A 72,089-nucleotide genomic window follows, 5' to 3' on the forward strand; every position below is an offset into this window, starting at 1 on the left:
TTTGAACCCAGAAATCGTCCAGAAGGCTTCCATTTCAGTTAAAAAATCTAGCACCTCTCGTGCAGGGTTATCCACTGCCGCCAGTATGTCATCGGAGTAGAGGCTGATGGTATGTGGTTCACCTCCAAAAGTGATGCCAGTGATATCCGGATTGTCCCGCATTTTTTGCGCAGACGGTTCTAAGTAAAGTGCAAACAATAGGGTGAAAGCGGGCACCCTAGCCTAAGGCCCCGCCGGATATCAAAAGGGTGGGAGCCAATGCCATTAACCCAAAGTGTCGCCTGGGGTGCGTCGTAGCAGCTGACGACCCAAGCGTGGAAATGCTCCCCAATGCCAAAGCGCGCCAGAGTTTTGTCCAGGTAGCCCCAGTCCACCCTGTGGAACGCCTTCTCGGCGTCAACAGAGAGGAGAGCCGTGTCCGAATCGTTAAAGTGGGCTTTATCAATAACGTGTAGGAGACGCTTGGTGTTATCACTGCAGTGCCTATTAGGAATGAAGCCTGATTGGTCGGGCTCTATGATGCCCGGCAAGCATGGTCCGAGCCTCGCCGCCAGAATCCCCGTAAAGATTTTAAGATCCAAGTTGAGCAAGGAGATGGGCCTGTATGCGGCACAATATGAGGTGTCTTTGCCGGGCTTGGGCAGTACAATGATATCTGCAGCGAGCATGTCAGGAGGGATTGAGCCCGGTCCTCGGAAGGAGTTAAACAGCTTGGTGAGAAGAGGCGCCAGCAGCGGGCAGTAGGCCTTATAAAAGCCGGCAGAGAAGCCGCCAGGCCCTGGTCCTTTCAGAGGCTTGAGGCGCGCCATCGCGGATACCACTTCCTCCATCCGTATTGGCGCATCCAGGGAAAGCGCACTAGCCCTATTTAGTGCTGTGACCGCAGCCTCGTTAAGGTAGGTGTCCCCTACTTCTGAATCTAAAGATGGGTCCGCGGCATAAAGCGAGGCGTAAAATGCCCGGAACTCTTCCTCTATCTGCTCATCCTCGTGAAACGTTTGCCCCCCCTGACCCTGAATAGCGGAAATGTTTGATCTTTGGACCCGGGCCCTTAGTTTGCTCGCTAACAGGCGCCCCATTTTATCACCTCCCACATAATATGTGTGCCGTAAGCGCAAGGCTGCATATTCTGCACAATCGAGATCTAAGCCCGCCAGCTGTGCCCTGGCTGCTTTAGCTGTCGACAAAGCCTAGGGGCCCCGGTGCGGCTGTGTACCCGTTCCAATTCTGGTAGCGCCTGTCTCCTATCTTTGCGTTCTTGGGCTTCAGCTGTTGCTATTGCTATGAGGTCTCCAAGCACCAGGGTCTTAAGTGCCCCCCATACCGCTGCCACTGGAACATCTGCGCTGTCATTAAGGCTAAGGTACTCCGTAATACTTTTGTGTAATTGCTGCGTGACCCCTTTGCGGTGTAACAAGGCCTCCCGCAAACTCCATCTACCTCTTTGTGTTTTCGTGCGAGGGACCTTCAGTGTAAGTGTGACCGCAACATGGTCGGAAAGTGCAGCCAGGACTATATCTGTGTCTATCACTGAGGCAGCCAGGTCAGGGGACAACAGAAAATGATCCAACCTAACATAGGTATGGTGCACTTGAGAGTAGAATGTGTACCCAGTGGAGTTGGGATGCGCCTCTCGCCAAAGGTCTAAAAAGCCTCTGCTGGCCAACCACTGCTTACCCTCCATCGAGAATGCCCCCGTTGCGCCAAAGCAGCGGCCAGACCTATCCCTGTCAGAGTCCATAACCAAATTAATATTTCCGCCCACCAGTGTGTATCGTTATTGATAGGCAATGACATCAGACAGGGCCCCTGTAAGGAAGGCCTCTTGCCTAGTGTTGGGAGCATATATCGACCTAATAACCAATGACCTGCCTCCCACCTGAACATTGTACGCTAGGACCCTGCCCTTAATTTCAGCAATCTTGTCGTCTACATGGCCTGTAAAGTGTCTAGCAAATAGAATAGCTACCGCCTTCTTTTCCACAGTGGAGGAGTAATATTGCTGAGGGAAAGCCCTGGAGCGCATTCGATCCCAGTCCCTGGAGAGCAGGTGCGTTTCCTGTAGCAGGCAAATCGAAGCACCCGAAATCTCCAGGAAGGATATGATGGCCCTCCGCTTTACAGGTTTATTAAGTCCTTTCACGTTTAGGTGAGAACTTTCAAGACATCGTCAGTCATGTTTGGATCCGCCCTGGACTACGCAGATGTTCAGAGAAGCTGACCGTCCCCCGCTGCCCTGCCCGAACCCTCTGTATTGCGACACACCGGAACCCTCCCTCCCTGCCCAACCCTCCCCTCCCCACCCCGTCCTCCCCCAGCAAAGCTGGCTGTCGACCCCCTGATCCTTGCCACCCACTCCCCCCCACCCTGGCCTGAACTTCCAACCCCCTGTCTCCCCCCACCTCCCTAACCCCAACACCAAAACCCCAACAGGGGAACATTGTCCCAGGCCTGGTAGTCCCTATCGTAGGTCTGCGGTAAAGTTACCTGTTGGAACGAACAGTTGTGGCAACCTCTATGGCCCCCCCGCCCGCCACCCCCCCGGGCTCTGCAATGCTGAAGTGAAAATAAGTTCCCCTGTTGCAGATATCTCAGCCCGTCGGTGAGGTATCCTTGGAAACTTCCTGGATGGCTCGAGCCATCTCATGTGATATAATGTGCAGGTCCTGCTTCAGATCCGAGGTCGGGGAACGCCTGCGCCTGACCTTTTGCTAACCACCCGTGGTATGTTGCTGGGATGGCTCCGATGATGAGGGCTCCTCCGTCTGCTCAATCCCAACAGGGCACAAGTGTCCCGGAGAAACCGCAATTGCTGCAAGGAGCCATTCCATTTAAATATTAGACGAAATAGATGACCCCAGGAGTATGGAATCCCTTTGTCACGTGGGAAGTCCGTGGCTACTTTGAATGCTTTCCTCTTTTGGAGCGTAATGGCGGATAAATCTTGGTATAAGGCCACTGGCTGTCCTTGGTATTGAATGGGCTGTTTCCACCGTGCTTCTCTAAAGATCCGTTCTTTTAGTGGAAAATCCGGGAGAAAGGCTAGAATATCGGGTGGGGGTGCCGGCGCTCGCAGCTGAAACCCCACTCTGTGTGCTCTGTCAATTCGAATGTCAAAGTCCACCGATTCCTACATAATGTCTCGAAACAAGCCCTGCAAATATCCAGCGACATTTGTACCTTCCTCCTTGAGATGTACGCCCGGACCCATATGTTATTTCTTCGAGATCTATTTTCTAAATCTTCCGTGTGGCCCTGCAAATCGACTTGCTGATCCTTCAGTCTGATGAGTTCCTGTTGGAGCTGTTCCAATCCCTCGCTCCTTGTTTGGTCCTCTTCTTCAACGGCCACTACTCTTTCTCCTAGGCTGTCGATGTCTCGTCGCAGCTCCCGGACCTCCCCAGCTATATCCTGTTTGAGCGTTTGGAAGTCTTCGCATAGGGAGTTGAACAAAGTCTCTAGAAAAGCTTTTGTAATCAGCACCTCACCATCACCCGGGTCTGTGTGTTGCCTTGCTACCGTCGGGGAGGAAGGCCCCTTATCCCCTGTGTGTTGGCCTTTACCAAGCATCTCAGTGAGCGTGCGCCCCCCTTCTTTCTCAAGACGGCCCTGCTTCGTTGACCTTCACTGCTCCTACTACTCCTGTGATGTCTCCCACCTCGGTGCTGCCACTGGGTCACCTTGGCCAGTTCTCCTTACAACAACGCCCCGCTCACGCTTGCTCGCCATTCTCCACTACGCTACGGGCTGGGGCATGTATGTCTTCACAGATGATTGTAATTCACGCGCAGGGCCTTCCCGCACCACCGCCCCCGGTTCTCCCTTCTTCTGCTCTGGCAGGTCACTCCACCATGCCTCCGTCCGCTGGGGCTCCCCGGAATGTGAATATTCGGCTCACCTCAGTGTGACCGCTAGACCCCTGATGGGATCGAGGAGGCCCCAGCTCACCGGACGCCTGCACTCCCTGTCGCTCTGGCCTAAGGCCACAGCAAGCCGCTCCTCCCTCCTAGTACACGCTCTCAGCCGCCAGTTCCCTCGCAGTGGCGGTCCTCCGGTTGGCCGCAGAACGGGCAGGCCGCACGCCCAGGTCACCGCGTCAGGGGCCCGCGTGGCGACCCAGAGTTCGCTTCCCTCTCTTGTATGAGGCCGGGGCCTACAAGGTGTGCGCTCCGCCGTCCAATGCATCAGATGGAGGGCCTCTAGCTAGTGACAGTGCTCCACCTCCTGATATGCCCTGTGGGAGGGGTCACTGTGCCTGCTGTCCGGCCCGCTATGGGCTTGCCTTGCAGCGCTTTTATAAGGTCCAGACACCTGGCTGCCCCCAGGCGTCTACGCAGTGCCCCCCAGCCCTTAGCATTGTAGACTCACTCTCTGTTCCTAATGTGACTGCAGGAGGCCCACCAAAAATCCCCCTTATCAAGTTCACCGGTGCAGGGGCACACTCCAGCGATGCGGGACTGGCAGGCCTCTTTCTTCCCCACCAGTCCCTGCTCCTCACAAAATGGCGCCAATGGTAGACTAGGGGCCCGGCCTCCACGCTCCGGTCGCCTAACCTTAGCTGTCAGCTGGCCCGTGGGTTTTCTGACTTGTCCTGCAGAGTCCTCTGGTCGGGGGCGCCGGGTATTTCCGCTTAGTTTCGAGAGCTGCCGGGCCCGTCCGCCCCATGCAAGGCCCGGAGCCCTGGGCTCGATTTTTGCACCGCCGGTGCTCTCACCACACAGGAGGCTCCAGATTGCCTCCCACACTTTGCCGCGGCCTCTGGACTGCCGCCTGTCGCACGCCTTACCGCGCAGGCTCCGTTCCTACACTGACACGGGCACAGGGGTAATCGGCGAGCCAGCTTGCAGGTCCTCCGGAGAACTGGGTCGCGACCGCAGACCCGCGGCCCCCTCCAAGGAGCGTTCTCACCAGGACGCCATTTCACCACCACCGGTGGCGGGTGACAAGACTCATACAGTGACCCCCGCTGCCTAGTCTGTACTCCGCGGCAGCTCTTGTGTGTCACCTGCACTCCCCCCACCCATGATGCTCCGCAGAGGGGGGAATTAAGCAATCATTACTCCCCGGGTAGTGTTTAACACGGGGAGCCTGCGGGATCTCCTGCCGTCTAGGTCGCCATCTTGGCCACGCCGCCTCTGTTATTTATTTGACACGTTTTTTCCAGGCTTTTTTCCATTGCAGGGCTCGGAAAATCATAAAAAGTTACTAGACCTGCAGGTGTAGTAACTTTAATAATCTAATCGACCCAACTAATGTACTTGACCTGTGAAAAGCTCTGTAATTGTGTGATCCTAGGCAAATGTTTTGTCTTATACAGCCGCCTTTTTCTCTATTATCACATGAGAGCACCTTCAAATATGCAAGTTCACCATTTCTGCTGTACAAAAAAACTATTTTTATTTACTAGACTTAGGGCCCATTAGGATGTCGGGCGGATCGCCACCACAATACGGGCGGTGGCGATCCGCCCGGCAGCCTTCCCTGCCGACCACCCATTTCCCCTGCCATATTATTATGGCGGGGGACCGTGGCGGACGGAAGGACCGTCTGCCGCTTTCCCGCCTGCGCAGAAAAGGGTTTCATATGGTGGCGGTGTCTGTTAGACACGCCATCCATATTAGGGTGTGTGCGGGGACATGCTTTTCCGTGGCGGCAAAGCCGCCACTGAAAGGCATGTGGGAATGTCTTGTGGGGGCCCGTTGCGGGCCCCAGGGACTCCAGGGGGGTACCTATGATACCCCCCTGCACTTCACTGTGCAACGTGGCAGGCACCACATGGTGCCTGTCACGTTGTGCATTGAAGTGCACAATGTGTATTTTTAGCATTGCGGCAGGCGGTGCTTTCAGAACCGCCCGCCGCAATGTTAAAAATGCAGGATGCAACCGTCAGTGTGGCGGGCGCATCCTAATGGCCCCTACGGGACCGCCACCCTTATGGTGGGCCGTCCCGTTTTACGTCGGGATGGCGAGCGAACAAAGTTCGCCCGCCATCCTAATGGGCCCATAAATGTTTGCTCTATGAAGAATAAGAATCAAAGCCACATATAGGGTACCCGTTGATCCCTGGCTTGCCTTGGTTCACTAATAACATCTATTTTCCAGTTCGAATCACTGACAAGCACAATATCGAAATGCAAAAATGACGGCAAAAAATTATCGATAACGCTATTATCAACTACCAATACTTATTTAACAAATTACACAAATATCAAAACAATATTATCGTAAATGAAAAATATTGTATACATTATCGAAAACACAAAATTCAATAAATAAATTATCAAACTTTCTTTAATAAACATTCAAATGTCCTAAATATCAAAAACTAAGATATAGACAGGAATTTTATCAATTTTATTTAAATATCAACATTTTAAAAATAACTAAAATGAAGATATCTTGACCCCAAAACGTATTTTCACTATATAAACAATAACTACGCACATTATAACTATTATATAACCTTACTAGCAGCCCATCCCGACGTTGTTCGGGTATGAATTGCTGCCGGCCAGAGGTATATTGTTTTGTAGGCCTGTATTGTGAAACGCTCCGATTCACAGTGCATTGCTGATGCACTTAAGAGTGCACGTTTAGTAGTGTGTGAACTCGAGTTTCCCTACTTTATTTTTCCTTGCAATATTATATAGCGCTAACTCAACAACATGGCATGAGCACAATTTGCATTACAGAAGAACATTCATTTGTGGTAGGCACGGGGAGACAAAGCGATTTGCCTGAAATCACAGGATGTTGAGCTGATGCCGAAATTCGAACGTAGCTCCCCAGCTCTAAAGTTCGCAATTCTAGAACTTGTGGCGGGAGGTGTGTCTAAAAGTGTATGTCGGTGCTGGCCATCAATGAGAGAGACCTGTGCATTTTTCAGATCAGTGGTCAAAACATATGAGTATGTTGCTGGAGATGTGGGCCGCCGTGCCACCAATGTACTTACCGTGGGAGGGTAAACACCCATTATTCCTCAACTTTCTTTCCGCATACCATCACTCCGCATACTTTCATTACGAAAGTACCATGACTCCGCAATGCCATTATAACGCATGGCATTACATTTTATATGCTTTTACCATGCATACATTTACAACGAAATTCGTTGTAAATGCATGAGTGGTAAAAGCATGTTTTATTTTTAATGTTTGAATAAGGTAAGTATGAGTATAGGGGTATATGTTTTGGGGTACTGAGGTATATGTTTTGGGGTGTTTGAGTATTTTAAGGGTTCAGATATAGTTTTGGGTTATGGGGTACAGGGCTAGTTTTAGGGTCTAGGGATAGGTATGGGGTTTGGGGTACAGGGGTATTTTTAGGGTTCAGGGCTAGGTTTGGGTTTTGGGGTACAGGGGTATTTTTAGGGTTCAGAGGTAGGTTTGGGTTTTGGGGTACAGGGGTATTTTAAGGGTTCAGGGCTAGGTTTGGGCTTTGGGGTACAGGGGTATTTTAGGGTTCAGGGGTAGGTTTAGGTATTGGGGTACAGGGGTATTTTAGGGTTCAGGGCTAGGTTTGGGTTTTGGGGTACAGGGGCATTTTTAGGGTTCAGGGGTAGGTTTGGGTTCTGAGGTACAGGGGTATTTATAGGGTTAAAGGCTAGGTTTGGGTTTTGGGGTACAGGGATATTTTTAGGGTGTAGGGATAGGGTTGGGTTTTGGGGTACAGGGTATATTTATAGGGTTAAGATGGGTTAGTGTTTAAGGGTGTTGGGGTATTTTAAGGAGTACAGGTGGGTTATGATTATGGGGTGCAGGGGTATTTAAAGGGAGCAGGGTGGACACCGGGAGCTGGAATGTACAGAACCTGGGAAGAAAAAACAATGAAATATTGGGCACAACTCGCTTTTTTTCCCCGTAATTCTGTGCCCCGCACACGCCCACGCCCACAGCACACGATATGAGACATGGCATGAAGGGAGGAACGTACCACACGCCCCCAGCATTTGTCACGGCCCCAGCACACGCCCACAGCACAACGCAGACACGTCCACAAGGGACTACTTTGCTGGCACGGTTCTTTTACCTTTTAAATGTATATGGTGGGCGTCTGCATAGCCTATGTCCTTCTGCTGCAACTGCCCTTTCCCACGCTGTTTTGGGTGTTGTGATTGGTGCTGTGGTTCCTGAAATTACCCGCCTCAAAGATTTGAGCTCTCTCTTTATTATATTAGTACTAGCAGCCCGCTACGGCGTTGCCCGGGGCAGAAGGGGGCTGGGGACAGCATCGCAGCAGGAGAGGCGCAGCAGAGGGGCCGGGAGCAGCAGAGCGTACCTACAGTGTTTCCTTGCTCTCGTTTTGTTGGTCCTGGCCGCTTCTGCCCACGCTCGTGTCCGCTGGTTCTCCGCGCTCGTTTTCTTGGTCCTGGCCGCTTCTGCCGACTCTCCTGTCCTCTCTTACTCTGCGCTCCCCTGGGCATGTCGACGCTCCTCTACTCGCTCCGGACCTTTGAGGGTGTCGCTTCCGCTGTTTCTCCGCGCTCGTTTTCTTGGTCCTGGTCGCTTCTGCCGACTCTCCTGTCTGCTCTTACTCTGCGCTCCCCTGGGCATGTCGACGCTCCTCTACACGCTCCGGACCTTGGAGGGTGTCACTTCCTTTCTCCTGTCCGCTCCTCGCAGGGTGTTGCTTCCGGCTTCCGCACTCCCCCGTGATGTCAACACGCATCTGCCCGCACATCGTTAGCTGGCGCTACTTCTAAGGGACTACTTTCCCTTAAAAATTACGTTTCCCTTCTAACATATATATTTTGTTTTTATATAGCCTATGTCCTTCTGCTTGCCCTGACATTTTCAAAGATGTATTGGGTGTTTGGATTGGTGGTGTACTTTTCGAGTTTACCTGGCTCAAAGGACACACTTCTCTCTTTATAATAGTAGTATAGATTATAACATATAAACACATACAAAAATCAAAACTTTGAAAATCACTCTATTACACTTAACATGAAATATTATTACACATAACCCATACCAAATTAAACATTATAAACTAGATAAAACATACATAAGCAAATAAATATGTTTAAAAAAAAAATTATTAGCACTAACAGCTTCTTAATTAGTGCTTCCCATATATGGATACTAACTGCCAGAAACTTTAAAAAAACTAAACAACTAATGAAAACCTCAAACTAATTAAATATACCAATGAAATAAACCCATCAATTAAACAAACACTATATAAACAACAACATTTTACATATAATATAAACTGTAACTCTACAGAAAAAAGAAGAGAAGACTCTGCCGGATTACTTCCAGAACGCATATTTACATTTCAGAAAGAAACTTTACAACAGCTCTAAGGAGTAAAACCCCAGTTAGAATAGAACACTACTTATATTATTCACTAAAAATATATCAAAATATAATTTACTAATATATCTCTCAAACTTATAGCTCCTCTACAGATACCTTCTAAAAAGCACCAACAACTACTTCTGCTGCATCAACAAAAAAGTTACTAAATAAGTAAGTATATTTCTCTTTTATATTCAACAATTCCCTAAAATGCCCACCCAAAAACCCGCTTATCACCAATCTCCCCATCACCTATAAGTTAATAGAAAAACATTTTAACATTATGGGGCACATTAGGATAACAGGCGGATCGCCACTGCCCGTATGGCGGTGGCGATCTGTCCGCCAAAAACCTCCACCCGCCACATTACCATGACGAGGGGGACCCCGCCAGACGGGAATACCGTCCGCCAGTAGGCAATCCGCCCAATTGCCTACCGTGCGGAAAAGCAGTTTATTTGGTGGCGGTATCTGTTAGACACCGCCAGCCATATTACTATGAGGGCGGAAGCATGTCTTTACGTGTGGGAATTGCTCCCGGGGTCCCCTTGCAGGCCCCCAGGGACTCTGGGGGTGGGGGTACACATTGGGTACCTATGGTACCCCCTGCAGTTCCATGCACAACATGGCAGGCACCGCTCGGTGCCTGCCATGTTGTGCATGAATGTGCACGACATGCTTTCCTGGCATTGTGGCGGGCGGTGCTGAATGCAGCACCCGCCATAATGTTAGGAATGCAGGATGCACCCGCCACTGTGGCGGCAGCATCCTATTGGCCCCCTTGGGACCCCGCCCTTATGGCGGGCGGTCCCTCTTTACGACGGCCGCCCGCCATCCTAATGTGCACCTAAATTTCTTCTTACCAACAGAAACATATTCAAGAAAACAAAAACAAAAGTTTGCAAAATAATCAACACCATCTTCACTGACATCAACAGCAACATTGTAAGTATATGCAACAAAATGTATAGGTATTTTCCTAAAAACTGTACTGTATTATTTCAATTAATATTTATAAATCTTTTCCTTAGAACTAAAAAGACCACCATGACTGAAGGAGTCCAATGTATAACGTCACAAAAAGGGATATTTTTTTTTGTGTTATATGGGTTATGTATACACACGAGAAAAACAAAGTGGTTGAAAAGTGTTTTGGAAATGTAGCAAATATCATTCGAATAAATGCTATGGAAGAGCTATTACACAGGAAACCACTGTTACATCTGTTAAAGAACATAACCACCCACTAAATGTAACAGATATTGAAATTAGAGGTGTTCTTGAAACAATAAAAGAAGCTAGCACTAGTTCGGATAGATCTACCACAGAAATACTAACAGTACCCCAACATGCATCTAGTCAATTGCCATCTATTGATTCTTTAAAAAGAACAATAGCTAGACAAAAGAAAGCCACTACAACTAGTACACCTGCCCCTAAAAGCTTTCAAGAGGTAGAGATTCCCCCTGAGCTAAGTTTAACACACAGCAATGAACCATTTATATTATTTGACAATAAATGCAAAGACAAACAAATTATTATGTTTGCTACTGCATCATTTTGCTGAATCAACTCTTTTAATTAAGTGCCTACTGCATTTTTTACTTTTGGCTGCTTTTAAAATCATTTGTGCTTCAAGGGGATTTTGGGGGCTGGCACTTACCGAAGGGAAGCCTGTGCTCGATGTTGTATCCTGCCCGCCCCGGTCCGACTCGGTAACCAGTACCGTTGAGCGGAGGGCGGGACAGGGAGAGCCAGGTACTTCCGCCCACTGGAGAGGTTAGCGCTCTAGCAGTTGGCCAGGAAGGGCTACTTAGGCGGCGAGGAGCTGCGGGCGCGTTGCGGTAGGGAGGACGGTGGCAGAGTCTCCCCGACCGCTTCACGCATAGTGAGTCATTCTAGAGCTCAATCTAATGGTGCTTTCCTGATTTCCTGATTTAAATCATTTTGCTGAATCAACTCTTTTAATTAAGTGCCTACTGCATTTTTTACTTTTGGCTGCTTTTAAAATCATTTGTGCTTCAAGGGGAATTTGGGGGGCCGGCACTTACCGAAGGGAAGCCTGTGCTAAATGTTGTATTCTGCCCGGTCCGACTCGGTAACCAGTACCGTTGAGCGGAGGGCGGGACAGGGAGAGCCAGGTACTTCCGCCCACTGGGGCGGTTAGCGCTCTAGCAGTTGGACAGGAAGGGCTACTTAGGCGGCGAGGAGCTGTGGGTGCGTTGCGGTAGGGAGGACGCTGGCAGAGTCTCCCCGACCCGCTTCACGCATAGTGAGTCATTCTAGAGCTCAATCTAATGGTGCTTTCCTGATATCCTGATTTAAATCATTTTGCTGAATCAACTCTTTTAATTAAGTGCCTACTGCATTTTTTACTTTTGGCTGCTTTTAAAATCATTTGTGCTTCAAGGGGAATTTGGGGGGCCGGCACTTACCGAAGGGAAGCCTGTGCTCGATGTTGTATCCTGCCCGCCTAGGTCCGACTCGGTAACCAGTACCTTTGAGCGGGGGGCGGGACAGGGAGAACCAGGTACTTCCGCCCACTGGAGTGGTTAGCGCTCTAGCAGTTGGACAGGAAGGGCTACTTAAACGGCGAGGAGCTGCGGGCGCGTTGCGGTAGGGAGGACGGTGGCAGAGTCTTCCCGACCCTCTTCACGCACAGTGAGTCATTCTAGAGCTCAATCTAATGGTGCTAGTAAGGTTGGATCGTCCATCCAAGATGGGCAGTGGTATTGCCATAGTTCATAGAGGTGGCATAACCATCTCCATACTGGATCATTGTTGCACCACGGATATGGAATTGATGATCTTTAAAATCAATATCTCAGCTAGGACCAGCTGGAAAGAGGCTCTGGTTTATCGCCCCCCGGGCCCTTATACAAACTTTTCCATCTCTTTAGTGGAGGCACTGGTCCCTTATATAAATCCGGGCAATGATTTTCTTCTCCTAGGGGATTTTAATCTCCATAGTGAATTACAGGATAATGTGGAGGCCCAGTCTCTATTGGTCGATCTTTCTTTATTAGGGCTAACACAGCATAATACCGACCCCACCCATCAGGCAGGACACACACTAAATTTAATCCTCTCCAATTTGCCTAAGATAGTATGCCACCCTCCTAGGCAGGTCCATTGGACAGACCATTCTATTTTAGAATTTGTGATGCCTAATTTGGCCAAACCCCCTAGCCAGCCACTACCTTTACCGCTGTGGCGGAGACAATGGCACAAAATGTTGCAGGAGGTTTTTCAAGAGACATTTGTGGAACCCCGTATTTCACTCACTGAGAATATCGAGACGGCCCTATAATCTTGCCATTGATTTGGCGGTAGAAACCATCGCCCCCTTGAAATTCTGTAAACTACGCTCCGCACAAAGGCAGGAAGTATGGTTTTCTGATCAATTACGGTCTCTCAAAAGGGCTTGTAGGAAGCTTGAAAAGGTCTGGAGATCGTCTCATTTGGAGGCTGACAAAAATCGCTACTATACTGCCCTGACTTCCTATCATAAGGACATCAGAATGGCACGTAAGAACCATATTGCCTCCCAACTCACGGAGGCAGGTAATGCCCCTAAGGTTCTGTACCAGATTCTTCAAACTTTTACTGAGCTATCGTCGCAACAATTATGTGACGACATTTCCCTCTACTTCACTAATAAGATAGACAGGATTTATGATAAGATCACTGACTCTAGTCTATCCATAAGTAGGCCTGTAGCATTGCCTCAAGTAAAGAGGGTAGCAAACTCCACTTTGCTCACCAAGTTTCCTGCTGTCTCTTTGAATCAGGTAGAGGACCTTATGGGTCAAATCAAGAGTGGCTGTCCATCTGATCCCATCCCGGCCAGAATTATGCCAGTGGTTGGCAAGGCGCTCGGTCCTGTGATCCAGTCCCTTGTCAACCTCTCGCTCGCTGAGGGCCGAGTTTCACGGGAGTGGAAAAAGGCACTGGTATATCCCATTCGGAAGAACTCCTCCATTCCTTGGACAGATTTGTCCAACAATAGGCCAATATCTCTGCTTCCATACCTGAGCAAACTAACGGAAAAGCACGTTTATATACATCTCTCGAGCTTTATTGAACAAACAGGAAGTCTGGACTATTCTCAGTCCGGCTTAAGGCCAAATTACAGCACTGAATCTGCTCTTCTTTCAGTAACAGCTGACCTCCGCGTGTACCAGGATAAGGGGCACTCGGTAGTTCTGGTGCTGTTGGATTTATCGGCAGCGTTCAATACTATATCCTATGAAATCTTGCTCAGGCACCTTGCAGAGATTGGGCTTGAGAGTTTGGTACTGGCCTGATTGAGGAGCTTCCTATCTGGCCGCACTCAGTGTTTCAACATGGGCGCTTTCCGATCTGCTGCGGTAGAGATCACAAAGGGTGTACCACAGGGCTCATGTTTGAGCGCTACTCTTTTCAATATTTATGTGGCCCCCCTGGCCAGGATCATGAGAGCTTTTGGCTTTATTCCAGTGTCATATGCTGATGACACTCAGCTCCTTTTCCCATTTAAATCCCTCACTCCTGTGGTATAGAAATCCTTCTCAGATGGTATGAAGGCAGTCTCTCAGTGGATGACCACGAACTTCCTACAGTGTAATGTGGGAAAGACGAAGGTCATGCTCTTCGGGGAAGCCAAAATGACATGGACCCCTGACTGGTGGCCTTCCGATCTAGGTCCTGTCCCCAGTCCCAAACAGGTGGTGAATAACCTGGGGGTACAATTGGACCAGGATCTATCTTTAAAGGAGCATGTAAATAACGTAGTAGGGTCCTGCTTTCATGTAATCGGACTACTCCGTTAAGTGTTCCCCCTACTCCCAGATACGCCCAGGAAAACTCTGGTGCAGGCCCTGGTGCTTAGTCGCCTGGATTACTGCAACGGGCTGCTGGCATCGGCTACCAACGGAGTACTCAGTAGACTTCAAGTGGTACAGAACACGGCTGCAAGGCTGGTCCTAAATGCTCCTCCCAGATCCTCTTCACAACCCCTCTTAGAAAAATTACACTGGCTCTCAATTCGTCAAAGGGTCAAGTTCAAGACCTGTTGCATGGTCCATAAGGGTTTACATGGCCTGGGTCCTTCGTATTTGGCTGAAAAATTCATTCCCTTCATCCCTGCCCGTACCCTTAGGTCCAGCAACCAGCTTCTTCTCCGAGTGCCTACTGTAAAAAAGGCAAGACAGGGTGGCAAAGCCCTGTCTGTTGTTGGCCCAGCACTATAGAATAAACTTCCCATCTCGCTTAGGCAGTGTATTGACCATCTTACCTTTAGGAAAAGGCTAAAAACATTCCTGTTCCAGCCTCAGCACTCCAATTAGATTGCTACTCTCCTCTTCCACCTGTCACTGGCGTTGGGTGCAGAGATACTCCTTTGGGAGTCGATTCAAGCGCGGTATAAACCCACAAATAAATAAATAAATAAACAATTCACTTAAATTACAACTATGTAACACTTTGATGATGGATGTGACCTTCAAAATGTGTCCCAAACCATTTTATCAGTTATACACGATACATGTTTTTTCCAAAATACTAATATTCCATATATCTATTAAGCATGAGCGAATTTTGCGGATCTCGCGTTCGCGAATTTTGCGGATTTGCGGATTCGCAATCCGCAAAATCCGCGAATTCCCGCGAATTTGCGGATTTTTTTTTTTTGTGTTCGCCCGTGTTTCTGCCAGTTCGCGAGGGTTTTTACAATTTCGCAATTTGCGAACTTACCTGTCGGGTCGCAAGTTTTGCGAACTTGTTGTTTCTACGTGTCCAGCCTGTTTGGGACACTCTTCTTCATCACTGCCACTCTCTGTCACCACTGCCACTCTCTGACTACTCATGCCACCCTCTGGCCCACCCATGCCACCCTCTGTTTCATCACCACACCCTCTGGTTGTCCAGTGTACATTATTTTCGGCAAAGCAAAGCACACCTTCCCTGCCTCAAGTGACCTGAATTAATTTGGGGCTGATTAATGTGTCACAGAATATTTTTTTAGCTGGCACCTGCTTCCTTAGTGCGCCCTGATTAGTGATCTTTTGCACTTGCTAAGTGCTTTCATTGTTGCAAAATTAGTTAAAACACCTGCCCTGCCCCAACTGACAATAATGAATTAGGGGCTGATTAATGGATTTTAACTTCCAGCCTGGCTCCTGCTTGTCTCCCTTAGCTGTAATTCAGGACCTTTGTGGCATATGTGTAACTATTCTGAGGTTCAGAGCAGGGTCACATAATAGTTTCAACTGGCAACTGAACTCTGGAGGGGCCCCTCAGGAAGCACTACAGGAAATGGCTACTAACGATGAGCCTGAACTTTTGAACCTGGTAAGTAGTTACTTTCAGTTTTGCTAAGATCGTATTTCTGCAATTTTGCACTTATTCGCGGGGCGCGAACTCACGCGAACAGTGCGAGCAGTGCGAGCAAAATCCGCTGCTCGCGGATTTGCGGATTTTGCGGGAGATTCGCGAATCTCGCGGATTGCGAATTTCCCGAAAATCCGCAAAATCCGCGAGCGGAACGGATTTTCCGCCCATGCCTAATATCTATACCCTACACCCCAATAAACAACAAGCTACCTACCTTGAACTTTTAAAGCAAATAAAAGATAAAACCATTTTGAGCATACCATGATCAATACTATACTAAAATGCTACCCACATACAGCAATCCAGGGTTGCTATTTCCATTTTAATCAATGTCTATGGAGACACCTACAAAAGTCAACCCGGAGGGGCCGATTCCGATCCCGCCGGTAAAAGTACGAGCTAGGCATGTGTTTTCCGACTGACTCGTACAATTGTACAAGCGTGCAAGTACGATGCGGGAAACGTCAATTCGCCGAACTAGACATTTCTGGGTCCAAATCACTCCATACGTGTCAGCCATAAGCGAACCGTGCGATAGAGGCGATTTCTGACTGAGCCAGTACGATGCACGATTCAGACAGCCGGATCGAGACAGAATTTGTGACTCGTAATAGCCCTGGGAACCATACTGGACCCCCTTCACCCGTAGCCTTACGAGCTGGTCACACCCCAACACGTGCATGTACGGTGCAGGTGGCACAGACACGTACCCACTACAGGGGGTGCCCTTTTGGGCAACGTACCTTTTTCATCAATGGGAGCCTATGTACGCGTCGTATAACAGGCTCCCACTGACTTCAATGAGGCTCCGAGCGACCTGTGTCCGTAAACAGGTCTTCACATCGTACTCGGGCGTTCGGAGTCCCGGAGTGCGAGTTGGTCGGAAAGCACTCTGGATCCGACTCGGATGGAGGGCATTCCCAATGAGATCGGAATCGACTCCTAAGTGTTGAGTATGCAACTGACCGTACTTTTGCATACCAAGTAAAAAAATTAATTGCACTGGCCTATGTTCCAGTAACTGAGGTAGCAGAGCACTATTACCTCCTAATAGAAAGCCCCTACTACAAAAGAAATGAAGGAAAACTAAGCCCACTATTAGATTACTTTGAGGATACCTGGATGGGAAGACTCAACAAATCAGGGCACAGAAGACTACCCAAATTCCACATTCCATGGTGGAATGTGTACTTGAGCACACTAAACAAATAAGCCAAAACCAACAATGCTGTTGAAGAATGGCATAATGCCTTCCAATCAACAACAGGAAGAGGGATACCTAACCTACATAAACTACTCCAAGCCATCCAAAAAGAACAACATTACCAGGAACTTAGAATGGAACAATCTGTGACTCAAATAGGCCCTAAACTCACAAAACAAAACAAAAAAATGTACGGATTGCCACAAAGTCAGGTAACACTATACCCAACTACAAGAGGCCTAGAATACTAATCACTAATAGCAAAATCAATTCTTTAAATAATTTTCCTAAAACAATCTAAAATAACTTTCCTACAAAACACAATTGGTAACTGTACGTATAATTTTTCGTAAGTTTGTACACATAAATATTTTGTCATATATATTTTGATGTAATTATAAAAATATATATTGACAACTTAATTACATTTTACCAAAACATAACACATACATAAAATAATATACCCAACATACCCTCCCACAATTATCCAATTAAATACTTACGGTTTCTGTAGCTGAAGAAAACGTAATTCAAGCATCGTTAATCCATTCAGGTATCTCTCAATTCAAATAAATATCAAAATTAACCCCAAAAAAATGTAACAATACAACTGTTCCAAAATAAAAATCCAGTATCAATAAATCCAACAACTTTAAACCATAAAAAAACCTGAAAATAGTGTTTAAAAAAAGAAACTCTCCAGGAAAAGCAGAAAAATTGAGAAAGTGTTAAATAAATATTAGTATTAAATACTAAAACACACTTCTTAATTAAAAAAACGATATCCTCTCCAAAACGTTATTCCGATAACAAAACCTGCAAAAAATATAAATAAACATACCCACACACACAAACATACACATACCCAATAATAAATAATATGTAAACACACTTAACCATAAACAAACATTTTCAATACATATCCTACCCTCTCTACACTAGGCCGCAAACACAAACTATCGACATCTCGCTAAACCATAACTAACTACCAAAACACACCAAAAACACAATAACCTAACACTACACATACTACCACCTAACAACATGCAAATACAATTACAAATTTAATTTAAATATAGTAAATTAAACTTATCTTCATCGACGCAACGCAGCATCTAACTGCGAGCTTCTCCCCTGTGAAATGACCCAAAACAACTTTAGGAGGTTACAAAAATGGCTGCCGTGAGGCATAGGGTCAAGGCTGATTTGCATATAGCCATTGTCTGACCTAGGGTGGTGTGGAGTGCAAAAAAACGATGGATTTAGGCCCAGATCTTTGTACTGGGGTGAATGTAAGACATTGTTCTGCATTCTGTCCATCAACTGTGTTTTTTGCAATTTTCACCCCGAGTGGGCTGGGTATGCTCAGACGTGAGTCCCAGGCTCTCCACATCACTGGAGTCAAGCTATCCAGGCTGAAGAAGGCTGATAGCCAGAAACCGGTCCTTGGATGCTTGATTCCGGTCTAGGAAAGACATGGCTTGGTAGTTCGGGCTGGACTGTTCCCATGAGGCACAGGGTCAAGGCTGATTTGCATATAGCCATTGTCTGACCTAGGGTGGTGTGGAGTGCAAATAAACGATGGATTTAGGCCCAGATCTTTGTACTGGGGTGAATGTAAGACATTGTTCTGCATTCTGTCCATCAACTGTGTTTTTTGCAATTTTCACCCCGAGTGGGCCGGGTATGCTCAGACGTGAGTCCCAGGCTCTCCACATCACTGGAGTCAAGCTATCCAGGCTGAAGAAGGCTGATAGCCAGAAACAGGTCCTTGGATGCTTGATTCCGGTCTAGGAAAGACATAGCTTGGTAGTTCGGGCTGGACTGTTCCCATGAGGGACAGGGTCAAGGCTGATTTGCATATAGCCATTGTCTGCCCTAGGGTGGCGTGGAGTGCAAAAAACGATGGATTTAGGCCCAGATCTTTGTACTGGGGTGAATGTAAGACATTGTTCTGCATTCTGTCCATCAACTGTGTTTTTTGCAGTTTTCACCCCGAGTGGGCTGGGTATGCTCAGACGTGAGTCCCAGGCTCTCCACATCACTGGAGTAAATCTATCCAGGCTGAAGAAGGCTGAGAGCCAGAAACCGGTCCTTGGATGCTTGATTCTGGTCTAGGAAAGACATGGCTTGGTAGTTCGGGCTGGACTGTTCCCATGAGGCACAGGGTCAAGGCTGATTTGCATATAGCCATTGTCTGAACTAGGGTGGTGTGGAGTGCAAAAAAACAATGGATTTAGGCCCAGATCTTTGTACTGGAGTGAATGTAAGACATTGTTCTGCATTCTGTCCATCAACTGTGTTTTTTGCAATTTTCACCCCGAGTGGGCTGGGTATGCTCAGACGTGAGTCCCAGGCTCTCCACATTACTGGAGTCAAGCTATCCTCGCTGAAGAAGGCTGATAGCCAGAAACCGGTCCTTGGATGCTTGATTCCGGTCTAGGAAAGACATTGCTTGGTAGTTCGGGCTGGACTGTTCCCATGAGGCACAGGGTCAAGGCTGATTTGCATATAGCCATTGTCTGACCTAGGGTGGTGTGGAGTGCAAAAAAACGATGGATTTAGGCCCAGATCTATGTACTGGGGTGAATGTAAGACATTGTTCTGTATTCTGTCCATCAACTGTTTTTTGCAATTTTCACCCCGAGTGGGCTGGGTATGCTCAGACGTGAGTCCAAGGCTCTCCACATTACTGGAGTCAAGCTATCCAGGCTGAAGAAGGCTGATAGCCAGAAACCGGTCCTTGGATGCTTGATTCCGGTCTAGGAAAGACATGGCTTGGTAGTTTGGGCTGGACTGTTCCCATGAGTCACAGGGTCAAGGCTGATTTGCATAAAGTCATTGTCTTATTTAGGATGGTGTGGAGTGCAAAAAAATGATGGATTTAGGCCCAGATCTTTGTACTGGGGTAAATGTAAGACATTGTTCTGCATTCTGTCCATCAACTGTGTTTTTTGCAATTTTCACCCCGAGTGGGCTGGGTATGTTCAGACGTGAGTCCCAGGCTCTCCACATCACTGGAGTCAAGCTATCCAGGCTGAAGAAGGCTGATAGCCAGAAACCGGTCCTTGGATGCTTGATTCCGGTCTAGGAAAGACACGGCTTGGTAGTTCGGGCTGGACTGTTCCCATGAGGCACAGGGTCAAGGCTGATTTGCATATAGCCACTGTCTGACCTAGGGTGGTGTGGAGTGCAAAAAAACGATGGATTTAGGCCCAGATCTTTGTACTGGGGTGAATGTAAGACATTGTTCTGCATTCTGTCCATCAACTGTGTTTTTTGCTTAAATAATAAAACACAAACAAATTAATTCCAAAACATAGGATACAGACACATTTAAACAACTTATATGTTTTCTAAAAATATTAGAATAGTGTACTTATTTTTTAAAAATAATGTGACATTTTTTGTATATTGTAAAATTATAATGATAATTAATTACAAAAATAACAATTATTATAATTACTTATTCATTTGTATAATTTACAATACATATACAAAAATGCCTAATACTGTTTAAAATGTTAAATAAAAACTAACCTTTTGAAAAGCATATTTGTATAAAATGCTAAAATGTACTAATTAATATTATAATTTTGTCATAAATTAATAATGTTAATTAAAAATATATATGACGTTAAAAAATAAAGAACTTGGGCCCCGTTAGGATGGCGGGCGGATCGCCCAAGTCGGGCCGGCGGTAGCCACTGCTGGCCCGGCGGATGCGATCGCCCACTATCCATACCTAAAAGACCTCTGCCATATTAGGATGGATGCAAGACACCGCCCCCATATTAGGATGACGGCGGAGATCGGCCTTTCCATGGCTGCACTGCCGCCATGGAAAGGCATGCGGTCTTAGCTTTTGGGGGCCCATTGTGGGCCCCCAGGGTGTTGGGGGGGTGGCAGGTGCACATGGGGGGTACACAGGTGCCCTCCCCTAAATTGGCATGGACAAGGTGGCAGGCACTGCGCGGTGCCTGTCACCCTGTGCATGCCAATGCACAACATGCATTCCCAGCATTGTGGCGGGCGGTGCTGTGAGCACCGTCCGCCACAATGCTGGTAATAGGGGATGCCACCACCAAAGTGGCATGATAATTACAGGTGTCGGACCGCCGCAGCCCTGGCGGATGGTCCCGCATACCGTTATGTCTGTCTATGTTTTTTTTTGTGTGAAAATATGTATAATATATATTGTATGAATACAAAAATATATATATAAATATTTAGTAAATCTTATAAATGCAAAAACAAACTGTAAAAATATGTTGTAAAAATTATGATTGTTACAAAACTGTTAAAAAAACAAATGTAAAAAAATGTTTCCTGCTACAAAACTCAAAAAACTATGTTATAAAATTTAAAAAAGTAAAAAACATGTATGTTAAAAAAAGTAATGTATGTGAATAAAGATATATATGCAACTTATTTCATTTTCCTTCATGAAAAATATGTATGTTTTTTTCTGTTTCCTCACTTGTAAAATATTGACTTAATAAAATGTATTCTTTCACCCTAAACATGTTATTATTAAATAATAAAAGAATGTTTACAATTAACAAGTGTTTTAATTCAATGTATATATATATGTTTTAAATAATATATATCATATCAACATATATATATATATGTATAATAATGTTACTTAGGATTAATTCTGGAAAAATGCTGGACAGTAAACCTATATAATTAACTATTCCCACTCTAGTTAGTATCAAATCAGAGAAGGTGCTTGACACTAAAGATATATAATTTACTATTCCCACTCTAGTTAGTATTAAGTAAGGGAAGGTGCTGGACACTAAAGATATATAAATTACTATTCTCACTCCAGTTAGTATTAAGTCAGGGAAGGTGCTGGACACTTAAGATATAAAATGTAATATTCATACTCCAGTAAGTATTAATTCAGGGAAGGTGCTGGACACCAAAGATATATCATTTACTATTCCCAATCCAGTAAGTTTCAAGGGACCCATTAGGATGGCGGGCGGATCGCCCCTCCGGGCTGGCGGTAGCCACTGCTGGACCGGTGGGGTTGATCCGCCCGCCATCCATGCCAGATTGACCCCCTGCCATATTAGTACGGCTGGGGTGTCCGCAGTGGACGGAAAGACCGTCCGCCGCTTTACCACCGATCAACTTGTCGACGGGCGGAAAAGGGGCATAATATGGTCTGCAAGACACCGCCATCCTTATTATGATGCAGGCGGAGATCAGCCTTTCCATGGCGGCTTTGCCGCCATGGAATGGCAGCCAGTTCATGCTTTTAGGGGCAGGTTGCGGGCCCCCAGGGGATTGGGGGTGGGGGAGAACATGGGGGTTACCTATGGTACTCCCCTACATTTGCATGCACAAGGTGGCAGGCACCGCCCAGTGCCTGTCACGTTGTGCATGCAAATGCACAACATGCTTTTTTTACATTGCAGCGGGTGCTGCTTACAGCACCGTCTCCGCAATGCAAAAAATGTGGGCTGCGACTGCCAGTGTGACGGGTGCATCCTAATTTAAATGGCTGTTGGTCCCCTGCTCCGATGCGGTGGTGGGCGGACATAGTCCGCCCGCCATCGTAATACACCCCTTAGTCAGCAAAGGTGCTGGACAAAAAAGATATATAATTTTCTATTTCCAGTCCAGTTATTATTAAGTCAGGGAAGGTGCTGGACACTAAAGATAAATAATTTACTATTCTAACTCCAGTAAGTATTAATTCAGGGAAGGTGCTGGACACTAAAGATATATAATTTACTATTCCCACTCCAGTTAGTATTAAGGGCTCGATTAGGATTGCGGTGAATCCGCATCCTCCGGGCCGGCGGAAGCCACTGCCAGCCCGGAGGATGCAGATTCACCGCTGCAGTGAATGAAAAGACCCCCCGCCACATTAGGATGGCTGGGGGGTCATCGGCGGACGGGAAGACCGTCAGCCGCGTTTCCGCCGCAGTCGGCTTCCGACCGTGGCAGAAAAGCTCTAATATGGTGGCAGTGTCTATCAGACACCGCCAGCCATATCAGGATGTGCTCCAGGACATGCCTTTCCGTGGCGGCAATACCGCCACGGAAAGGCATACAGTCTTCTCTTTGGGGGCCCGTTGTCGGCCCCCAGTGTGAAGGGGAGTGGGGGGTGCACATGGGGGGTACCTATGATACCCCCCTGCATTTGCATGCACAATGTGGCAGGCACCGCGCGGTGCCTGCCTCTTTGCACATGGAAGTGCACAGCATGCATATTTAACTTTTGGGCGGGTGCTGCTTAAAGCAGCACCCGCCGCAATGTTAAATATACGGGATGTGACCGCCAGGGTGGCGGTCACATCCTAATTCCACCAGAGGGACCGCCGCTGCCCCTGCGGACGGTCCCTCCACCTCACGGGGTTCGTCCGTCCGCCATCCTAATAGGTGCCTAAGTCAGGGAAGGTGCTGGACACTAAAGATATATAATTTACTATTCCCAGTCCAGTTAGTATTAAATCAGGGAAGGTGCTGGACACTAAAGATATATTAATTACTATTCTCACTCCAGTTAGGATGTAGTCAGGGAAGGTGCTGGACACTTAAGATATAACTTTTACTATTCCCACTCTAGTAAGTATTAATTCATGGAAGGTGCTGGACACTAAATATATATAATTCACTATTCCAACTCCATTTTGTATTAAATCAGGGAAGATGAAGGACACTAAAGATATTTAATTTAATATTCCCACTGCAATTATTAATAATTCAGGAAAGATGTTTGACTTTCAACTTTATATGATATAAACTACTTCAAAAGTAATACTTTAACATAATATTAGCATTAAAAACACAGACTAATAATAATGCATTAATACAGTTTTTAATTTTTTTTAAAAACAGTTATAACATTCTTATAACTTAAATATTTTAGAAAAATCCTAATCAGTTATATAACTTATAAATAAAAAAATTGAAAAATATTTTGATAATTTTTAGCATAAAATAACTTCCATAATACATTTATTAAAATTAAAAATTCCCAATACTAACCCCTAAAAATACAAATTTTCTAACTCTAAATAAAAAATATTTCAACATAATTTAATGTTTTAAATTTCAAAAAATTATTTAACGTTTTTTAAAACACTCCCCATCCATATACCCTAAAAACACTACATCCTACTCCTAAAAAAATTATAATTTAAATTTAAAAATTATAATTAAAACATTTTTTTAAAATATTTTAAAAACACCACCACACCCTTATCCCATAAAAAACACAACATTCCACACCTACATTTTAAATTTATATTTTTAATTTCATTTAATTTTAAAAATACTCCCACTCCTATCCCCTAAAAACCCAACATCCCACTCCTAAAACAACACTTCAAATTTCAATTCTACATTGTAATAAAAAATCAACCCTTTCTTTGCCTTTTCAAAACCGGAGGTACTGGAGATAGCGATGGCAAAAATAGTGGCGTGGAGCTGGACTCTCCTACACCTTGGCATTTGAAGAAGTGGTGGGTAAAATTTGTGCCAAACTTTATGGCAGTTTGTTTACACCCAATGTCACTAAATTCTCCAAACTAACATTGTAAGCCTGTCATCTAAGGAGAGTCTGTGCTTGGCTGAAGCAATTTCGGTAGAAATAAACCTCAAAGCCGGCTCCTTTGAAAGGGGAGGTGGTGTTGGTGGCCAGTTTTCTTTTACCCATATTAGTGACAGAGAAGAATCAAAACAAATGAACTTACAGACACAAAGACTAGGCGTATGATTTTAAGCTAGTGTAGGAGGAAAGGGTTCTGGATTAAAAAGGGTGGGCCCAGGCTAGCCTCCTCCAGGCTTGGACGGAAGTAGACGGGCCTGATCTTAGCCCGGTCTTCACCCAGGAGCAACCTGTGCCACGGGCTACCAAATAGGCTGAAGTAGCTCTACACAGTCCCAAAACAGGCAAGTTCCACCTCCTCTGGGATGAGGCACTGTGGGTGATGTAGTCCACCCCACCACCTCCTGTAACTGTAACCAATCAATAGAAATGAATAGCAATATACGGAGCTCCTGAGGATTCCTGTCTCTGTTCTGCAGGAACACAGATTTAATTTGAACAATTTCAGGCAGGCTCACAGATCACAAGTTCAATAAGTTGCAGGTTCTGTTTTTCACCACAAACATTCATAACTTAGCAGTGAAATGACTAGCAGCGCAAGCCCTATTGGTGATACTGACAATAAAAAGCAGTATCTCTCCCCTGTTATAGTGTCCCAGCATAACATGAGGATGACTGTCTTACTTGTTATTTCTACAACAAATTCAACTTCAAACCACTTAGAGTAATAAGCAAATACTATAACAAATCTCTTATGGGCACCTATGCCATCCATTGGAAACGTAATGTCCATTCCTAACTTAACTCACGGTCTCATTGGAAAATGTACTGGTTGGAATTGTTATTCAGTGTACTTTACCACAGTTGCAGCACAGGGAACATTCCTTTACAATTGTTTTTATATCTCTATTCATACTATCAAAATGAATATCTTATACCACTTTTGGTTTTATGCCCACCTAAATAGCCCTGACGAGCAAATTCCACAACTCTACTTCACAAAAACATGGCGGTATCAATTTTGCACCCATTCTCAACGTCCATCCATCCTCATTTAGGGGCCCGATTAGGATTGCGGTGACTCCGCATCCTCCGGGCCAGCGAAAGCCACCGCCGGCCCAGAGGATGCGGAATCACCGCAGCAGTGCCTCCAAAGACCCCCCGCCAGATTAGGATGCCTGGGGGGATCATCAGCGGATGGGAAAACCGTCCGCCGCTTTTCTGCCACGGTCGCCTTCTGACCGTGGCGGAAAAGCTCTAATATGGTGGCGGTGTCTATCAGACACCGCCAGCCACATTAGGATGGGGCAGGAAACATGCTTTTCCACGCAGCTTTTCCGCCGTGGAAAAGCATGTGGTCTTTTCAGTTTGGGGGCCCGTTGCGGGCCCCCAGGGTGTCAGGGGTGGGGGGTGCACATGGGGAGTACCTATGGTACCCCCCTGCATTTACATGAACAAAGCGGCAGGCACCGTGCGATGCCTGTCGCTTTGTGCATGTAAATGCAATACATGCATTTTTAACCTTGCGGCGGGTGCTGCTTCAAGCAGCACCCGCCGTAAGGTTAAAGATACAGGATGTGACCGCCAGGGTGGCGGTCACATCCTAATTTGCATGGAGGGACCGCCGCTGCCCATGCTGACGGTCCCTCTACCTCGGGGGTGGCAGACGGACGCAGGTCCGTCCGCCATCCTAATGACCCCCTTATTTGGCCCTTAATATTCATGTATTTTTCATAACCATTTGCTTGTAAAGACCATCCTTCTTTGATCCACTTGCTTAACGTCATTATTTCTTCCATATTTGCCAACCATCTAGCAATTCTCGGCAAGATTATACCAGAGTCTTTGGTGGATAATAAGTGGTTCAAATACGTATTGCCCGTTCTTGTTTGGAAAGATATGCCCCAAGCATGTGTTCTGAAGTGTCAAGCAGCCCAGTACACTGCAAATATTTCCCTTTCAATAATAGAGTTACTTTGTACAGTATCTGATAACATACTTGAAGTACAAGCAATGACCGCTTCTTCACCGCCCTGAATTTGAGATAAAACTGCACCTAATTCATAGGCAGTGGAATCGTACATAATCGTTGTTTCAAATGTCAAGTAAAAATCACTTATATGAGGTGCTATTGCAATTTCTTATTTTATGTTTGCTAATTTTTATTGCATACTTCACACATTCAGTTTTCTTGTTTTTTTTAAATAACTGTCATTACTTTACTTTTATCATCAAAGTTTTTGATGAATGTAGAGTAAAAGTCCATGGGGCAAACGTGCATAGGTTAGTATTAGCGATTACCTAATAGCAGGCTTTTGCAATTCCCTATTAGGAAATCGCAAACAGCTATGCACTGCAATGTATTTTACACTATTTGCGATTCCTAGTGGGTTGCAAATGGACCCACCTCATTAATGCTCATGAGGCAGGTCGCAATTTGCAACCCATTGTGAATTGCTAAATTCACAGTGATGATGGCCTGCTGGAGTCAGGTCTACAGGCATATTGTTAGACCTGTCAACCGTAGGGTGGTCTTCCCCAAAACCTTATGCCATCCTTCTGTACTTTATGCTGATCTTGTTTCTGCTGGCCTTAGGACTCTGTGAACTTTACCACTGCTTACCAGTGCTAAAAGGCATGTGCTCACTCCTTAAAACATGGTAACATTGGCTAATTCCCTTTTGGCATATTTAATGTACCTGTAAGTCCCTAGTAAAATGGCATTACATATGCCCAGGGCCTGTAAATTAAATGCTACTAGTGGGCTTGCAGCACTGATTATGCCACCCACTTAAGTAGACCTTCCAACAGTTGAATTTTTGGAATGCAGCGATGGGCAACTGTTTTGCACTCTTATTGGCCCTGATATTGATTCTATATGTAACCGTCTGTTGTACTCCGGGGAGGGCAGTCTTGTGTGCCACCCACTGTGTCCTGTACTTGTCACTCTCACCACTGCAATTTTCTGTTATATAAAACTGAAAAATAAAGGTTTTAAAAAGTAGCCCTTCCAACATGTCTTAGGCCTGCCATTGCAGCCTGCTTGTGCAGTTTTAAACTACCATTTCAACCTGGCAAGGTTATCTTTTTACCAGGCCTAAACCTTCATTGTTAATACATATGTCACCCCTAGGGTAGGCCTTGGACAGTCCAGAGGGCTGGGTGCAGTGTATTTAAAAAGTGGGACATGTACTTTTAAGTTTTACACGTGCTGATAGTGAAAAACTCTTACATTATTTTTCACTACCATGACGCCTACATCTCCCATAGGCTAGTATAACAGTTACCTTATTAGATTCAAGAAGCTGTAATTTCGAATTGGGAACAGCTAAGCCCTTCATGTTTGGAGTCTTTGAAATTGTAATGGGGAATCCTAACTTATGGTGCAGTCAGATTTTTTATTGAAATTTTTGAAAATGACACTTAAATCTAAGTTGGCTTTTTCCTGCCTTAGCCATTTAGTGCCTGTAGCCTGTGTCACATAACTGGGAGTAGCTGACAGTTGAGCTTTATGTATCCCTCCTAGACAGCCACACACAACAGGGAGTTGAGATGTGCCTGGATGGACAATCACTGGTGTGATGGGAGGGAGGAGCTGGGCACAGCTCACACTTGAATAAGCTTTGTCCTGCCTTCACACAAAGGACTGCATACCCCTTTAATTTGTCTGGAGCCAGAGCAGGGAGGGCAGAGTGCATGGGGACTTCAAAGGGAAACCTCTAGACACTTCTCCCTCACTTCAAAGGCTCAACTGGGTATACATATTTGACCTTGTAGACCTGTGGATACTCTGCCAGGAGGAAGGACTTCTGAGCTGCTGAAGGACTGCCACTCTGCCAGACTCCTGCCCTGTTGGACTACAACCTTGCTGTGTTGCTGCCTTGCTGTGCTCACCTGCTGTGCTCACCTGCTGTCCTCTTGCCTGGGTGAGAAGGACTTGACCTTCATCTCTTGAACACCTACCCAGAGTGATTCCAAGGGTTAGTTGGCTGGCCTCTTGATCTGAAACCTCAAGGACATAGCAAGCTTCCACAACCTTGCACCTGGACTCTGCCAGCTATGAATTTACGCTGCAAGGTGGTGCCATCCCAGCACTGGATCCTTGTAAGGCGGCCTAAGGTGCTCTGCCAGCCTCTGTGGATCCAGCTGAACAGATGCATCTCCTCTGCTGTGCAGTGCAACCCCACACAGAACCGACCCATTGCCACTACTGAGTGGATCAGAACCACCGCAAAGACCCACATCACATTGCAGCCCTCTGCTCCATCAGAACCACCACTGCGCTTTGCATCCTTGGTGCAGGCACTGACATCCCTCGTCGCTGGCAGCCTTGACAAAAAAATGTGAATCCGCTTCACAGCTTCACAGCATCACAGCTACTGTAAACCGATGCATCGCCCAACTATTCTGTGCATCATTGATCCAGATTTTGCATCGAAAGCCAAGACAGACGGGATCTCTGACAATGACGCAGTACCTAGATTGGGGCTATGCCGGAGATCCACACCTCCGAGTAGCAGTAATTGACCATGGCCCCCTGTGGTAATGCTGGCGTGTGTTGATGTCCGTGCTCGTGGACATCGCGGCTTGGGGACTCTGAGCGGGAGAAAGTGCTGCAGGGATCTGGGAGAAAGGCACAGGAGAGCTTTTTGGCAGGACTGAATCGCAGAAGCAGAGCGGCTTCTTTACGTCTCTGCTTGATGAGGAGTGAGCCCGGACTTTGCGTGGATGCAGGCTCCGTGTGAGGAGACACAGAACACCTGAGTTTGTGCGGAGTCAGCAGGAGAGAAACATTCGGAAGGGGGAGAGAGGTGAGGAGAGGTACTGAGTGGTGAGGACATTGGCAGGACGGAGCCTAGACGGTGATGGATTAAGGGAGAAGAAATATAACAGACTAAGCAGTAGCAATAATATATTTTTTTTAGTGGCATCCCTGACTAAAAGCAGCTTCACTGCTCTACTTCTTCATTTTATTGTTGGCATCCCTTGGTTGCAGTTACTATGGGGCGACATAATAAGCAAACTCAGCTAACATCCAGAGTTAAAACAGCTACTGGCCTAAAAGCTAAGACACGCTTGGCTCAGGCGCAGATTAAAGTTTCATCTGCGGGGAAGGAAGAGCAAGACTGTTGGGGAATCGCCCTGAACATAATTCCAGCTTTGAGAGTTCGGAGGAAGAACCAGCATCGGAACCAGCGGCAGAGCATCCTGGGATACTACAGGTAGTTAGAACCTTCCCTTCAGTACCGACTAGAGGTCCTGGTGACACTGGTAGCCGATAGTGGATAAGGCAGGAACACCTGAAAGTGGCAAAGAGGAAGAGAAGAGTATGAAGGAGTTTCCTCTCTTTGTGAAAAAATCAGCACAGCCTACCCCTCCTCAGTCTAATCTATCCCAGACTGCTGTCATTGATCTTGCCACCCCCGCCAGCTTCCATTGGACCTAAGTTCATCGTCTTCACCTGGCACGTCATTGGTGTTTCCAGCCCCCCCATCCCCCGCTTGACCAAAACACTCTAGCCTCACTCTCAACCTCAACTCAACTCTCCTGCTGCAAGAATTAAATTCCAACCTGCTGAATTCTGTCCTTTCGCCTTCCGCAGAATCATTACTGCACTCATCTGTTCAGCCTATGCAGCCAATACAGGACCAGATTTTGAGCGGCAGCAACCTGGCACTTTCCCCAGGGCCTCAGGAACAGCAAAAATAGCAAAAAGTTCATACTCAGAAGTCGAAGGTCCTTAAAACACTGCAATTGACTCACAACCAGGATCAGCAAACTTAACTTTATAAATAAATACTGATACTATTCAACTGCCAGCCTCAGATCCTGCTTCAAAATCCCTAGAGACCCTAATAGATGATCCAGCAGCTGTTGCCACTACCAAACAGTTGGATATTAAAACACTGCTTAACCTCATTCTTGAGGAAATTAGAGACATGAAGAGGTCGCAGGAGAATGAAATTGCTTCTCTCCATTCAAGATTAGGCAAAATAGAGGATGCAGTGGCATGTCTTCCGGTTAAAATACAGGAAGCGGAGAATAGAATCTCTCAGTTGGAGGATCAGATGTCCAGACTGCTTATCAAAGTACGCAAAGTAACCAAGGATATAAATTTGTTACAAAATAAACTTGAGGAGTTTAATAAACCACTCACGCCATTTAAATCTGCGCATAGTGGGTGTTCCCGAGAGAGTGGAGGGTGCTCAAGCACCGCAATGGGTGGAGTCCTTTATTAAGGAAAAAGTTCTTCCTGAGTTTAGTGGAGATTTGACAATTACCAGGGCCCATAGAGTTCCTTTCCATCCTCTGCCAAGAACGAGTGGCCCACGCACAATCATAGTTAATTTCTCAGACTATCGGATAAAGGAGAAGATCCTGGCAAAGGCCATACAACAAAGTCAATTCCCAGTGAATGATACTTCTAACTGTAGATTTTTCCCAGATATGTCTGCAGCTGCCCCCGGAGGTGTAAGGAATTTGTCAAGTTTTTTTTTTGTTCAAGGCACAAGGCGCGCAGGCATCAATTGCCCAACAGTCTAAACTACGTGTGCTTGTAAAGGGGAAATTCCACATGTTCGCTAATATAGAGGATGCGCAGGATCTTCTCAAGGAGTTGGTAGAGTGATGTTTGTCTATTCTTGCGATCAACGGTTTGAAAGCTTTTTCCTTTCTGAATTAAGAATTTGGCTGGTGATGAAAATATAAATCAATTATGAATCAATTAATATATTGCTGTTTATCTGTTTTTTTAGACAGATTGTTTACAATATATATACCACGGGAGGAGGGCCAACCTGGGTGCAGCACCATGGCACCCTCTAGAGTAGCTGGGGGGGGTAAGTGGGGGTGTGTGTGGAGTGTATGGAGGTACACCTCTTGTGGGGGCTGGCTCGAGAGGGTAGGGGTAGGGCTAGGGGGAGTTAAAAAGATTAGCAGTAAAAGGAGCAGTAGCAGGGGCATTGGTGCAAAAGCTTTCAGAAAAATGGCTAAGTACGTTTACAGTGGCAGTCTTTTTTCTTTTTTTGATGTTTATATGTTTGAAACCAGGATAAAAAATGATCAATAAGTGTCACACTATATCTATTAATGTTAATGGGATTCTAAATAAATCCAAATATGGAGGGTTAATAAGGTAGCTAGTATCTTGCTCGCCACAGGTATTAATATTTTCAGGAAACCCATTTGAATTTTTTTTTCCCTAAACTATATCTTCCTATGTGTTTCTCTCATGTGTTTTTTGCCTCTGCTGGGCTAGCTAAAAGAGGGGTAGCTATATATTTTTGCCGTAGTCTTCCTTGGGAATTTGGGCAAATCAGGAGAGATCCGCTTGGGCGATGGCTCTGGGTTGAGGCCAAACTGAATGGGATGATCTAAAATTTTATAAACTATTATGGCCCGATAATTGATGATACTACATCCCTACTCAGGATCACCGAGTTACTTAGAGGGTCTCCGGGAAAAATAATTTTGGGTGGGGATTTCAATTTCATTCAAGATTTATAAAAAGACACCTCAAATAAAAATAAAAAAGAGCCGAAATCCCAAACAAAGAAAGTCTTGGAAGCCTAAAGTAGGAACATCTACTGGTAGATCAATGGCATAAATGCAACCTGACCGTTGCAAAATTTACGTGTTATTCTAACCAATTCCACACGGCCTCGCGGATTGATTTTTTTCTTATTTCAAGAGCCCTGAAGGTTTTAGACACCACCATAGGGATCAATCCCTTCTCAGATCATTCTTTGATAACAGTTGAGTTTGAGATCGAAGGGGGAGGAAAGACTTAATCAAGGTGGCAGATGGATCGTCTGCTCCTCCAAGATCTCAATTGGGTAGCTCAAACAAAAGAATGGATATTAGAGTTTTTTAACCTAAATGAAGATACTGCAGAAATCTTCTCAGTGTGGGGAGGGTTTAAAGCAGCCATTAGAGGACAGATGATTGCGCGCGCAGCCACACAGACGAGAGAGAGGCCTGATAAGATCAACCAACTTCAACAGTATGTATCTAATGCTATAAACTTTAGAGATATCACACCTCAGGGGAGGGAAGATGCGGTTTTCCAACTAGAAAGGGGCGAAGGCAGCCTTAAAAGAATTTTTTATAATTGAAATCAACAGCTCAAAAACTTATCAACAAAGAGTATATGAGGAGAGCTAAATAGTGGGAAAAATGCTAGCAGGGCTAACAAAAACTAAACAGGAGAAAGCCTTAATAGCAGAGATTATCGATCCCAAGACGCAAAATATAGTTAGAGATAAAGATGATATAGCTTAAGTATTCATGGATCACTATTCCCAGCTATATTCCTCAAAATATGAGGTAGGGACAGATCTTATCCATAAATATTTTGATGAAGTCAATCTTCCTATCTTACCTGGCCCATTAGCCGATCAACTGAAGAGCGAAATTTTAGCTTTAGAAATTTTAGACACAGTGAAACTAATTGCCGGGGCAAAAGCATGTGGTGCAGGTGGGCTCCCAATTGAATTTTATAAAACTTTTGCTAAAGAATTGACTCCTTTTTTGGTTAAATTATTTAATGCTGTCAGATTGGGAGGATCTGTTCCTTTGAGCTTTAAGGAGTCCATTATTGTTAGTTTCGTTAAAAAGGGGAAAAACAAGAAGGACGTTTATTCGTATAGGCCGATCAACCTTCTTAAGGCTGATTTCAAGATTTTAATGAAAATGTGGGCCCAGCGTTTCTTCCCGATTGCCCAGGCTTTAATTCACTCTGATGAGTCGTGCTTTGTGGCAGGAATGTCTATGTCATCAAAAACCGGGTTTTTAATACAGGCTCTAGATTTTGTGTCTAACAATACAATTCCAACTTTAATTTCAATGGTCGATGCCGAAAAGGCCTTTGACCTGGTAAATTGGGATGCATTATTCATCGGTATGCAAACATTTGTTTTTCCTGCTCAGATAATCAATATGTTGTATAATATTTATCAGGATGCTCAAGCAAGGGTGTTAGTTAATGCCAATTCGATAGGGGCAATTAAAATCAATCGCGGTACCAGGCAAGGTTGCCTGATGTCCCCGATCCTGTTTACATTGAACCGTTAGCGATAAGAATACGTGGAAATCCTGAAATTAAGCCACCTATAGCAGGAATGGCAAAAAATAAATTATTCACCGATGATATTATTTTATATCTATATCCTGATAAATTAAATCTTGATCAAGCCTTACATGAAATTAGTCAATTCGAACTGATTGGTGGATATAAAATTAATCAAAATAAAACTGAGGTACTGCTACTGAATTCGGATTGTAATTTTCTACCTTTAAATTATAGATCACTAGCTTTAAAAAAAGAACCAATCAGATACCTGAGTATTTATGTCTCCAATCAGTTCGAACAATTATTTAGCCTGAATTATTTAACAACACAAAATAAAATTAAAACTTTGCGGGAGAGATGGACTCTGTTACCATTAACTTTGATTGGCCGGGTTGCACTTATTAAAATACTTCCTCTATTGGTTTTTCTTATTATAAATGTACCGTTAAAGATCAATTCCTACTATTTTAGAGAGATTGAGTCCATGATTAGGGATTTTGTCTGGAATAAGAAAGTTTCATGGGTGAAATTGAGTACATTACAGTTGGGAACTATACAAGGGGGCCTAGCGTTACCGAATATACGTACTTATTATATGGCAGCTTTTATGGATCTCACAGCACGTTTATTGGATCCCAATGGACTGCTTGATATGTTTTTTTATGAAAAAATGGTACAAGAGGCAGGTTCGCAAGTTCCGATTTTTTTGAAAACAGCTAACTTACCGAAAAAGACCAGGTATAAGACTATCCGTGAATTTTCATATAGATTACAGTCCTTTTTTAAACAGGTAGGGGGATGGCTTGTACTACTTAAAATTAGAGGAGTGTAAGATCTTGGGGCTTCAGATTCATTCAAATGAGCTCAAAAAGTGGACTCTGGTTTTGGTGATCTGGGCTCTTTTTTTACATCACAGAAACGTATTACCTGGCAAGAGGTTCTGGTTAGATCTGATAACAAATTAAAAACTGGATTTTTGGAATTTCTGCAGATTATAAACTCTATAAATAAATATAAATATAATTTATCGGCAGGTGGAATGTCAATGCCTTTGGCTACTGCCCTGTATAAAGTGAAATTAAAAGGGTGAAGAATCTCCTTTAGTCAATGGAATTCTGGCTAAAATATCTCATGAAACCAATTGCTCCTTCTCAAGGCAGGAAAGGGAGCAGATTGCCCAGTTAGGAGGTAAGGCTCTTAGAGAGGCCAATTTTAAGAGGATGTCTTTTCTATCCCGTTGGCTGGCCTATCTTACTACTAAAGCTTTAAATAAATGCTTTCCGGGAGTAGAAATCAAATGTTTTAGATGTCAGCTGCAAGAGGGGGGCGATTGGCTTCATATTTTTTACACATGTCCGAAACTTGAGATATTTTGGCGCAAAATCTTTTTCTCAATAAGCCAGGCTATAAACAAGGTATTTAAACCCAAAGCTGAGATTGCCCTTTTTTGGCATCTCAATAAAGAGAACCAATGTGTCCAGTGCAGAAGAAACCTATATAGCAATCTGTACTTCAGTCGCCGTTCCCTAATCCTCTAAAACTGGAAATCAGAGGAGGTACATTCTACTTTAAATGGGTAAATAAAATGAGAAGGACAAACAAATTTGAAGAGGCTTATGCCAAAAGAGTTGGGGCAACACAAAAATTCACCAAAAACTGGAATTTCTTTAATAGAAGTCAACCCACTACCGACACAAAGCACTTTAATACGCAATATCTTTTTAATACAAGAAGTATAGGACAGGTATGGTAATACTTCTTTGTGGGCAGGTCTATTGCCCGAATAGAAGGCTTTCAAATCAGGGGAAAATATAATTTGGATATTTAGCACTTAATTCATATAAAAAGTCTAGGCCAGGCATTTTTACACTTCTCTTGTGCAGGGTTCTTGCATAAGTAGCTTGGGCTTGATTATTGTATTTTGCACTACCTGCACTTTAAATATTGAGACTGTGACAGGAAAATGATTGCACTTGGCACTTTCTTTTTACGTATTTTTTAACCCTGGGAGTAGTGGGCGTAGTGGGGCTCCGCGAAGCACCACGAAGTGGGGGGAAATGTACGCCCACCCATGCACTTCGCGTAGCCCCACTGCGCTCCACCCGCCTCCTTTCCGCCCTCTTGGAAATGCCCTCGATTTTAAACATTGTAAAATTAATTAAAACGACTTACCTGACATGCGGCGTCCCGGGGCTCCCTCTTCCTAGTTTCTCACCACTTCTTCCTGACAAATGCGCATGCGCGTGCGCCGTGCATTTCTCGCGAAAATGGCATCCAGCTGCACCTCCTGTCGTCCTATTTCCCTAATCAACACTGTCATCAAGATCTATGTCAAGATTCTGTGCTTACCAATTGGATCCACCCGGATCATGTGGCTTTATGGCCAACCGTAGTACGAGACACTCTATCCGTCGGGTCCATACAGCCCTGGCTAACATCCATGACATTGGAGGAGTGACAACTCTGCTGCTCATAGACTTCAAAAAGGCCTGTTACAATGTGGACTGGGGCTATCTCAACTTAGTGCTGCAGTGCAGGGATTTTGGCACTATGTTTCCTAAATTGTTCGGCCTCCTCTACTCACGGCCTTCAGCGCAGGTTCTCATCAACAATGTTCTATCCCATGAGTTCCTGATTAAACTCAAGACTACGCAGGGTTGCCCTCTTTCCCCTCTACTCTTCGCTCTGGCTATCGAACCCCTGGTCCTCATTGGTTGTTGTGCTACTCAGCTGCAAGGCTGGCGATGGAGTGCAACATTGGAGGACACAATCACCCTTTACGTGGACGATGTCCTTCTTTTTCTGGCCGACCACCCTACATCAAGTCCACACTTACTAGAAATTCTGCAAATCTTCGAAGACACCTCGAAGCTTCGGGGGAATAAGGGTAAATCAATCCTAGTTCCTGTGCATGGAGACAACACCATACTCAACTGGCATGTGGTGTTGCAAAAAACACAATCTATACAGATAATCAGAAGACTATGACTATTCAATCTTGTCAGCTCATGGAGCAAAACTAGTGGCTACCACTTTATTGGTGGGCCAAGACACAGAAAACAGATTTGAAAGAAAATTAATATTACTTAATACAGCACTGAGCTAACTTGTTAGTATTCCACACCTCAGATCCCTATCAATTGGTCTTAAATATTTTGATGTAGGGATGACGAGTCTGACCCGTATTTATGAGAGTGACAGCCAAGGAATATCGTTGTTCAACCCTCGTTTATCATTGCCCATTCGAAAAAATTAATTTTGGTTCCATCCCAAACAGATATTGGGAGATATTTCGGACTGATAGGGGAACAAAAGGTTTGTCTAATACAGTCCACGTTAAATCATTGGCCTAGTGACCCTTATCTAGAAAGTATGCCGTTGGCTAGTGGCTTGTTTGTTACATCTAATGGTACTCTTATGTTCCATTATTCGGATCTTAACCTTTCGTGTGGTCATCTCGATATACTTCCGACCACAAGGATATGAAATCAGATAAATCAGCCGTTCACTACTGCAATTTTTATGGTGTCTCTGCTCCCATGGTCTGGTAGTACCAATGTCAATCTGTGTTGAATGTGAAGTTTGAGTACAGGGATGACTGAAACAATATCGATGACAAAAATATAGAACTACCACAATATCGAGTAAAAAATATAGAATGCCAAAATATCGAATTAATATCTCCAAACAGGTAAGTACAAAAATATCGAATCAAAAATATTGTTGTAAAACATATAGTCAAAATATAGAATTTTTTTAAATGCTTTAAAGTAATTAAACATTAATGAAATAACAAATATAATTAACTTAAACATACTTAAAATACTTAAATAACCTTAAAATTATTAAATAATTAATGTAAGACAAATCAAAAACATACAAATTGATTTCTTAATACATATATATATATATATATATATATATATATATATATATATATATGTATATATATATATATATATATATATGAACGTAATATTAATACAAAATATACAATATTTTTACCATAGGATAGCGGAAAGGGTAAAATGTACTATTACCACTCCAGTGACTGCAACAGTAGAGAAAGCGTTGGATAGCGTAGGGGTTAAAATTACTATTCCCACTCCAGTGAGTGCAACAGTAGGGAAAGCGTTGGATAGCGGGAGGGTAAAAATTATTATTCCCACTCCAGAGAGTGCAACAGTAGGGAAAGCGTTGGATAGCGTAGGGGTAAAAATTACTATTCCCACTCCAGAGAGTGCAACAGTAGGTAAAGCGTTGGATAGCGTAGGGGTAAAAATTACCATATTCCCACTCCAGAGAGTTCAACAGTAGGGAAAGCGTTGGATAGCATAGGGGTAAAAATTATTATTCCCACTCCAGATAGTGCAACAGTAGGGAAAACGTTGAATAGCGTAGGGGTTAAATTTACTATTCCCACTCCAGTGAGTGCAACAGTAGGGAAAGTAAATACTTCATATATTAATTAAAAAATATATATATTAATACAATTACAAATTAATTAAAAATAATTACCAATTTAATATAATATACTAATTAATCAATTAAAAATACAAATACAAAATATTTATTAAAAATCATTACCTATTAATACAAATTAATTACCAATTTACAATTAATTATTTAGCAATTGAAATATAATTAACAATTAATTAAAAATAAATACCAATAAATAAATCAAAACATTTAAGTAATTACAATTAAATTACTTCCCACCCTATTCCCCGATAAACCCACAACCCCTACAGTAAATAACTTAACAAAATTAACATAATTATCAATTAATCAATTAATAACAATTAATTACCAATTATAATTTCATTAATTACCAATTAAAAATTAATTAACTAATAATTCAAGATAAATACCAATAAATAAATCAAAACATTTAGTCAATTAAAATTAAATTACTTCCCACCCTATTCCCTATAAACCCACAACTCGCTACAGAAAAAAAACAAATTAACATAATTATCAATTAATCAATTAATAGAAATTAATTACCAATCACAATTTAATTAATTACCAATTAAAAATTAAGTAACAATTAATTCAAGACAAATACAAATACATACATTAAAACATTTAATCAATTATAATTAAAATACTTCCCACCCTATTCCCCTATAAACCCACAACCCGCTACATAAAACAAATTAATAAAATTAACATAATTATCAATTAATCAATTAATAAAAATTAATTACCAATTAAAATGTAATTAATTAACAATTAAAAATTAATTAACAATTAATTCAAGATAAATACCAATAAATAAATTAAAACATTTAATCAATTATAATCAAATCACTTCCCACCCTATTTCCCTATAAACCCACAACCTGCTACAGAATTGAATTACGCAAAAATTAAATACCATAAAATTAATTACTTAAAATAAATTATAAAATAAATATACACTTTTCACACATATACTAACATAAAAACACTTAAAAAAATTCGATATTATTAAAAAAGCGATACTTTTTAACATCTATATCATATACTTCGATATTTTGACTTTCTATATTTATGTAAATCGATATCTACTTACTTACCTCAAATTCGATATTTTTGTTGTCTATATTCTGTCCATTCGATATTTTGTCCATTACATTCGATATTTTTGTTGTCTATATTCTGTCCATTCGATATTTTGTCCATTCTATATTTTTAACTCAATATTAATGCAATTATATATTTTTTACTCAATATTATGACTGTATACAGAGCACAGGCTCTGCAGGATCCACATGAAAAATGTCCCTTTACAGGTGGTAGACTCCATAGGGTATTCTACTGTGGAGTTCAGGTATGGACTGGTGCCCAAACAGGAAGAGACGATCTATATTGCTAAAGGCTGTCTTCAGAAATTCTACAAAATTTGGTGTCAAAGGGTGGAGCATTATGGCTTGTCATCTATCCTGGAGATTGTGCCTGTAAGTTCTCCGATTACCTTGTAATCGCTGGAGATTTGGAGCAGCTGGGATGGTATGGGCTTGATTGGGAAGCAATTCTTACTTTATGTTGTTGCTGTAACTCATTCTCAAATCAATAACATTTGCATATTTAAAAAATACTTTACACTTTGCCTCTGAGTTAAGCCTGACAGCTCTATGGCAAGCTACCCGAGGGTTAAGCACATGCTGATTTAGGGTTTGCTTGTGACTTCATCCTGAGAAGAATTGTGGTTGTTGCTTGACAAAGGTTTCACCTCTTCAACCTTTAAACCAATTTTTTAAATGTATTCACAAAATTCAACCAAGACACTGTAATGAAAGATTCAAGGATAGTTTGCCAAAATGTACATTTAGAAGATCCAATTGTGCCTCATTAATAGCAACATGGCAACAAATACAACAGTGTACACTATTAAGACGGAAACAATAAACACCAGCATTACAGAGACAACAGCGGTGCAATATGGTGGCAGCCGGAGCAAGTAGTACAGAGGTCACCCAATGAGCAAATAGAAGTGTCCGTGATTTGCAGTGCACTGAGGTTGGGGTACTAGAGCTGAGCTCGCTCATGTCAACAAAATGTCTATGATTGGGTCGCTTTGGGATTTTCCTAATGCAGCTGCAGTGGGGGAGTCACACCTGCATCGTCTTACCCATCATCGTCCCAGGTCTACCACACTGCCTGAGGTGACATTGCTGCGTGAACTGCCACAGCACGTAACAAAAGCAGTAATGGACGATGACTCGTGGTGCACTGAGTTAGTGGCACCTGGAGTGCAGAGCAGGGTATCAGGCAGATGATGGCATCCATGACAGGTGTGAGCAACTCCGTTAGTCTGCCAGGACGACTGTTTCGACAATGGCAGTTGGCGGTTGTAGGTGGTCCTGGCGGTGGAGGTGGGTGCCTCCTGCGGTGATGCGACCTCCGGGCCGGTCAGGACACTATTTGATGTGCGAGCTCTGGTGTACCGCAGTTGAGGCCGGATGTAGCGGACAGCACAGGGCCACAGACACATGGCATTGTTGACCCAAGGCCATCGTCTCAGAGGCCATCCAATATCTCAGAAGAAGGGGACCCTGACTTTAGCTCCACAGAGTTAGTGGCCCCGGATGCACAGCGGCCGGCACAGGCACCCCGCAACGGGAAGGTGCCTTGCGGTCCACTGAGGCAGAGCCACACAGACTGAGCGGGTGCCCATCGATGTCCGAGGTGAATGTGGCGGAGGGTTGCGGGGGACAGTGGAAGGTGTCCTCCAGGGCATGATGCAGAGGGCATGAGCCATCCAGAAGCAGCAAATGGAGGAGTGGAATACTACAGCCTTGTTTCCACTAACATTTCGGTAGCAGCAGAATGAAGATGAAGACAACCTACCAGTCCAGTGACTCAGACGCCACCGTACTTCCACCAGAGAGTGTCCATAAATGTCGGGGAACAGACTTAGTGGCCCCGGGGCTGAGAGGGGATGCAGTCTGCGATGATGCCGGAACAATGATATGAACTCTGTCATTGCTAAATCAAGACTCAGTCCCAAATGTGAGACCTACTTGACCGCAGTGTAGGCCGGAGGCAGCGGACAGCAGTGGCCCACAGCCACGTGTCGTTGGAATGCTATACACAGACTTGGTGGCACCACATCGAAGGGAGTATAGTGATTTCAAGTCAGCCATAAACATCGTCCTCTGCCATAGTGTAATCAAGACTCAGTTCCAAATGTGAGACCTACTAGTCCACTGTGTCAGCCGGTAAAGTACGTCAACTAGAAAGGAGTACTGAGGGCCTTGCTTGCAGAGGCTGTGATGGTCGTAGCAGGTGTCCAGGGTTACGGGCCTCGGGCTTGGAGCGTGCACCGGCACGTGGTGGGCCCTCTTCGACACTCGTGGGTGTTGGCAGGTGGGCATTGAGGCCTGGGTGTGCAGGGGCAGGCAAGACTGGTTCAGGAACCAGCGTCCCGGGGTGCAGCAGGTGCACAGGATCGCAGGTAACCATGCTCACGGCGACGGCCTCATGGCTGGGTGAGAGGCGCCACCCTGGCAGACACATTGTGCATTCCGGAAGAGGACCAGGCCCAGAGTCATGTGCCTTTTATTCACACCCCTACGCTGGCCTGGCGTACACTGGGCCTGCCCACTCCACTCATGCCTAAGGATGAGAGTTAACAAGCTACAGTTCCGCAAATTTCCACACTGGCCGAGGTGACATGGTTGCATTCACTGTCCACTGCACTCCAAACACCAGCGGTGTATGTGGACAAGGATATGTGTGTGGTCTGCATACTGCAGTATGGCCATCACATCCATGCCACACTTGGCATTGTGTACATTGTCATTCATCGGCCACTTGCCTCCTTCGCACATGCCTGGTCCCCACCTCTCCCCACAATCTGTTGTTGTGTGGCTGAGGTGCCATGCTGTTTATGGCTTCTGTGCATGGCTGGCCCAGGTTCCCACCATGAGTTGTGCTGTTGTGTCTGGTGGGTGGGGATGTTGTTTGGCATGTTGTATGTGAGTTGATAACATGTGCGTTCCCAGTGGTGTGCATTGCATGATTGTGGAGTCTAGGTGTGTGGTGTGTTCATTTGGTACTTGCCAACAAGCAGTACATTGTCGGAGGTGCCATCCTGGAAGAGCTGGTTGATGATGGACTGTCGGAGGATATAGGGATCATGCAGACTGCCTGGGCGGTTGGCGTCAACGTTGGTGGAGATTTCCGGGTGGTCCACTATTGCCTGCACATTGATGGAATGTGTGTGCTTTCTGTTGTGGTTCTTGTGAGCAGTGTTGCCAGGGGGCACAAGTAAGACATGTGTGCTGTCAATTGCCCCCTCACACGTGCGGGAAGCCGGCTATGGCATAGACGCCTTGCTTGGTCTCCAGCTGTTCCTGCGCAGTGTGGGGGAAGTATAGATAGTGGAATACCAAGCTGATGGTTTCATCCATGGCTGTTGTGAGGGACTTGGATTGGGCTGACTGTGGGACTCCTCCAACTCTGGTGGTTGTTGGTTGGAGGGTACCAGGGGCCAACACGTGCAGCACGTCCAGCAGCTTTGTCTGTGGTTGGATGTTGGTAGTGTGCTGTATTGGTACCATCAGCCTGTGGACAATGGTGGTCAGGATGCGGAGGATGGTTGTCCCTTTGGGCCTGTAGTGGGCAATGGCATTCTCTGGTGTTGGGTCTGTGTGGTTGGTGCGTATTCTGAGGGTCGCTGTCTATGTCTGCGCTGCCTCAGTGTTGGTCCGGGGGGGTTACTGGGGGGTTGGCGATGGGTGTTGTGGGTCTGTTGGGGATCCTATCTGCATGGTCTGTGGCACCATGGCATCTGTTGCCCTTCATGTGTGGCCCTGACCTTGGTTCCCTTTTGTGGTGCAGGCTGCCGTTCTATTTTCCACCAGGTCAGAGCAGGTGTTAGTTTCCTGCTGCTAATGCGCCTTATCACCTGTTTTGGGGTCTTATCGCCGATCTGGCTGGTCGTTGAGAATGTTGCGGAGTGGTGTTTTTGCGGCTTCTGGCACGGGAACACCTTCTCTGCATCTCATTAGCGATAGTTTTGGGGGTTATCTGTGGCGATGTTTTTTGCGGCTGCTATCACAGGAAAACTGGTTATTTTGGAGATTAGCACCATCTTGTGAATTGGACGATAAATTTATCACCACTTTGGCTGCGATAAAGTGCTGTTAACTCTGTGATAAGTCCTTGAAAATATGCCCCCGATTGTATTATACATTGGTGCAAGTATCATAAAAGGTATGAAGTGTGTTTTCTCTTTATTGCACCTGTACACAATTTTCCCAATATGACACCCCTTTATGTCTCTGTGTTATACATTTTATTCATTCTAAATTTTTAATCCCAGCCTGGAATAATGGGCAACTTCAGAGAATAGGCAAAAAGTTCAATTGAAATAAAATCCTATAAAATGTCCCTGCTTTTTATGTGTTTGCAATAATGCAATTGCTGTAATGGGAGACAAGTCTGAGCATTCAATGTATGAACCTGTCACATGGGAAATGGATTGCAGTTGCCCAAGTTTCTGGACATCTACTACAGAGAGAATACTAATTGTGCTTGCTCTTCCCAACAAAACGCAAATGAGGACTGTGTTTTAAACTACAGAATGGGTTGTTTGCAGACTGCTGACAGGATGTGTCTGATGAATCACAAACCACATGCCTGAGTCTAATGTCAACTTCAGAGACATAGGAAGTAGCTTTGACAGTTGCCACTCTGGCTGGATTCAGATGTGCCAGCGATATATGATGGCCTACCAGAGGTGAATAGCTGGGTCACCTACACTACAGGGTGGCTAAATGTCTCTTCACGGAATAATTGGAAAGGAATTCACTTTGTAAAACATGAGGTAATATTATCACTTTACGCTATTTCAGTCTATCACACATATGTAGACAATAGCAACATCCTATAAGTGGGAGCGGAAGAATGGGTAACCCCATCCCTTGGTGTGATTGTATTTTTAGATCACCTTTCTACTGGTAATAGTTGTAGTCCATGTGCTTAAAAGCAAAGTTTAGTTTGCCTTTAATTATTTGAGCACAACTATATATTTGTTTTAAAATCCTTTGATATGCAGCACGTCATTTTCATTCTGACCTCCACACACATTCAGACTTGTAGCTAGGGTTAGAGCTGCATGCGTATGTAATATTTTTAGGCAGCACATTTAATTTTGCAATCTTGTGGCAGCATCTCTGCAGCAGTTTCCTGAAAATCCAATGACATTTCTTTTAAGTCTGCCCCTGTGGCTTCGCTCAGCCATCTAGCTATCTTGTGCTTTTAATTACAGTTCAATTGTATATCTGTGAAGAAAGACTGTGGGGTAGAGCAAAATATCTTTATTGGTGGTCTAATTCTTATTAAACCCAAACAGCAAAGCTTGATTCGAATATCCACTGGTTGTCTAGTCTTGTCAACAGTAAGGAACAAGTACTTGCAATTCAATAGGTCTCGCATTTGCAAGCTTTTGAGCTATCGGCCCTGTAAATAATAATACCTTTTATTTATATGTTTTGAAAACCTGCAAGCGATGCTAAACAATGCTTTTTGTACTTATAGTCCTTGCTTAATACAAGCAAAGCTGGCAGTAAAAGAGGTGCATTTACTCCCATTCTTGCTTCTCGTAAGCAACAACTTACAAAGTGCATGTTTATGCACCGCTTGCAAGTTTTAACAACATAAATAAAAGGCATTGTCATTTACAATGCCAGTAGCTCAAAGTCTCGGAATATGATAGACCTATTGCATTGCAAATGCTTGTTCTATTAGTTGTTTAAGTTGTTCCTCTTTCATTTCCCAGTTACTGGGGGGCATTCCCCTAACCGTTTCTGTGCTAGTGTCCTAAGCAGTCCCTTTTTCCCAGCATTCCGTGTGCTTTGTTTTGCTGTTATTGGTCGTTTATTTTTACATTTCTTTTTGGTCACAGTGCACATTCACTGTCATTTAGATGTTTTCCCTGCTAAGTGCTGATTGGGTCTGCTTCAGGTACTAAAGGGCAAATCGTTAACACCGTTGTAGACACACAGTTATTGCTCTGAGTGTTATTAGGCTGTATAGTCTCTTCAGGGGGGAGTCACCCTTCCTCACCCAAACTTAGACGTTGTTCAGCCAGGTCTATTCCCTTAGATATTTCCCCCACTTGACCAGGCCCGGACTGGCCGTTGAGGGCACCGGGCAATTCCCCGGTGGGCCGCATGGTTGGGGGCCGGTTTTGGGCCCCTGGGGCCGTTTTTGTTACAGGGCCGTTATGCTGCAAAAACGGCCCGTAACAAAAACGGCCGAAAACCGTCCCTGTCACAGAGCGCGGTCCCACCTCTCCCCCCTCCCCTCTCCTCCCGGAGGGGGGAGAGGGGCCGACCGAGCACTTTGCCAGGGCCGGTTCTGGTTCCCAGTCCGGCCCTGCACTTGACACACCAAATAAGTATCCTATGTAGTCAGAATATGGGGTTTAACAGGACTACCCTTATCCTTCCCTTTTTCTTTAACCTGTTCCAATTTTTGTGTACCCATTTTATCGTCTTCTTCAATCGAAAAACCATGAGGGGTTGCACAGCCAGGCCTCCTCCAGCTCTGGCAGGTGCAGATGGGCACCCTCTCTTGGCCTGGTCTTCGCCAGGGCCTTGTCGTTTCCCTTTCCCCCGGCAGGCAACCAAGGTTCAGGGCTGTGATAGGCAGCAAACGAAATCCCAGGAGGGTCCAGTGCTGCAGGACTCCTCTCCAACTTTTATGGCGCTCCAGTACCTCCCGTCCCCGCGGCGGCCTCTGGCCTGGGCCGAGCTTGCAGAGAATGCTGGGTGTAGTGTCTGGCTCAATAGAACACGCAGACACAGGGTTATGGTACAGACCTTCTTCAATGTTTGAGTTTGAGTTTGAGTTTGAGTTTGAGTTTAAAATTTCTTATAGAGCGCACGTCTACCAGCGGTTTCTTGGCGCTATAGCTAACCAGGTCGAGGGCTAGAAGGCTGGAGGAGCTGCTAGCGTTTTATTCAAAGGACTTCGTAAACAAGAAGATCTTGAGGTGTTTGCGGAATTGTGGGTACAGAGGGATGGAACGAAGTTCAACGGGAAGGGAGTTCCAGAGGATCGGGGCAAGGGTGGCAAACTTTGAGCCTCCCCACTACTTTCTCCGGTAGCGTGGGATGGTGAGGAGGGACTAGGAGGACGAGCGTAGTTCTCTGGTGGGAACGTATGGAATGATCTCGGAAGAGATGAACGCTGGTGCCAGGCCAAGTCGGGCCAGGAAGGTGATGGAGGCGAGCTTGAATTGGACCCTGGCTCGCACAGGGAGCCAGTGTAAAGATTTTAGAAGAGGGGTAGAGTGGTGAAATTTAGGAAGTTTGAAGGCCAGGCGGGCCGCCTGGTTTTGTATCTGCTGAAGGCGCCGCAGGCTATATGCGGGGATGCCGGCATATAGGGCGTTGCCGTAATCCAGGCGGGACACCACCATGGCCAAAATGATGAGCTTGAGGGCGGAGAAAGTGAAGAAACGGGACACCTTGCGTATAGTGCGCAGTGAGAGGAAAGAAGAAGATACCACAGAGCTAACCTGGGAGTGAAGGGTGAGTTGAGAGTTGAGTTTTATGCCTAGGGTTTTGACAGAGGAAGAGGGTACAGGAGAGGGGCCAAAGGAGGGGGGCCAGAAAAGAGGAGACCAGGGGCTGGATGAACCACCCGTCAGTACCAGCTCGGTCTTGTCGGGGTTAAGTTTGAGGTGATTGTGGTTCATCCAGTCCCTGATATGGAGCATAACAGATTGAAAGTTTAGGACAGAAGAAGGGGAGGAGGATAGATTGAAAACAAGCTGGAGGTCATCCGCATAATTGAATACGGCGACCTCCATCTGTTGGAGAGAAAAGATAAGCGGGGCGACATATAAATTGAACAGGAGGGGGGAAAGGGAGGAGCCTTGGGTAACCCCGCACTGGACTTTCCGGACGTCCGCTGTGAAGTCACCCAGGCGGACGGCCTGGGTGCGGTCCCTCAGGAAGGAGGAGAGCCAGACCAGAGCGGTCCCCCCGATCCCCGCCGCCTTGACTCGGGATAGCAAGATGGTGTGATCCACCGTATCAAAGGCGGCTGAGAGATCGAGGAGCACTAGGGCCTGGGGCTGATTGGTGGTGCTTCCTCGTCGTGGGCTAACGGCTAACTGCCGTCCCTGGTCTCCGACTCCTTCCTTTCCGCCCTCCCTCGTCCCACCTCGGGCATGTCCTAGTGACTGCCATGTGTGGGCATCACTACATCTCCCCCCTCTGTAAAAGAAAAAAAAAAAAAAGAACACGGCACTATATTCACACACAGCAACTTTTTATACTTCTTCAATCAGGCGAGACGGTTTTGTGATGACCCATCTGGAGCGTGACTCGGGTTCAGGACTGTCCAGTTCGAGCTCCTCAGGGGTCCCCCCTGAGTGCCTGACCATGACTGGTCAATGTCTTTGGTTCTCTTCTCTCCGCTTTATGTTCCGTTAATAGTTCTTTGACCTCAGGACTGCATCTTTTAAAGTACGTCGCATTCCTGGTCATGCCTTTTCCATCGTTTTCCACCGTGATCACTGTTCCCTTTTGTTGTATCACCTTCAGTGGCGTCTCGTGATATCGGCAGTCAGTCTTTTGACGTTGTTCCTGCCGCGCCAGTACCCAGTCACCTTTGCCGATTTGGGTGGGGACGGCATGTCCTCATTCGTCCGCATAGTCCTTCATTTTCTCTTTATTTATTTTGTCCGCGGCCACTATCTCTTCGTGGTCCGATCACTCTCTGCTGTGTTCATCATTGGTAGCCTTGTGCGCACTGGTCACCTCAGCATGAGGGTGGATGGGCATTTGCCTGTGGTGGAGTGGGGCGTGTTTCGATAGGCCCTTAGTACTTTGTTTAGTGCTGTCTGGATGTCCTTTTGGGTGAGCTCCGCTTGCTGAATGGCTTTCTTGATTGTGGTCATGAAACGTTCAATCATTCCGTTCGCCTGGGGCCATAGTGACGTGATCATGTCACTGATGTGAGGGCCTGGATGTCTCTCCCTCTCTATTGCTGTATTGGGGGCTCTCATGTCCACACATAGACGGACTCGGCTAGTTCTCCTTTCTTTGGGACTACCACCACTGGCGAGACCCATGGTGTCGGTCCATCCATCCTTTCTATGATGTCAGCTTCTAGAAGTTCGTGTAGCTCTTTCTCAACGGCTTCTTGCAGGTGAAAAGGGATCTTCCGCTGGTGCTGGGCCACCGGTGGGGTTTGTTCATTGATATGCAGTCCTATTTGGCAGGTCTTCATTTTTTCGAGGCCTTGGAAGAGCTTGGGGAACTGTTGGGTGACGGTTGGTTTGTCATCCACTTTGTACAAGACGTCAACCAATTTCAGTTGCTCGGCAGTGGCCAGACTTAGGAGGCAGTCTGCCTCGGGCCCTTCGATGACGTGGATGTAGGCCTGTATAGTGCGATCTTAGTATGACAGGTCAGTTGCAAACTTCCCCAGACACGGTAGTGGTTCCTTGGACATCCATGTATATACTCGTACGTGAGCGTTGACTAGTTCGGGAGGCGGTCTCATGCGTTGGTACTCCGCTAAGGGTAGGTAGTTCAGTGACGCCCCACTGTCCAGCACGAACTTGGCAGGATGAGAACCCACTCTGATGTCTAACCTCTGATATCCCTTAAACCTGTCAGGGTTCGCCACACAGTAGCCGTACTTGTTTCGGACTCTTGGGACGGGAGAGACAGATCTGGACTCCCTGGATGATGACCGTCGTGACTGATATATCTGGCAGGAGTGGCCACTGGATTGCGATGACCCAGTGGATGAGTCTCGTCTATCCTGAACTGCTCTGACGTAATGACGACTGCTTGAGTGATGGTGTTGTCGGGGTGGTCCTCGCTGGTCTCCTTTGTGCCCTGTTCCGCACATTCTTTCAAAGTGATCATCTCGGCCACACTTCCGGCATCGTTGTCCTACTGCTGGGCAGGCGTCCGCATGCGGGAAGTCATAACCGCATCTATAGCATTTGAGTTGTTTTCTGAGTGTCTCTTGTTGTGGCTCATGCTGGTGTGTCTCTTGGATGATTGTGAGTAGTGTTTCTTCGATCTGTGAGACCGCCCTTGAGACGGCGATCGTCCATGCGCTGGTCGAGATTGCATCCTGAATGCTTGTTCTCGTTTCTCTTGTTCTCGCTTCTCCCCTCTCCCGGCTTCCATTTTCTATGCATGTTCATCGGCTTGCTCGTCTACTCTCATCATTTCTTCAATGTGTTCCAGCGAGTAGCTCTCCTTGAGCAGCCTGCGTCTCAGTGTCTCTGAGGTACAGACTTCTATGATTCGCAGTCGAAGGGCATCTTCGGTGGAGAACTTATCAAAGTCACAGTATCTCGCCAGCCGTCTCAGGCGCGTGATGAATACACTTATTTGTTCCCCTCGCTCTTGCGTGGCGAGATTGAATGTGTACCACTCATAGTCTACGTTCTTCTTGTGTACAAACTTGCGATCGAGTGCTTCACATACTTTATTGTATGAATCCGCTGACTCCGTGGGTAATTCCTTTATTATTTGACCAACTTCTTTCCCAACTAGGTTCTTGAGAGCCAGCAGTCGCTCTTCTTTGTCCGTTACTTTCGACGCTTTCATAAAGTCTGTGAAGTCCTACATCCATTCTTGCCATCGCAGGCCCATGCCCCCGCCATATTCAACTGCGAGAGGCTCTGGGCGGCGCATAATTGAGGCCCCGTACGTCCCCATGGGAGTTTGTTCAACCATTGTTCCCTTTCGTTGTTCTTGACTGCTCTTGCGGGCACTTTCTTGCTCTTCGTTGCGCTTGCTGGTGCTTGCTTACGTCGTTCATTGCACTCGCCAGTGCTTGTTTGCTGCTTTTGTTGCACTCGCCAGTGCTTGTTTCCTGTCTTCGTTGCACTCGCCAGTGCTTGTTTATTAGGCCTATTGCACTCGCCAGTGCTTGTTTGCTATCTTCGTTGCACTCACCAGTGCTTGTTTACTATTTTCGTTGCACTTGCCAGTGCTTGTTTATTGTCTTCGTTGCACTTGCCAGTGCTTGTTTACTATTTTCGTTGCACTCGCCAGTGCTTGTTTATTGTCTTAGTTGCACTGCCAGTGCTTGTTTACTGTCTTCGTTGCACTCGCCAGTGTTTGTTTATTAGGTCTATTGTACTCGCCAGTGCTTGTTTGTTAAATCTATTACACTCGCCAGTGCTTATTTGTAGTTCCAGGTCTTCTGACTTCAAGATGGCTGCCAATGGTCCCTCGCAGGGGATTGGACAATGCTGCCTGACTCCAAGATGGCCACGCTGGAATCTCGTTTTCGGCCGTTTTTTCCGTTTCTTCCACCGGAGTCACTCAATTGCTCGGCGCTTCCACTCCCCACTCACCGCTTGCCGGTTACAGCCAAGATCCACTGCCAGAGTCACCGCTGCTGGTAGGGCCGCTTTCCTTGCCTTTTGCCGCCGGGGTGGGCTCCCAGTGGGCACTTTGGGCGACGCGCTCCAGCCCCCTCACATGGGGCGAGCTCCGCTCATTCCGGCGCCGGGGTAGGCTCCCGGTGGGCACTTTGGGCGACGTGCTCCAGCCCCCACACGTGGGGCGAGCTCCGCTCCTTCCGCCACCGGGGTGGACTCCCGGTGGGCACTTTGGGCGACGTGCTCCAGCCCCTACACGTGGGGCGGGCTCCGCTCTTTCTGCCGCCGGGGAGAGCTCCCGGTGGGCGCTTTTATGCAGCGCGCTCCAGCCTCCACACATGGGGCGATCTCCGGGCCGGTCAGTTACCGCCGGGTTGCTGCGGTAGCCGTCCTCACGCCTGGGGTAGAGTAACCTTCGTCGCCAATTGTAGTGTCTATTCAGAAAAGGGGGTGGTGATGGACAGAGTATCTGAATTAAGCAGAACACTCGTACCCAGTCAACAGATCAGGGCTTGATCCATCACCGTTTTTTAGCTCACTGCACCATCCCAGCTCAGAACCTGGCTACATGCAAATTAGTCTATCCCTGGCCCAGTGCATCATTGGAACAGGGCAGACCAAACTACCAAGCCAATTCTTTTACTGGAAAGGAAACAAGCTTCTGGGGACCGGTTTCTGGCATTACAGCCGTCTTCGGCCCGGCTTGCTTGAATCCTGATGGTGCAGTGAGCAAGGGACTCATGTCTGAGCATATCCTTCCACGCTTATGGTGGACAAAACGATTCAGAAAATGGGGTGGTGATGGACAGAATATCGGAATTAAGCAGAACACTCGTACCCAGTCAACAGATCAGGGCTTGATCCATCACCGTTTTTTAGCTCACTGCACCATCCCAGCTCAGAACCTGGCTACATGCAAATTAGTCTGTCCCGGGCCCAGTGCAACATGGGAACAGGGCAGACCAAACTACCAAGCCAATTCTTTTACTGGAAAGGAAACAAGCTTCCGGGGATCGGTTTCTGGCATTACAGCCGTCTTTGGCCCAGCTTGCTTGAATCCTGATGGTGCAGTGAGCAAGGGACTCATGTCTGAGCATACCCTTCCACGCTTATGGTGGACAAAATGATTCAGAAAAGGGGGTGGTAATAGACAGAGTATCTGAATTAAGCAGAACACTCGTACCCAGTCAACCGATCAGGGCTTGATCCATCACCGTTTTTTAGCTCACTGCACCATCCCAGCTCAGAACCTGGCTACATGCAAATTAGTCTGTCCCTGGCCCAGTGCATCATGGGAACAGGGCAGACCAAACTACCAAGCCAATTCTTTTACTGGAAAGGAAACAAGCTTCCGGGGACCGGTTTCTGGCATTACAGCCGTCTTCGGCCCGGCTTGCTTGAATGCTGATGGTGCAGTGAGCAAGGGACTCATGTCTGAGCATACCCTTCCACGCTTATGGTGGACAAAACGATTCAGAAAAGGGGGTGGTGATGGACAGAGTATCTGAATTAAGCAGAACACTCGTACCCAGTCAACAGATCAGGGCTTGATCCATCACCGTTTTTTAGCTCACTGCACCATCCCAGCTCAGAACCTGGCTACATGCAAATTAGTCTGTCCCTGGCCCAGTGCATCATGGGAACAGGGCAGACCAAACTACCAAGCCAATTCTTTTACTGGAAAGGAAACAAGCTTCCGAGGACCGGTTTCTGGCAATACAGCCGTCTTTGGCCCGGCTTGCTTGAATCCTGATGGTGCAGTGAGCATGGGACTCATGTCTGAGCATACCCTTCCACGCTTATGGTTGACAAAACGATTCAGAAAAGGGGGTGGTGATGGACAGAGTTTCTGAATTAAGCAGAACACTCGTACTCAGTCAACAGATCAGGGCTTGATCATCACCGTTTTTTAGCTCACTGCACCATCCCAGCTCAGAACCTGGCTACATGCAAATGAGTCTGTCCCTGGCCCAGTGCATCATGGGAACAGGGCAGACCAAACTACCAAGCCAATTCTTTTACTGGAAAGGAAACAAAATTCCGGGGACCGGTTTCTGGCATTACAGCCTTCTTCGGCCCGGCTTGCTTGAATCCTGATGGTGCAGTGAGCAAGGGACTCATGTCTGAGCATACCCTTCCAGGCTTATGGTGGACAAAACGATTCAGAAAAGGGGGTGGTGATGGACAGAATATCTGAATTAAGCAGAACACTCGTACCCAGTCAACAGATCAGGGCTTGATCCATCACCATTTTTTAGCTCACTGCACCATCCCAGCTCAGAACCTGGCTACATGCAAATTAGTCTGTGCCTGGCTCAGTGCATCATGGGATCAGGGCAGACCAAACTACCAAGCCAATTCTTTTACTGGAAAGGAAACAAGCTTCCGGGGACCGGTTTCTGGCATTACAGCCGTCTTCGGCCCGGCTTGCTTGAATCCTGATGGTGCAGTGAGCAAGGGACTCATGTCTGAGCATACCCTTCCACGCTTATGGTGGACAAAACGATTCAGAAAAGGGGGTGGTGATGGACAGAGTATCTGAATTAAGCAGAACACTCATACCCAGTCAACAGATCAGGGCTTGATCCATCACTGTTTTTTAGCTCACTGCACCATCCCAGCTCAGAACCTGGCTACATGCAAATTAGTCTGTCCCTGGCCCAGTGCATCATAGGAACAGGGCAGACCAAACTACCAAGCCACTTCTTTTACTGGAAAGGAAACAAGCTTCCGGGGACCGGTTTCTGGCATTACAGCCGTCTTCGGCCCGGCTTGCTTGAATCCTGATGGTGCAGTGAGCAAGGGACTCATGTCTGAGCATACCCTTCCACGCTTATGGTGGACAAAACGATTCAGAAAAGGAGGTGGTTATGGACAGAGTATCTGAATTAAGCAGAACACTCGTACCCAGTCAACAGATCAGGGCTTGATCCATCACCGTTTTTTTAGCTCACTGCACCATACCAGCTCAGAACCTGGTTACATGCAAATTAGTCTGTCCCTGGCCCAGTGCATCATGGGAAGCGTGGAAGGGTATGCTCAGTTGTGAGTCCCTTGCTCACTGCACCACCAGGATTCAAGCAAGCCGGGCCGAAGACGGCTGTAATGCCAGAAACCGGTCCCCGGAAGCTTGTTTCCTTTCCAGTAAAAGAATTGGCTTGGTAGTTTGGTCTGCCCTGTTCCCATGATGCACTGAGCCAGGGACAGTATAATTTGCATGTAGCCAGGTTCTGAGCTGGGATGGTGCAGTGAGCTAAAAAACGGTGATGGATCAAGCCCTGATCTGTTGACTGGGTAGGAGTGTTCTGCTTAATTCAGAGACTCTGTCCATCACCACCCCCTTTTCTGAATCGTTTTGTCCACCATAAGCGTGGAAGGGTATGCTCAGATGTGAGTCCCTTGCTCACTGCACCATCAGGATTCAAGCAAGCCGGGCCGAAGACGGATGTAATGCCAGAAACCGGTCCCCGGAAGCTTGTTTCCTTTCCAGTAAAAGAATTGGCTTGGTAGTTTAGTCTGCCCTGTTCCCATGATGCACTGGGCCAGGGACAGACTAATTTGCATGTAGCCAGGTTCTGAGCTGGGATTGTGCAGTGAGCTAAAAAACGGTGATGGATCAAGCCCTGATCTGTTGACTGGGTAGGAGTGTTCTGCTTAATTCAGAGACTCTGTCCATCACCACCCCTTTTCTGAATCGTTTTGTCCACCATAAGCGTGGAAGGTTATGCTAAGATGTGAGTCCCTTGCTCACTGCACCATCAGGATTCAAGCAAGCCGGGCCGAAGACGTCTGTAATGCCAGAAACCGGTCCCCGGAAGCTTGTTTCCTTTCCAGTAAAAGAATTGGCTTGGTAGTTTGGTCTGCCCTGTTCCCATGATGCACTGGGCCAGGGACAGACTAATTTGCATGTAGCCAGGTTCTGAGCTGGGATGGTGCAGTGAGCTAAAAAACGGTGATGGATCAAGCCCTGATCTGTTGACTGGGTAGGAGTGTTCTGCTTAATTCAGAGACTCTGTCCATCACCACCCCCTTTTCTGAATCGTTTTGTCCACCATAAGCGTGGAAGGGTATGCTCAGATGTGAGTCCCTTGCTCACTGCGCCATCAGGATTCAAGCAAGCCGGGCCGAAGACGGCTGTAATGCCAGAAATCAGTCCCCGGAAGCTTGTTTCCTTTCCAGTAAAAGAATTGGCTTGGTATTTTGGTCTGCCCTGTTCCCATGATGCACTGGGCCAGGGACAGACTAATTTGCATGTAGCCAGGTTCTGAGCTGGGATGGTGCAGTGAGCTAAAAAACGGTGATGGATCAAGCCCTGATCTGTTGACTGGGTAGGAGTGTTCTGCTTAATTCAGAGACTCTGTCCATCACCACCCCCTTTTCTGAATAGTTGTAGTGTCTGGCTCAATAGAACACGCAGACACAGGGTTATGGTTCAGACCTTCTTTATTGTGGTGCTTCCTCGTCGTGGGCTAATGGCTAACTGCCGTCCCAGGTCCCCGACTCCTCCCTTTCCGCCCGCCCTCGTCCCACCTCGGGCATGTCCTAGTGACTGCCATGTGTGGGCATCACTACATCGGGGGGGGTGTAGTTTCCCTTCTCCACAGCAAGCGACCAAGGTTCAGAGCTGCGACAGGCAGCAAACGTATTCCCAGGAGGGTCCCCCGGAGTGGAACTCCTCTCCAGGGGTGTCGGAGACATTACAATTCTGGGGGGGACAGGGACAACCTTGTGGACTTTCCATTGTCCTATACAAATCACCACCTGTTAAACAAATACAGTTGCATAGTTTTGAAGTGAAATATTGAGAAAAGCAGGCATGTAGTCACAGTTTGCATTATGCTCTATTGTTATTTACATTAACATAGTAATCAGGCTAAATGTTAAAAAAACAGGTATATGAATCTTGCATCTTCATGCACCAAGCAAAAAAGGTCGCTGACTCAGGGTGGGGCGTCGTGTTTGCAAGTGCATTATGGTTTGAAAAGTACCTGCTGCTGCGTTCCTGGTCTACAGCAATTTCCAGGTCACAATAAAAATGTGAAGATAACTCTGGTGTTTAATGTTCTCTATTGAGAGAGATCGGAGGTTTGACTAGTGGAAGTTTTGACTCATAGTAATGTAGCCACAGTGGGATAATGTGCCTGCTACAAAGAACGTGTACCACAGATCACAAAATGCATATAATGTAAATAGGTCATCGAGTTACTGCTTTTGTCTGAGAGATTCTTTTGCTATTTGCAGTTTATAAGTTAAAATCCTAACATTGGGGGGCGTGGCTAGCGTAGAACCAAGATGGCCGCAGCCTAAGAAGTAAGCATGGGCGAATTTTGCGAATTCGCAATCCGTGTATTTGCGGATTTGCAAATTCGCAATCCTGAAAATTCCCGAATTTGCGGATTTTTTTAGTTTTGCGAGTTCGCGGGTGTTCGCGGGGCACTTTGCGTGTTCGCGAGGCGCTTTGCGTTTTCGAGGGGGGGTTTTGCTGGTTAATCACTGCCACCCTCTCGTTTTTTATGCCCATCTGCCCTCTGTACCACTCGTTTCTGTGCCCTTCTGCCCTCTGCCCCACTCATTTTTTGCCCCCTTCTGCCCTCTGTTCCACTTTTGTGCCCTTCTGCCCTCAGCTCCACTTAGAATGGCGCCGGCAAGCTGCCAGCGCCATTCTAAAATAGCTGCAAATAGCTTCAACAGGAAGCATTAATAGATAAAGTAAAGCAGGTGCTGGAGTTGAAGGTCAAATTAAGTTACACAATCATTAATCACCCCAAGTTTAGGGTGATTAATGATTGTGTAACTGAATTTGAGCAGCACCTGCTTTACTTTATCTATTAGAGCTTCCTGTTGAGGCTGACTTTTGTAACTATTTTAGAATGGCTCTGGCAGCTTGCCGGCGCCATTCTAAAAGAGTTACAAAAGTCAGCTTGAACTTTTGACCCAATCCGTTCCGCTCGCCGATTTTGCAAGAAATTCGCGAATCTCGCGGATTGCGAATTTACCGAAAATCCGCAAAATCCGCGAGCGGAACCGATTTTCATCCCATGCTTACTAAGAAGGTTCCGTGACTGAGAGAGCTTCCCCCAAACAATCTGCATAGTTATCCTGCCCGATTAGAGATTCACTGAAGCAGACTCTGAACCGGAGCGCCCCAGCTCCAGGGAAAGACTATCAGCGCCACGGAACTCCCAGCCCCGAACGAGTTCCGCCGCCATTGACAGTGTGGCAGGGTATGCTCAGACATGAGTCCCTTGCTCACTTTGCCACTGGATTCAAGCAAGCCGGGATGAAGACGGCTGGAATGCCAGAAACCGGTCCTCGGAAGCTTGTTTCCGGTCCAGGGAAGACATGGGTTGGCAGTTCCGGCTCGACTGTTCCCATGAGGCACAGGGTTAGACTGATTTGCATATAGCCATGTCCGAACTGGGGTGGCAGAGTGGGCTAAAGAACGGTGATGGATTAAACCCAGATCTTTTGACTGGGTGTGAGTGTTTGATTTATTCAGATGCTCCGTCCATCACCACCCCCTTTTGTACCGCTTTTGGCCGCCATAAGTGTTGCAGGGTATGCTCAGACATGAGTCCCTTGCTCACTTTGCCACTGGATTCAAGCAAGCCGGGCTGAAGACGGCTGGAATGCCAGAAACCTGTCCTCGGAAGCTTGTTTCCGGTCCAGGGAAGACATGGCTTGGCAGTTCGGGCTGGACTGTTCCCATGAGGCACAGGGTCAGACTGATTTGCATTTAGCCATGTCTGAACTGGGGTGGCAGAGTGGGCTAAAGAACGGTGATGGATTAAACCCAGATCTTTTGACTGGGTGTGAGTGTTTGATTAATTCAGATGCTCCATCCATCTCCACCCCCTTTTGTACCACTTTTGGCCACCATAAGTGTGGCAGGGTATGCTCAGAAGTGAGTCCCTTGCTCACTTTGCCACTGAATTCAAGCAAGCCGGGCTGAAGACGGCTGGAATGCCAGAATCCGGTCCTCGGAAGCTTGTTTCCGGTCCAGGGAAGACATGGCTTGGCAGTTTGGGCTGGACTGTTCCGATGAGGCACAGGGTCAGACTGATTTGCATATAGCCATGTCTGAACTGGGGTGACAGAGTGGGCTAAAGAACGGTGATGGATTAAACCCAGTTCTTTTGACTGGGTGTGAGTGTTTGATTGATTCAGATGGTCTGTCCATCACCACCCCCTTTTGTACCGCTTTTGGCCGCCATAAGTGTGGCAGGGTATGCTCAGACATGAGTCCCTTGCTCAATTTGCCACTGGATTCAAGCAAGCCCGGCTGAAGACGGCTATAATGCCAGAAACCGGTCCTCGGAAGCTTGTTTCCGGTCCAGGGAAGACATGGCTTGGCAGTTCGGGCTGGACTGTTCCCATGAGGCACAGGGTCAGACTGATTTGCATATAGACATGTCTGAACTGGGGTGGCAGAGTTGGCTAAAGAACGGTGATGGATTAAACCCAGATCTTTTGACTGGGTGTGAGTGTTTGATTGATTCAGATGCACCGTCCATCACCACCCCCTTTTGTACCGCCGTTGACAACGCGGCCGGCGTGGGCAGCCGGAGCCGGGGACTAAATTAGTGCGGAGGTCTGGCAGACGGTGCGGTGGCAAGCACAACAAACTCCGGCGGAAGCCAGGGGTCAAGTGATACGCTCCGGGACAAGAGCTGATGTTGGCACCGGGAGGGGGACCCCTCCTGCAGCGGTAAAGTCAAGAGCAGGCCCGGAGCTGGGACGAGGTGCGGGGCGGGCGGCCTGGGATGCCCCCGGGGCACTGAGGCAGTTACGGAGGAACGCGGAGCCCATGCGTTGCCCAGCCACTAACGGTGTCCCCTCTAAGTGGAGCAAAGGCACACCGGACACGTAAACAGAGCGGTACACCCGGCAGCGACGACTAACAATTAGAAGGGCTCTTTGCTGCCAGTGATAACCCATGAGAGGACCAGGAGCATGCCTTCCCACAAGTACGGACATGCTAAGCAGGCCTGATCATTATCTCTGGTGATACACCAGCCAGGGACACGCAAAGACATCCAGAGGCCTCACCAGAGAGGCGAAGAGAAAGGAGAAGGCCAGGTACGGAGGCAACGGGTGCAACCTCACGGCTCAGATCTTGGGAGGGCGTAGAAGAGGGGTGGACGTTGAGGATATCGAGTGACACACTACTGCTCCTCAGCCCCGAAGAGGCACATTCAGGTGCGCCAAGATAGGCTACAATGAGTGGCAAGAGGTCACGGACACAGCAGACTCCCCGGCTGGAGAAATATGCCTACAATAAAGACAGCGCTGACGCAGTGAAAATGAATGCATCGCGGCCGTCCTCCCAGGCTCCCCACAGCCCAGGCGCCACTGACGAAATCACTCTCAAAGATGTAATGGGGACATTACAGATGATGCAATCTTCCATGGGTACAATCTCCACGGACATTTCTTTCATGCGGGCAGACCTCGCCAAAGTGTCGGACCGCCTGGGAGAAGTAGAGAAAACAGCGATGGGGCTCTCATCGGACACGGCGGACTTGCAGGTCAGAGTGCGCACATTGGAGCAGGATAACATCACGCTGAAGGCAAAGCTGGACGAGCAAGAAGGTAGATCCCTGCGTAATAATGTACGCCTGGTGGGCGTACCGGAGAGGCCAGGGGGCTGGCGCTTGACCTCTTCGTGGAGGACTTAATCCAGACCCAGTTTCGGCCAAGAGGTCTCTCCAAGTATTTTTCCGTGCAGCGAGCACATCGGGTCCAGGGAGGTAAACCGCGCCCTGGTAATCCACCGTGCCCAATTTTGGCACGCATTTTTAACTTTCGGGACCATGACGCGATATTACAGGCTGCGCGGATAGCCCCACCGATCAAAATTGAAAACTCGGAGGTCACATTTTTTCCAGACTACACGGCGGCGGTGGCCCAACAGCGGAGGAGCTTCGCGGAGGTGAAGAAAGATCTCCGTGCCAAAGAAATCAAATACTCCATGATCTTTCCAGCGAGGCTAATGGTCGAATCCGAAGGGAGGGCATGGTTCCTGGAGTCCCCTGAAGAAGCAAGGAACTGGCTGGAGGGCTGGCGGCCGGCGCGAGGATCCAGACATCGAGGGAACGCCTGTACTGATTCGGACGACGGAGAACAAGGCGCTGGAAATGGACACTAAGGACTGGACGGAGCAATCCAAGCCCGAGCAGGATACGGACAAAACTGCAACCAGATCATGGAACAATGGTTGCTCCCTGGGAATAGGACCCATAAGTGGACTCTACTGAGGTGGGGGGGCAGCGATGTACCTGACCACGGCAGAGACATATGAGAGAATCTGCTGATGGTAGAATGAAGACTGCGGCAGGTAGGAGCTAATAAACCCAAATGTGCGGACGGGACTAACATCCTGTGAGGGGACCTCACAAGGGTCAACAGGGACTACCCCCACTTGTTAAGCAACTCACTAGGGGAAAAAAAAAGCACTCTGCTCGGTTGGGGAGGTGGATAGTTATGGGTCCACCAGGCAGGGAGGCAGGGTGGGGGGCAGGGGTTTTCTATATTGTTCAGTTTAGGCGAATTTGTTTACAGGTTACAGTTCCACAGTCACTTCACAGCCCAACGCATACGAATACACGGGTGCTGGATACATACACGGACAAGGGGGCCGCGCGACGTCATCCGCCACATGATTACCAAGTTGGGCGGCGACACAATGGGCCCTGAACCCCAAACACCAATAATGGTCACCCCCTCCTGTTCATTATATCCTAGAATGTGAATGGGTTGGGTCGCAAAACTAAAAGGGGACTGGTCCTGCAATATCTGAGGATAAAGGGCCATATGGTGGTGTTGCTTCAAGAAACACAATTGACAGGACTGGCCAGTAAGGCGCTGAACCGCTGGGGGTTTAAGATGGCCGTTCACGCAGAATTCTCCTCCCGGTCCAGAGGGGTCGGTATACTCATTCATAAAAGTTCCCCACTGGTAATCACGAAAACATGGGCGGATGATCAGGGACGCTTTGCCGCTATTAGTTGTCAGTGGGAAGGGTGCCCCTACAATATGGTCTCTGTATACATCCCACCGACACTACATTAGTCAGCCTTTCACGATCTTCGGAAACTGCTGTTAGACATGCCAGAAGGCGAACTGATTATAGGGAGGGACCTTGATGCAGTGCAGGATGCGGCCCTCGATCGCAACCCACTCAGGGACGACAACAGATCCAATCAGGCCCTTAGGGAATTTCTTGGCGCCATGGGCCTCATGGACATATAGAGACTAAAGCACCCCACTGATCGACAATACACTTTCTACTCGGGAGCACACAATATTCTTTCCCGAATAGACTACATACTAACGCTACCAGTGGCCCCAGAGAAGGTAACAGCGGTTGAGCACCTAGCCAGGGATATCTCCGACCACTCCCCGATACACATTACCTATACTTTACAGCTTCCTAGACGGCAAAGAATCTACCCCCTATATCCGGGCTACCTCCAAAATCGTGACATAGCAAAAGTCCTAGTAACAGCCACTGAACATTATTTCACCGAAAATGCGTCATCAGTAGACTCACCGTGCACGCTTTGGGAGGCGTACAAATCAGTTATCCGGGGGCAGGCCATTTCAACCATCACTCGCCACAAGCGAGAACAAAGACATAGTGTTGAGTCCTTGGAGGCCACGGCGTTGGAGGCGGAAAGAGCACACGCCACAGACCCCAGCGAGGTCACGGCACGGACCCTTGCATTAGCTGCCCAGGAGTTCCGAGCATATGCCGAAGATATGGGAAAGATTAAACACACAGACACAGAACACAGAATATACGAGTTGGGGGACAAAACGGGGAAAATGCTAGCATGGATAGAAAAGAAAGACAGAGCAGATAGGTGGATCGCCCAAATGGCGGTAGATAACGGCACACTTACAACTGAGCCCCAGTTAATAGTAGAGGCGTTAGCAACATACTATGAAAAAGTATACACGCCACGGGGGGAGTGACGGAAGAGGAATGCCTACAATTTCTGGATGAGATTCCACTGACCACCCTTTCGCCCGAAGATGTGGAAAATCTTGAGGCAAACTTATCGGGGGAGGAAGTAGGAAAGGCACAGGCGGCACTGCACACAAGCAAAGCAGTAGGACCCAATGGCCTACCAGTGGAGTTATATAAAAAGTAGCAAACAAGATCACACCTCATGTGTTGGAAATGTATAATGATTGTCTCACACAGGGAACACTACCGAGAGACCAAAGCATGGCAACCACAGTGACAATACGCAAACCCGGGAAACCACCGGAGCAGCCCCCTTCATATAGACCGATATCGTTGATAAATGCAGAAACAAAGGTATTGGCAAAAACGCTAGTGATACGACTGCAGACCTATCTTACGAAGCTGATTCACCCAGCTCAATCAGGCGTTAAGCCTGGATGTAGTACCTCTCTGAATCTACGGAGCCTCAATGGGGCGCTGGCTCGCACCTCAATGCTCCATGAAGATGCTGCTATTCTTTCCTTAGATGCGAAGATGGCATTCGATTTAGTGGAATGGCCGTTCCTGTTCGCGGTACTTCGAAGGATGGGTTTCGGCCCCAAATTCTGTGGGTGAATCCGACTGCTCTATACCGCACCTCTGGCTCAGGTAGGGGCAAACAGCCATGTATCCAGGGAATTCACACTGGGTAGAGGGACGCGACAGGGTTGTCCGCTCTCCCCTCTGCTCTTTGCCATCACACTGGAACCACTAGCGACATGGATACGCACAACACAACTGTTTAGAGGGTTGCATTGGGAGGTGGGCTGGGAGGACCGTATCTCCCTGTACGCAGATGATGTGTTGATTTACATGACGTCCCCGATGGAGTCCCTGGAGGTAATGTTTAATATTCTCACAGTGTATGGGGGAAAGTAAGGGTACACGATAAATTGGTCCAAGTCACTGCTTTATTTACTGTACGGCCAAACACCAACAATCCCCCCGGACTGTCCCCTACAAATTGTAACTGGGGGATTTAAATACTTAGGCATATATATTATGCCCCAAGAGAAGGTTTTTGTGGAAAAAAACTTGATGGGACCCCTACAGAGACTGAAAACGGATGTGTTACACTGGCGGTCCCTACCGCTGACACTATTGGGAAGAGCAGCACTCTTCAAAATGCTGGCACTCCCAAGGTTCCTATAAGCACTCCAGAATACCCCCTTTCCGGTCCCGCGAGCGTATTTTAAGGACATAGAGGCGGAACTCACCTCCTTATTATGGGACAACAAACCCGCCCGCATTGCGCAGTCTAAATTGATACCCAGCGCCGATATTTATTACTGGGAGGCGCAATTAGCGATCATTAATCAATGGCTGCATGCTCCACACAATGATCCGGAGTCTTCACACGGGACGGGAATGGCAGTCCCGCGGTTGGGAAACTGAATACAGAGCTTCCCTTGACTGAATTTCGGACGTACTGACGGATGTCTCAAGATAGGAGGCTGCAAACACTGCGCATGATCCAGTCTTCCTTCATAAATAGCCACCATTCATTGGAGGCATAATCCACTACTTCTCCACCTGATAGATGTTCTCATCCTTCGACAAAAAGCAGTAACTTTTATAATCAGGATCAATTATAGCCAGTCTTTCTGCATAGGATCCGCATGCAATGAATAGTAATGAACAATCCGTTTCTATATTTATAAATAGGGTTCCGTTTACCCATTTCAAGATAAATCTATCGTAAAACACGACCGACTGGAATAGTTAACCATATGCAGACTCCATCTTGATTGCCAGACTTTACTGTACAATAGTGGCCTCTCATATAAATTTGTAGTTAATCTACATGGAATAGTTTGAAACTCTGAAGCAACGACTTAGAGGTACCAGTCACGCAAAGTTATGCATATCCACCCTACAAACTAGATGATAGCGGCTGGAAACCTAACCCTACCGATAGGAAACTCTGTCAGAACTCGATAAGACTTGCACGTTCAGAGGCCAACTAGCTGACATCCGCTAAAGCTGTAGAAATATCCTGATTGTCTACAGTTACTAACCCTGACTCCGGACCAAGAATATCCATCTTTTAGTTGATCACACCCTCTCGCCCACGGCTAAAGGAATTTGCCCGCCCACAACTTCATTGTCCTGATGAAGACCCGCTCGTAAGGAAAAGATTCCTACAGTCTATTTGGGTCGAAACGTAGACGACTACACACCCATCGACCAACTCCGGTCCCAATCTAGACACTTATCGCTTTAACGGAGTTAGGCCAATTTTGCCAGTTATAATTTGGACTCTTTATGAGCCTCATGGTGTGGCCTTTACTATAAGGGACCACTTGTAGTTGTTTTTCGGATTATGAATAAGATTTGTCACTGAATGACTCAGACCACGTCTATCCTATCCCCGACACTTCCCTCACTTCACCCCTCCCCGTTGTGAATGTGGGTACACACATGTTAATGAAATTTGTTGATTGTAATATGAATCAAAAACCTATTTGAATAGGATGTATATGCAATGTTGAATTAAACTCTCTTTGCATCCAATAACTTTGTTTTCTGAACTAATTTAATATAATGAAATGAATTTGTAAATTTCTTTGTTCTAAGTCTGAGGACCCCTCCCTTTCATTCCACACAATGATCCAGCGTACAGATTAGATAGGGAGGTGTTGCCGGCAGATAACTTGATGAAAGCCCTCTATACAAACAAGAAGCGACACACCCTGACAGGTCCCACGGCACACACGATAAACATTTGGCACACAGCACAAAAGGCATTGGGATGGGAAGAGGTGCTTACGCTAGCCACTCCCTTGTGGGCGACACGCAAACTGGATACATTGGCCAGCACAAAAGGATTTAAACAATGGGACCTAATAGGCATCACAAACATCGGCGATCTATGGGTGAGGGGGGAAATCATACAGTTCCCAGCGCTCCAAGAAAAATCTGGATTGGCAGACTCAGAGCTCTACCATTACACTCAAATACGGCACGCACTTAAAAGCGCGATCCCTACGGGTACTAAGCTAGCCGAAGCGTCAACCCTGGAGGACAGACTCCTCAGAGATCACTTGGACAAAAAAGCGATATCGCAGACATATCGTAAAATCTTAAATAATCTCCCAGATACCACAGTGGTTCCCCGTAGCAAATGGCAGGCAGAGGTAGGGGACATAGACGAATCAGACTGGATGGACACGCTGGCATCAGCCAGGGAGGCGGCGATCAAACTCGCCGTAAACTAGTGCAACTCAAAGTGCTGCATCGTATATATTACACCCGCACCACATTACACAAACTAGGACATGCACATGGTCCACTTTGCCTGCGAGGCTGCGGACAGGCCGGAGCTTCTTGCATATACTATGGGATTGCCCAAAGATACAGACCTGTTGGGAAAAGGTCTTAACGGAGATCGCAGAAGTGGGGGGGTAGAAATCCCAATAGACCCGAAGTGCTGCCTCCTGAACTTATGGCGACCCACAAACCTGAACACAGCAATGAAAACATGGGTGACGCTGGGGATGGCAACAGCGAAGCGTAATATAGCTAGGAACTAGGGATCCAGGTTAGAGCCCACGCTGCTGCAATGGGAAAACGATATGGACACAGCTATGGTATCAGAAAAAGCAGTATACACCCATCGGGCTGCCCCAAGAAATGGATTAGAATATGGGGGAAATGGAATGAGTTCCGGGGCAACATTTGTGATCCCCCACAAGAGGCCTTGACCCCCGACAGTAGCCCATGAGTATAGGTAGGCAAGACACTCTGTAAGTACCTGGAGCTGAGGTGGGGGGAAGGAGGGGTGATGAAGGAGGGAGGTGTGGTAAGAATCATGGGGCTTGAAGATTGGCGCATAACTTGGTGTTATATATGGTGTCTACAAAGTGTATTCGATCAAAGTGTACTTTGTCCAAACTTGAAATGGAGATGACTGTAGTTAATGGATGTATGTAAACTCCTGGAAATGGAATGGAAATAAGACAATAAAAAATGTATAAAAAATAAAGAAAAAAAATCCTAACACCGAGCTGCATAAAAACTGCAAGGTATAGATTAGAACGTTATGATTTTTCCACAGTCCTTCATTTTCCTAAGTTTGGAAAATGGGTTCATTAGGATGGAAATTCATTCTGATTATTAAAGAGAGCCCCCAATCATGGTGTTATGTTTAAATTCTAGGTTTGTGCTTCTCTAGTGTTGCAAAGCCATCTGTGCCCTGGCACTCCCCAACTCTTTGCTGACTTGTACTGGTGGTACCTCACTCTGACTGACCCTTGCCCCTCTGACTAACCAGGCCCAGGTCCAGTGCTATGTTGAAAGAGACACTTACAAATACAGTAAAAACACCTACATACAATAGGGTGCAGTATGGGTTAGGGTACCTCCATGATTGACATGACCTCTCCTATACGGCCCTAGTACATAATACGGCATGAGGATTGAAACGACCTTTAGGTCCCTAGTATATATTAGGGCATAGTGGTTTAGAGGCCAGCAGCCCTTCCTGCACTTGCATGTGTGCACTGCTGTAGCCTGAGGTCAGTTTAAAAGCAGGCCCATGTTGGAGGACTGTTTTTAAAATGCAAATTGTGCCCAGTCTTTACTTTTGGGTTTGGGGCACTTACAAATTCATAAACTACAATGTTGGGGCATATTAGGTATCCCCAGGGGTTCCCCTAGGTGTCCCAGGGGTTAGAGGTCAGGTATCTACAAGGTGGACCCTTATAAAATGAGTGTTATATCCCATGGGTTTAGTGAAATTGCACATTCACTGCCTACATTGTAGTATAGTGCTTCCCAAAATCGGCTTTTGTGCTAGGAGCACTGTGAAGTGAGGATCTGCAATATTATGATAAAATCAGAACCCCTAAAGTCTTTCCTATGTATTCTAGGGTGGAAGGTCCTGTAGGTATAAGGAGGATCCTTATATAGGCCCTGGTATTGGAGAAATTGGCCAGTTAATTTTTCCATTGCAGATCCCCAGCCCATAGGTTAACATTGCAAGGGGTTATTAATTAATAACTGGAGAAAGGAAAGCCATACAGCTAGGATTAAAGGCCTCAGAAGAATGTTAATGATATATGCAACAATGTGGTATGGTTGAATTTATTCTAAAATGTACAGACAAGAAGTTATAAGACTTTCTTGTCTGCAAGCCACAATTCAGCCCTCTAGTGCCCTGCCTTGATTTGTCAGAGGTAAGTGGATTGGACTGGCTGTTTGAAGAGGTGATAAATTACCCCTAGAGTTAGGAGGCCTGTCTGGGAGTAAAGGTTTCTAGGCATAGAAATGCCAGAGCCAGAGGGAGGGGTAGTAAACAATGCTCTTCAAGAGAAGGAGTCAAGCTGGAGAAATCACTTTCATTTACACCTCTCCTACAGCCAGATGGGGGGATTAATGAGGAATTACCAGATGTAAGGGGAGTGGACCTAGGTAGATGAAGCCACCCTGTAGGCTGGTTTAGTTAGTTATGCTCCCTCTGCTGGAAAATCAGCCATGATGAATTTTGGAGAAAATGTGCTCTCTTTGGGAAAATAATGCCATACCTTAGAGGATGTGGTCATACCCTGGAGCATTGCCCTGCACCTCATTGGACAGGAATGTCTTCCTTCTTGACCCAGACAACTTGGATAAAGTATCTGAAAGGGACAAAGCCCCTCAGATGATGCTGCTTCAAACTTGGGAGAAGAAGGGTCCCTGCTGAGGAGTTTGATTTGAACCAACCGGGCCCTGGACTGAAGATTGTGCCTGTTGCACAATCTGGAATTACAGTCCTATGGACTACCTTGCTTCAAAAGGACTAAAGAGTGGACTCTCTGCAAGCTGAAGGTTAACAGAGCACACCTGGACCACCAAGAATCCCCAGCCTGGAGAACTACCAGTGAATTTGAAATGGTTTTGTTCAAGTGTATTATGGTAACTAAAGTCCATTTCAAGGACCATCTTGGAGATTTCAGATCCTTGGAGTAAGTTTTGGACACTTTGAGACCCTTTGGAAAACTTCAAGAAGAAGTTCCAGAGGTTTGGAGAAGTTTGGAGCAACTTTGGTCAAAAGCTCCATAAGTGGACCGACTCACTCTTGCCAGCCAAGCTGACAACCATCAACCATGAGTTGGCCTGCCGTCCAGGTTCCTCCCGCTGAAAAGATCCAGGGGTCCGACTTCCAAAGTTTGATCAGGCGTAGGCGGAAACCCAAGCTGGCGAACCCTCACTGAATCCGGCCTAGTGAAAAGCATTGAGGGACCCTGCAAGAAAAAGCTCTGCAAACATTTCTAATTCCGAACTTAGAAAAGGTGACCGGGGCCAACCATGAGAGCCAAGCCCTCCACCATCAACTGTGTGCCAGCCTGCATCCCTAGCTCGTACCGCTGGAAAGCTCCGGAGGATGAACTTCCATGAGTTTGACCGGGAGTTCGTTGCAAGGCAAGCCGGCGAACCCTCACCGAATCAGGGCTGGCTGAGAGCTTTGACGGACCCCATGAAGAAAAGTACCAGAAAAAATACTAAGTCATAAGGTAAAAACTTTGAGCGAGACCTACCGCAAGTAGTAGCCCCACAGGGCTTCCTCGTGGTTGGCCTGAAACTTTGACTTTAAGCAGATCCAGCGTGACCCGATGTACTAAAAGGGGATATACAATTCTATTTTCTATATCGTGCTAAATTTTTAAAAAGTCATACTCCCGGATCCCTACATTGGATTTTTTTCATTTTAAAGAGAAAAATATTTTGTATTTTTATAAATTGGTGTTGGATTTTTATTATTGTGTCCTAATTATTTACTGAATTGGTGTTTTTAAATGCTTTACATACCTGCTCACAGCCAAGCTACAAGGCTTGAGCATGAAAATAATTTTTGAAGACCGGTACCGAGCTATATATTGAGGTAGTGTCGTTATTGCCGGGGACATATATACATTAGCTCCTACGATTAACCCAATTTCCAACATCCAGAGCAAGCACTCTTAAACAATACTGTCTACAAGTATGGATGACATGTGACTCCTACACCCTGTAGTTTTATTTAAAATTTCCTATAAACAGATTTACACACCTATGATTGAGTGCCTCTGTGTAGTGTGAATGAAGTAAAGTGCTGACACCCTGCACTGGTATGAGTGGCGCTATATAACTAATTAAAGGCATCTGAGAGAGTGGTTATGGAGACCTGAGCAGCACTATTAAGGGGTGGTAGTGAGGGAATCTGTGGCGGAACTTGGTTGTTGAATACCAAGGCTGTCTATCTGATTTCATCTCCTGCCTCCTTTATCCACCAACATACTCTCCCTCCACATTATCTCACTCTTCCAGGTTCTTTCTCATCTTTGCTTTTTCCTTTTTCTCTGTTTTCCATATTTCCCTTCCTCCTTTTGCCAACAACTCTTAATGCCTTTCTCTTGTTCGGTTTTACAGTCTAATGGTTTAAATAATGTACCGGTCTCTAACAAAGAATACAGTTACGCCTCACCTGCAGACACCAACTTAAATTAAGCATCATTAGGTTGCAGCCCTCAAAGGAAATGCCAGAGTGGCTATTCTGGCCCTTTCTGCATTGTATATCCTTCCTGAAGAGCAGATACACCCTTTTCTCTCCTTTCTGCAAGACACAAGGATCCCTATGGAAGGGAGAAGTGTGCGTGGCGATCGGTCTCTCCGACTGCCATGGAACCGCCCGCCATTGTAATATGGCGGGCAGTAATGCAGTCATCAATGGTGGTGCGACTGTCAACGACGCGGTGATGTGGCAGACCTACCAACATTATAATCACCCCCTAAGTTTAATGTGCATGCAAGTCCAACATTACCAACCCCTGGTAAGTTGCACTACTAGTGCTGAAAAAGTCCAATGGAGGTACCAATGGACGAGGTGGATTGGCCTCAGTGACAGAGTCACTGTCGCTCTAGTGTGTGCTTCTTCGTATGCCTGCTCGCAAGACTGGAGGTGAACTGCATGGATTGTGGTGGACAGGCCTTCAAGGTTAACTCACACTTACAACCGTTAGGGTCCACCTGCTGGTGCTAAGACACCAGGACTTCTAAGGTCTATTGGGCCTTCTAAGGTGTAGCATCGGAATGAGCTCTGTCAGGAGTGTGGACTGGTGGACTGGTCATGCGGGCTGAAAATGGTGCTCCAGTTCCAAATTTGGCAGCTCTGGCCAAAGTGCCAAAACCTCTCCCCTGGTGAACACCATACTGCCCCACTGGGAGAAACTGGCAGTGCCTTCAGCTACAACCCAATTGTGCTGAGACTCAATTCAAATTAGGCATTGGACAAGAGTAAAATGCTGTCTGAAAAAAAGTAACAACACCCTGTAAAAAGCAAACACTGAATGCAATGATGAGCAAAGCATGTGAAATGTAAGCAGGAACAACATGGTTACCTTAACGGTTTTAAACTCATTATTCAGAAATCAGTAAGTGATTTTGCCTGAAAAGTTAAGGACATGACTACAGGACCAGGAAGGGACCCGTTTCAATGTCCAATGCTTATATCCTTACAAAATGTAAGCAATTTGGTTTAAAAAAGACCAAATCCCTCAACACAGAGCTGCGGTACACATTTTATAGGCTAAACTAATTAAAACAGTTGAAAACGCTCATATTAAACGTTTTCCACTCCACCCCTCAACCAGGTATTGCAGTCCCTTTATGAACGGTGCACTTCCCTACCCTGGGAAAACAATGTTGTTCAAATAAAGAAGATAAAAAGAAAGTAGCGCTTCACTGGAAAACTGTGTAAAGCAGCACTAAGGTGCATGGGTGTAAATAACAATCTGGCCTGTCTGCTGACCACTCTGTATTGCTTTATTTGGTTATTTAATTATTTTTCTTATTTTGATACTTTTTTCTCTCCGTCCCGAGGTTGTACTTTGGAATAGAACCCTGTCAGAAAATGAGGACATTTCGAGCCAAAGTGTTCTGCTCGTTTTTGGATCCATTTCACGGGGGAACAAATAAAGAAAAGGAGAGGCAAGAGAGAGTATGTAACAGCTGTCTTTTGAAATCAGCACTTAAGGATAAGCGAGACAGAGACAGAAAGAGAATAAAGAGAGAGAGAGAGGAGAAGGAGGGAAGCTACCAGAAGCAGAGCAGGAGAAGCGGACACTGTCCGTGCCTTCTCTGGTCATGACGGAAAAGAGACAAGTTTTTTTCCTTCTCTGCTCTTCCCAGACTGGCCAAGCCTTACTGCAGAATAACAAAGGGCAGAGGGTGGTTGGCCTCTTTGACTGCAGGCAGGTGAGGTCACATGTCAAGTACAGGTCCATTAGGTAGCGTTTTCGCATGCTAATGGCCCTGCGAATAACAGAAGGGAGAGGGGAAATTCTTTTGTCCCCTCGTCCCCCCCACCCTTGTCCCCCGTGTCCCCCCACTCCAAAATCCGGGAGGATATGTCCCCCGCGTCCCACACACTTCCTACACCCATGCTCGTCTCAAACTTTTATGGCACTCCAGGCAGCAAACAAAATCCCAGTAGGTTGAACATTAGACTACTGATACAGGTACCCAATTATGACATCAAAGAGGCCCTAGAGCTTTAGCCCGATCACTGGAAAAAGAAAAGGCAATCGATTCCCTCCAGTGGGAATACTTATGTGATGTAATGAGGGCTATGAGGCTGGGATGCGATTATGGGCTGGACTAGAATCAGGGCCGGACTGGGAACCAAAACCGGCCCGGCAAAGTGTTCGGCCAGCCCCCGGGGGGAGGTCTGAGCTCTTTGCCGGGGCCGGTTTTCGGACGATTTTGTTGCAGGGCAGATTTTGCAGCTATGCTGCAAAAACGGCCCTGTAACAAAAACGGCCCCCAGGGGCCCAAAACCGGCCCCACCCTTGCGGCACACCAGGGGATTGGCCGGTGCCCGCAACGGCCAGTCCGGGCCTGACTAGAATATTATATATAAAACCAACAGCCCGCGAGAAAACTGGTAAATTTATATCAGACATGCATAGTTGGCAGGGGTACTAGACAGGGATGCCTCCTGTCCCTGGTCCTCTTTGCCATGGACACTGGAGCCACATACGAGCTATTTTGAGACTGGGAGCAGATATCAAGGTCTGTGGTTCAATGAGACGTGTTACATTTCTTTATATGCAGATGACATATTGCTTTATCTTTTGGACAAGGAGATGGCCATCCACTGTGTGGTGGATTCTCTCAAAGTATTTGGTACATTACCGGGATTGTGCATCAGCTGGGCTAAGTCTAGTGGCTACACGGTTAAAGGACCCTTTAATGAAGAGGGGATGGATGCACAGTGGAGCAGACTGCAGTCACCACTGACCACCTCAGATATCTAGGGGTTCGACCTCTTCCATACTGAGGAACAACTACTAGATGGTAACTTCAGGATGGTGGTTCCATCCATAAGACAATCCATAAAGTTCTGGAACACACTACCCCTGTCTGTAATGGCAAAGATCGGGCTATGCAAAATGATCCTGTTGCCTCCATTACGATCTTTTCTGCCTCTCTTTCTACAAGTATACACAAGGGGGGTGTTTAGGGACATAGATTATTCATTGAGCTGTATTGACGGGGTGAAAGATGAAGTATGTATTTGGCCAAACTCAGAATCCCTTTAGATGAAGATTGACTGGCCACTCCCAACTTTGAGCTTTAATATTTGGCAATGCAATTGCAGTGGGCAACCAGGCTGAGAGTTTTCGATAGCATGCACGGAAAAGCTGGTGGTCACTCCCAGAAAACATTACTATGC

This window comes from Lissotriton vulgaris, chromosome 1_1 (genome assembly GCF_964263255.1).
Source record: "Lissotriton vulgaris chromosome 1_1, aLisVul1.2, whole genome shotgun sequence".
NCBI lineage: Eukaryota > Metazoa > Chordata > Amphibia > Caudata > Salamandridae > Lissotriton > Lissotriton vulgaris.